The 72089-nt window shown below is 37.3% G+C and overlaps 1 protein-coding gene and 1 pseudogene across 1 annotated transcript; one reads left to right on the top strand and one right to left on the bottom strand.

The window, feature by feature from the left end:
* Positions 1–31343: 31343 nt before the first annotated feature.
* Positions 31344–49025, bottom strand: LOC146937426 (uncharacterized; annotated as a pseudogene).
* Positions 49026–65214: 16189 nt separating this feature from the next.
* LOC146937425 (uncharacterized) lies at positions 65215–65994 on the top strand. The gene has a single exon (XM_085749425.1). The coding sequence runs from the start codon at positions 65215–65217 to the stop codon at positions 65992–65994; it is 780 nt and encodes a 259-aa protein (XP_085605551.1).
* Positions 65995–72089: the final 6095 nt, after the last annotated feature.

Here is a 72089-nt window from a genome sequence, read left to right as displayed (position 1 = left end):
TCAAAGATGTACTTGATTGGATCCATTCGGGATATCAACCAAGTTGTATGATTCACCATATAATGACGCAGGCGTTTGGCAGCCCAAGCTAAAGCACAACAAGTTTTTTCAAGCATTGTATACCGAGTCTCACAGTCGGTGAACTTCTTGCTCAGGTAGTAGATAGCATGCTCTTTCTTACCAGTCTCATCTTGCTGACCGAGAACACAGCCCACTGAATCATTTAACACTGACAAATACATAATCAAAGGCCTTCCTTCCACTGGCGGGACAAGGATAGGTGGTTCCAACAGGTACTCTTTAATGCTATCAAAAGCTTCCTGACATTCATCATTCCATACAACAGGCTGATTCTTTCTGAGCAATTTGAAAATTGGTCCACAGGTAGTAGTCATGTGAGATATGAATCTTGAAATATAGTTCAGACGTCCGAGGAAACCTCTGACTTGCTTCTCAGTTTGAGGGGCCGGCATTTCTCTGATGGCTCGGACTTTGTCAGGGTCAACTTCAATGCCTCTTTGACTGACAATGAAGCCTAGCAATTTTCCAGATCTTACGCCGAATGTGCACTTGTTAGGATTTAACCGCAGCTTGTACTTTCTCAGTCTTTCAAACATCCTTTTCAAATACACAATATGCTGCTCTTCATCACTTGACTTCACAATCATATCATCAACATATACTTCAATCTCTTTGTGAATCATATCATGAAACAGAGTAGTCATACCCCTTTGATAGGTAGCACCAGCATTTATCAAGCCAAACGGCATCACTTTATAACAGAATGTTCCCCACGGAGTAATGAAGGACGTCTTTTCTCTATCTTCAGGAGACATTCGTATCTGATTATAACCAGAGAAACCATCCATGAAAGAGAACACTTTGGATTGAGCAGTACTATCGACAAGCACATCAATATGAGGCAATGGAAAGTTATCTTTTGGACTAGCTTTATTCAAATCTCTGTAATCAACACACATTCGAACTTTCCCATCTTTCTTTGGTACTGGTACGATGTTGGCAATCCACTCAGGGTATTCAGCTGTCATGAGGAAACCCGCATCAATTTGCTTTTGTACTTCAGCCTTGATCTTAAGAGCCATGTCTGGACGAGACCTTCTCGATTTCTGCTTCACAGGAGGACATTCAGGTCTTGTCGGTATCCGATGTTCCACAATCTTGGGATCTAGACCCGGCATATCTTCATAGGACCATGCAAAGACATCTGGATAATCATGAAGAAGCTGAATGATCTTCTTTTTCACCTCTGGCTCAAGTGCAGCACCAATCTTGATCTCTCACTTGTTCTCTTCAGTACCCAGGTTGATAAGCTCAATCTCTTCCTGGTGAGGCTGAATGGCTCTTCTTTCTTGCTCAAGCAGTCGAGTGATCTCATACGGTATCTCTTCATAATCTTCATCCTCATCTTCAGCTTCATATACAGGGAATTCAAAATTTGGAGGAACCATAGGGTCACTGTGTTCAACGGGTTTATTATGGTTCAATCTGCATAATATGATTGGGATGATTTTTTAGAAAAATGTTTTCTATGCAGATTTTTGAAATTAATAAGAAAATAATAAATGTTTTGGTTTTTTCTGGCATTACCATTATTTCCAAGAAAAAAGGCACTAAAAAGTAAAAAAAAACAAAGAGTCGTGAGAAAGACGACAACTTTTTATTGATTAACGGCAATGCCGAAACAAACACGCCCTTACAAAGATATCACTTTCGCCTTGGGCAGAGCGAAAGGATTGTTATTTTGAAAACAAAGAAAACATGAGCAACACGACACATTACATGGAAGCATGCATGACTAAAGGAACATCAATGGCTTCCCAATTTCTCACAGTGCCTCCTGGTATAACAAATGCAGGCACGTGATCACCTTCAGCAGCATCTTCAGTAATAGCATTGATGAACCCAGCACTGTAAAAGGTTCCCTTTGAAACAGCAGATGTCGGGGAGAATCCAAGGCCTTCTTTACGCTTGTTTTCCAAGATCTGAATCACCTTGCCCCAGCCAGCAGCTTGCCCTGCTTGAACAGCCTTCTGGGCGTCTTTCAGTGAAGCCATGCTAGCACCAGCCCTCCGGGGTTCTGCACCCTCGACAGTCAAGCCTTGAAACGACGTTCCTTCTGCGGACCCTGCTTCAACACAAGAGAATGATGACACTTGGCTAACCAGATATGCTTCTTCACCGTGCACAGTGACAATCTTACCGTTCTTCACAAATTTGAGTTTCTGATGCAAAGTAGAAGTTACTGCTCCAGCGTCGTGAATCCATGGTCTTCCGAGGAGACAACTGTAGGAAGCATTGATATCCATGACTTGGAAAGTAATCTGAAATGTCTCAGGACCAATGGTAATTGGCAAGTCTACTTCCCCGAGAACATCCTTGCGGGATCCATCAAAAGCTTTAACCAGATAGCTGCTACCCCTCAGAGAAATTCCATGATGGCTCAATTGCCTTAGTGTGGATTCAGGCATTACATTCAGAGACGATCCAGTGTCCACCAATACGTTGGATATCATATCAGACCCATAGTGCACCGAGATATGTAGAGCCAAGTTGTGGCGTTTCCCTGCTTCGGGGAGCTCATCGTCACCAAACCCCAAGCTATTGCAAACAGTGATGTTACCCACTATTCCATCAAACTGATCTACAGAGACTTCATGATCAACATATGCCTATTCCAGTACTCTCATCAACACTTTCCTGTGGGCTTCTGAGCTCATGAGCAGAGACAAGATGGATATCTTTGATGGAGCTTGCAGCAGCTGGTCAACAATCTTATAATCGCTCTTTTTAATAAGCCTCAAAATCTCGTCCAGATTAGACTCTTTAATGGGCTGGCCCGAGGGGCTGGCATTCTCTTCCTCAAGGTTAGCCATGTTTCTTCTCTTGTACAATCTTGTCTGATGAACTCTATCTGGTTGGTAAATCTTGCGAGCACGAGCCACTTTTCAGACTGCGGCAGAAGAACTAGGAGACAATGAGCACGGGAAGCCATTTGTGACCGATGAGTGATGCATATGATGCATGATATGCAAATGCGAAAAGACTCTTTTTTGTCAGAGGACTTTGTCAAAGTGGTTGTGAACATCACGGAGAAACACGGTTTTATTTGAAAATCTTGAGCAAAACTAAAAGTTTAGTTGAGATGGCATCGCTTGGTGTTCACGTCCGTGATGTTCAAAAGATGACTTGTCTAAGTCCTCCGATAAATGCATGGAAAAAATTTATGCATGTATGCATGTATGCATGAATGCATGATTATGTTCAAGTTCGGAGAAAACATGGTGGGTTTGAAGTTCAAAGTCGAGGAGTCATGGGTGGACACGGTGTCCGGTGAAACTAGGGTTTTAGGATATAGTAACCGGGTTCTAAAAAGGTTCCCAAGCTGCAACCTCTCCGACGTATCTCATGGTGTCACGAGACAACTCTCGCTCCATGATTATACGTGGAAGGTATAACTTGAGTGTAGTATCGCGTGACGACTAAAACTCGAGACGACACTCGGTTTAGCCTCCGCACTACGTCCTAGAAAATGGCCATGGATGGGTTTGGTTATCTACGGTCCATAGCGTCATAGAACAATTAGAAGCAAAGTGCCTAAACGCGACGACCCGCGCCGACAACATCACCCCCAAAATGCCTCAGCTATGTGGGATTGATCGCATAATCCAAAACACGAGGCAACCCCCGGAATGAATTGTCGATTATATCCCTCCTAAATCCTAAGTTCACTCAGCCCGGGTGCAGGACTTTTGATATTCTCACCCCACACGTTTGCAAGAAATTAAACATTTATTCACATAGGAAAGCAAGTAAAAGAAACAAGTAAAAAGAGCGCAAGCGTGGAAATAAAGACTAGGCGTAACTCTCGAATCTCCCCAGTGAAGTCGCCAGCTGTTTTATCTTGGTTTTCGGGTGTCAAACATTGATTACGTTTGAACCTTTCTAACCGGTGATATCTTATTTTTTCTTGGGAAGGGAAAAAGTAAGCAAAACCCTTGAGAATCGAGGTCCGGGAGTTGTTTTCGCTACGGGAAGGTGTTAGGCACCCATAACGACTATAGTAACCTATAGGAACCGTCTTTAATTTCTACGCACGCGCTTTATTTTTAAATGCTATTTTGAAAGATGATATTAAACCTAAGAATGTTCTAAGTGAAGAATTGGAGGGAGAAGAATGTTTTTGGGTTTTTATTTTATTTGAATTGAAGGAATTTTGTTCCTTGCCTACGTACCCGTTTAAGGGATCAAATCCACCGTAGTTCTCTCTCAAAAAATGTTTTTGTTTTTGTTGGTTGATTTTAAGTTTGAAAATTGGATTTTGAAGAATAGAAAGAGGCCTCAAGGGCATGAGATTAAGAAAAAGAGTGAGGTTTGATTAGTGATTTGCAAAAGAAGTCAAAGTTTGATTATTTTCATTGAAATTTGATTAAGAAAATGGAAAAGAAAATTCAATGGGATATTGGATCCCAAGGTTTATTTGGAAAAGATTTGAGTGAAGTTGTTCACATTTGTTTGGAAAATTGGGTTTTTTCTAAGTATAAGTCCTAGGCGTTCATCTAAACATACAATCCTAAGCATACATCTAAACATGCATATTCTAGCTACATGGTGATGTGTGTGCATGTGTCGGTGCTTGTGTCGGTGTACATCATTAGAGTCCATTGCCCTTTACATCATACCCTAGATACATTCTATGGCCTCTTTGCCAAGAAAAATTAAAAGCATGAAAGTAAAAATATTACAAGGATTCCTAAGTGTTTACATTCTAACTTTTGGTACAAATTAAGTTGCAAGAAGAAAAAAGAGATGAATATAGGATGAAATGGAGATGCTTATGAAATGATGAAACATGAAATGAAGGGAGTTAGTAGGACATGACAATATCAAAGAAGTGAAGTAAGAAAAATACTAGAATATAAAAAATGGAAAATAAGTGCAAACATGGCTAAAATTTGCTCACAAAAATGCAAGAACCAAGTGACCTATAATTCTCACATTCCAATTGCATTTTAAAGGTTTATAAACAAGTTTTGGAATGGGAATTAAGGCTACATGATTTACTTGACATTTTTTAAACAAATTTGGGGCACATTTACATTATTTAACTACCTAATGACTTGTAAGCTAAGTAACCTACCAAAATTCACAATTATGCAACAAAATTAAACACAAACAGTAGCTAAAATCCTATGAACTCAAGTAGTATAAGTCACCAACATTCATCAAGCAATTTGGATTAAAATCAAGTAAATTTTCATTCATTTTTAGCACAAAATATAACAAAAATACCAAGAAAATGAACACCTCATTTTTTAACCAATTTTAACATGTGAAAATTATCACAAAAAGCTACAAAGATATCAAGAAGTCTACATGAATTTTTTAGGAATTTTTCAAAAGTTTTTTGGACTAAAAATGCAAGAAAGTTGCTAATTCTAACAAAAATAAAGAAAAAATGCTATACATATTTTTTTTATCAAATTTTACCATGTAAAATGTCATAAAAATATCAAGAATATCATCAAGAACCTATGGAAATTTAATTGGAATTTTTAAAAGATTTTTGAACATGCAGGGGGTATGAACAGCAGAATTTAGCAAGAAACACACAGGGGTGGGGGGCGCAAAGAGCAGACAGCATGGAACATGGGCTTAAGCTGCAAGAAAAGGGTTCTGGAGCGGGTTAGGGCTAAGAAAACGGGTTGATCCATGAGGTGAACCGGTTCAGTGGCCTATATAAGGCCATGAACCGGTTTTTTTCTCATTCCTAACCCTAACTTCTCTCTCTACGTTGTGGTTTAGTGAGAGAAGCTCTCACCCAACCTTCGTCTTCAACCTCATGACTTTCTGGAAAAAACATGAACACCGATGAAGTTTCCGGCGACGGTTAGGTTTCCGGTGACGGAACCACCGTGCCGGAACTCCATACTTGACTGTTTTCGAAAGCTTTTTACATCGATGTGTTCGTTTTTCCCTCCTGAGTTTGAAGATCTACTTCGTTTTTTCTAAAACTCATTGAATCTTTGTAGATCTACAAATCGAACTTACGGTTTTGGCCTTTTGGAACTTCTTCAAAACTTTTGACACGAAACCCTAACTCGCTTCGTTTTCTACACTGATGATGAAACTGAACTCTAATTAAGAAGTTAAACGGTGAATCTTCATGATTTCTTCGTTTTAGGGTTTCGTTTTGAACTTTTATTACATTTTTTGAAGATTCCACTTCGATTCACCGTTTAATTTGTGTTCTGAGCCTTCGATGATGATCTTTAATGGAAAACGAGAGGGCTTTTGGATATACCTGGACGTTCGAGTGAGAAGACGAAAGGAATCTTCGCAGATACTCTCTGAACTTTCTGGTAAATGCTTCGTTGTTGTTGAACTTGGTGAGATTCTTCCTCGTCTTCTCTGATTCGAATTTTCAATCCCTCTTCTTCTCACTTCTTCTCTGTGATCGCGTGATTCATCGTTTCCAACGGTGGATTTGCGCTAGAATTGCAGAGGCTATGGTTCAATGATGATGATTCCGGCGAATCTCTGAGAACCTCTTCGAATTTTGTCGAATTTGTTGAATCTTGTTGCGATTGATTGTGAATTTGAGACTGTTTGATTCGTTTTTTGGTGAAATTTGTTGTTGAATGGTGTAATTGATGAGGAAATTAGAATGAATCTGGTGTTGAATTGTGTTTGTTACGGTGGTTTCAATGGTTGGAAGAGTTTGTTAGGGTTCTGTTGTGGTGGCGCGTGGCGCGCGTGGAAATGGGTTAGTGATTCTGTTCTGATGAGTTGGCAATGATTGTGTGGTGAATTCTGACCCTTTGACCTGAGTTGGCACCATTTTATAGGTGCCAAGTGTTTCCCTTGCCCAATGAAGTGCTGACACGTACCCTGGACTAAGTTTGGACTAAAAAAAGGACTTTGGACCAATTTGCAATTTGTTGAAGTTAAGGGACTAGACTGCAATTGAAAAAAAGAACTTAGGACGCAAACAAAAAAATGACTTAAAGGGTTTAAAGGACTCAAAGGACTAAAAAAAGAAAAAAAAACCTAAAAAGAAATAAAATGATATAAAGGGCTAAACTGCAATATTAGAAACTTTAGGACTAAAGTGCAAAAAATAAAATAAAATGAATTAAAATTGGTAATTGGAAAATAACGTAAAGTGGAACGTCTAAAATTGACAAAACGGACTAAAACGAACCAATGGCCTAAATGAGGTACTTTAAAGTACCTCTCTGCCGAAATTTCGTGTGAAATGACCAAAATGCCCCTAGGGCTAAAAACGACTAAAAACGACTCAGATGCAAATTTAAAATGGATTTTTAACAGGAAAATGAAGCAAGAGCCTATACAAACAAAATTAAAAGACTCATAGACAATTTTTAGGATTTATTCAGTAACTTGACACTTGAAATGACCAAAATGCCCTTAGGGGCAATGCTGACTCAAAATGACTTCAAATGCAATTTTTAAAATGGATTTTGACGCAGAATGAAACAAAGACTTATTCAAACTATTTGAAAGGAGTTAAACAAATTTTTGAAAGCCTGAGAGAAATTTGACATAGGAAATGACTAAAATACCCTTGCATGTGAATTTTGCAAATAACATTGAAATAAAATGCAGGGAAAGATGCAATTGATCAGAGACAGTTCAAATGACTTATAATGCAAGAAAAGAAAAATTGACTAGTATTTTTAGGTCCAAAATTAGGGTATAACATGTTCCTCTAGCAACCACGCCTATTTTCATGGTTTATTTCTATTAGAATCCTTGAAGTTCAAAACTTTATATGTGTACTTGCAAAAAGTACGGTAAGGATTCTAGGGTTAGGAATCGTATATTAGGGTTTAGACTGAGGATTCGATGCCTTGAGAATGCTCCTAAGAGTAGTATTTATTGCCCGCTGTGGGCTTGGGTTTCGGTTTCTTGGTTCCTAAGCAACAGGGGTATTTGTGTATTTTAGGAGGTTTCTAGAGGTTTCTAGAAGCTTAGAAGGGCGGTGCCTCAAGGCGAGCGCGCCAGGGTCTCAGGAGCCTTTCTGGAGGGCTTATAAGCCTTTAGGAATATTATGACGGTTCACAGCCCCCCAAGCACGAGTCTTAGGACAAGGTAAAGTGGTGACAACATGGGATTGGACTTTTCTAGAAGTTATTAAGTCTTTAGGAAGGTTTTGGTGGTTCACAGCCCCCCAAGCACGAGTCTTAGGACAAGGCGAAGTGGTTGGATTTCTTTAAAAAAATTTAGATTTACACTTGCTATTATTTTCGAGGATTCTCCTAGGGCGATCCTAAAATGTACTGGGACCCCCGAGGGTATGTATGTGATCCGTGTTTAAGATACCCTCCTGGATGGTCTCAAAATGTTTTAATAGCCCCCAAGGGTGCATGTATTACGCACTACCGGTTCATGTAGCCCCCCAAGCATGAGTCTTGGGACAAGGTGAGATGGTTTGTAAACGGGTGGGTCAATCTTCGAATGCTCCATTTGCAATCAGTTTGTACGTGTCTCTGTTCGCTGTTTGTAAGCACCATAGCGAAGTGGCTAAAGCCCGAAGGCAATGTGATGTAGTTTGTACTTTTTTGGCGTTCTCTTTAACTTGGTATGGCGTCCTCTGCTTCGGCTGGACAAAGTGTTTGAATTGCTTAATGCTTTATTTTTTAGTGCGTATGTGCCTTTGGACGTTGTCGTTCGAATTTGGAGAGTCCCCCTAGGGTGATTTTACGTTTTCTTCAAAGACACCAGGGAGTATATATTCGAATTGTTTTATAGGTCGACCACTCACAGTCCCCCAAGCACGAGTCTTGGGACAAGGCGAAGTGGCTTGCGACGAGTTGACTTCTTTATGGCGATTCCTCATTAAATTTGCGTCGGTTTTGTTTTCTGAATCTGTTTTGGAGATTTTACATAAACGATTTTATTACTTTTGATGCTTCGGCGATTTTCAACGATTTGAATTGTCGTGCTTATTTTCTTATATGCTTTGGTGATTGCGTCGGCTCAGATTCTCAACATTTGGCGTTTTGATGTTCCGGTGACTTTTTGTCAGCTTTTGAATTTCCCAGCGAGTTTTGTTGACTTTGTTGATCTTCACTTGTTTGGCGATTTTGAGACTTTATTTTTCCATTATCTTATTTTTCTCATGGAGTCGATTTGTAGATTTTCCACCCCGCCAGAGCCTTTATCAAGGTTGACCTTTAGGGCGATTTGTAGATTTATGATAATTTGGCGATTTCAAATAGGAAAACCCTGCCAGAGCCCCTTATAGAGGTTGGCGTTTTGGGCGATCACATATTCATGATGGTTAGGCGAGTTTTCTAGTCGACCCCCGCCAGAGCCTTTATCAAGCTTGACGTTGCTGGGGGCTAGCAGCGAGTTTTACAGTCGACTCCCGCCAGAGCCTTTATCAAGGTGGAAGTTACTAGAGGCTCGCAGATCCTTTGGATCAATTTTTTTTTTGTTTTGGCGAGTTTAACAGTCGACTCCCGCCAGAGCCTTTATCAAGGTTGAGGTTACTAGAGGCTCGCAGCGAGTTTAACAGTCGACTCCCGCCAGAGCCTTTATCAAGGTTGACGTTACTAGAGGCTCGCAGATCCTTTGGATCAAATTCATTTTTTGTTTTGGCGAGTTTAACAGTCGACTCCCGCCAGAGCCTTTATCAAGGTTGACGTTACTAGAGGCTCGCAGCGAGTTTAACAGTCGACTCCCGCCAGAGCCTTTATCAAGGTTGAAGTTACTAGAGGCTCGCAGATCCTTTGGATCAAATTCATTTTTTGTTTTGGCGAGTTTAACAGTCTACTCCCGCCAAAGCCTTTATCAAGGTTGACGTTACTAGAGGCTCGCAGCGAGTTTAACAGTCGACTCCCGCCAAAGCCTTTATCAAGGTTGACGTTACTAGAGGCTCGCAGATCCTTTGGATCAAATTCATTTTTTGTTTTGGCGAGTTTAACAGTCGACTCCCGCCAGAGCCTTTATCAAGGTTGACGTTACTAGAGGCTCGCAGCGAGTTTAACAGTCGACTCCCGCCAAAGCCTTTATCAAGGTTGACGTTACTAGAGGCTCGCAGATCCTTTGGATCAAATTCGTTGTTGCCAGAATTCTGAGTGGTTGAGTTCTATCATCCTTATTTGGCGCCCAGTAGAATCCTGTGGATATTGTAGTAGTAGCACCTGAACAAAATAACAAACAGAAAAGGCAAAGTATTTGTAGAAATTAAGGTGCCTCGTTAAAAACCTGCAAAACAAATCTCAAAGGTTGAGAAAGGTTAGAATAACTTCGTGTTTCATCTTTATGTTCTTAATGGTGAGACCATTGCTTCCTTGCATCATGGTGCGTTTGTTTGGTGAGTTCTCTTCGTTCGTTCATTTAGCCCCTGGCGGGCATGTTAGTATCTATCCTTGATTTATCTGAAATATAATAATTCTTCTACGCTTCCAAAGCAATCAGTATCATAAATAAAGGAGTCTTTAATCATATGCGATTATATTCAACGGGAAGTAACTATTCTTTATCCTTCTCCAATTTACTTGGCCATGTTGAATCCAAACTAACTTCTATACATATTTTCAAACTGATTATATAACAAAGGCCGAGTTCTTCTAAGTAATAAACAATAGCAACAAGGAGCAATGTAGCATAAACACAATTACGAACGTAAATATGGAGTCAAGTTCCACCTAATACAAGGGTATTTACCATGTTGTCTTCAACTTATGAATGATACATAATGAATTTTAGCAAGTCACGTTAGCCACTTTCAACTCTATTTGTCAGGAATTCTATGACATCATAAACACAGCTTATATACAAAAAATTTAAGACGATAACAGGCTATGCGTATTATCGTTAACCTGAAATATAAAGTTACTTTCAAACTTCCAAAATAAAGGCGTCTTCATCATCCTATTTAATGAGAACTAATTACTCGTTGACTTCTCTTATTAACTCGCCCATATTTTCTACTCCCCTTCCTACATTTTTCATTCTACTGCTAATCTTCTTATTTGATTATCTTGTGCTTTTAAACCTTTTTTCTCTTCTATTAGATTGGAAGCCAAGTTCTCCCGCTACTTCCTTACTAGCTCGCCTTACTTCGTTCTTCTATTTTATACTCCTTCTCTTCTTCTTACGAACTTGAAGTCTAATTTGCTTGGTACTTTATTTTGTATGTCTTTGTTTCCTCCCATAAAGTTGGAACTAAGTCTTCTGTTCATCTTCATTCTTCTACGTGGGTCTAGTGCTATTAGTCTTTATCTATATTTTTACTAAACAGTTTAGTTCAGTTCGTAAAGTAAATGGTACATGGAAGGGGTTCCTAGGAAAGAGAGGTGGGTCACTTGGACCTCTTAAATACCAAGACTTTCCTTGCCAGAATCCCTCTCATGTGACCTTTTAACAATACTACACTTTACTTCTGCCATGGGGTACCTAAAGTAGTTAAATCTTCCTTTGTTTACTGAATTGAAACTAGCTTGCCTTTCTTAATGTTTTACTCCTCCTATTTTTTCTGTTTATTTAATTTGGAACTAAGTTGCCTAATATCTTATTTTCACTCCTCCTACACTCACTGTCCCATCAGAATAGATACAAACTATTGTTGCTGAAACAGTAGATTAGTGATGAATAATAACCAGTTAGTTGATCGTCCACATATTATGTATATGCACCAAAAACAATTCCAAAATAAATGATGCTGTCAGCTCATACAAATATTTTTCCAAAGATATAAGGCATCAATTTTGCTTTTAGATTACCTCAAATATAAGGTAGTTATATAATTAAAGATCAGAAAGATGAAACCTGAATTGTTTTAATTTTCTCGAGTCCTGAGTGACGTTGTTACAGTAGCGTTCCCTTGGTGTTCATCCGAGTAGCTGGCTCTTATCTGTGTTGAGATTGTTGACCACCGACATAACTCATCAATCACCATCTCTATTCATCAATTCAATAAGAGAACTGCAAGATGAACAAATAGTGGAAATAGTCTGAGGCGTGCTGATCGCACTGTCCTTAAGGATTTTCCGCGTAATTATACGCTAATCCCCCATGATTTAACAGACCCTTCTCAATGTATAATCGAGGAAACAGAACTAACAAGGAAAATTATTTTCAGGAAGATGTAACCCAGAGAACTCAATTGTTGGAAGGAGAGGAAAAATATAAAGTAAAATTGTGACCAAGAAAATGGCATTCCACGTTTTGAAAGTTTAGGTGTGTGAATACACACTATTGCATGGCCACTAATTTCATATATATATATGCACAATCTAGTGACCATTTTTATTTAAAGAAAAATAAGGCAATCCCAAGGAAACAGAACTAACAAGGAAAATTATTAGTCATTTTGTGCTTTTGAGTTGGACACTATTCTTTTTATGTCATTTTGCTCTTGGCTTATCGAAAAAAACTTAATGACTTTGATGTCACTAACATTAAAGATCCTGATGCATGAATCTTCCAAACACTTTAATAGTCATATTTGTAGTCTTTGTCACATTCGTAAACATGTCGCTGCTATATTCTATATATGTACCTGGATGTTGTGAATATGTTTTAAATTCATATTTTTTTTTGGTTTTAATGATTTTTTTATGTGTAACCCTCCGATTCAATGGAAGAAGAGACATCAATAATATGAGTTCAGCCGAGAGATAAGTAAAATCTGACTAATAATTGAGCTCAGTTTTAATGATTTTGTATATGTATATGAATTTACCTATGAAACGATGCATGGAACGTAGCCATTATAAAGAAGTTCCACGAGTTATAAAACTGAGACTTTTTAAGTTTAGTCATTACTTAATTTTAATAGTTCTCTTACTCTCTGCAAAAAAATATGCACTCGGTATTAGTCTCTGCTCAATTCAAATTTGTTAAATTTATGTTTAAATCTAAAGTTTTTGAACAATTTTTTGTAGACGTGTTAAGAACATTACTAAAAGTTCATCCGGAAAAAATTATCGCAAAATATGATTTTTACGTCCAAATTTTATTACTTTTATCTTTAACTTTTGTCTTTTTAAAAAATTCATATTTAATTCGTTTCATATTAAAAAATTCTAAATTTTAGTATATGAACATTTCATAGTGTTCTAAACTTGCCTGAAAAAATCGTTCAAAAATTTAAGAATTTAAGGATAATTAAACAAACTTTGTTTTAGTAGGGACTAAAATTAAAAGTAATTTTTTTTTGTAGGGACTAAAAAAAGCTATTAAAATTAAGTAAGGACTAAACTTAGAAGTTCCCAATTTTATAGGGATCAAAAACATATTTAACCCTAAAAACTATAACAAACCTTGTAGGCTCTGTTCGTTACGGATTAGAATAAAAAATATTTTGACATTCAATAATTTAGAGATTCTTTTTAGAGATTTTATAAATAAATCAGATATTGTATTTTTGCTAAAAAATATTAGGAAAAAATTGTATTTTTGCTAGTTATTAACTTTCATATACGGTGCTATATTCTATTAACCTAGATGTTGTAAATAAGTTTGTAAATTCATCTATTTTGGTTTTACTGATTTTGTTTGTGCAACCGTAAAATTCACAGGAAAAAGAGACATTGATAATTTGAATTCGATCGAGAGATAAGTAAAATCTGACCAATGATTGAGCTCGGGTTTTAATGATTTTGAATTTGTGTAGTTAGATGTATTCGATTGAATGATGTTTTTATAGTTTTTTTTTACAAGGTTTTTTTTTAGTTAAAAAGGTAAAAATAATGTCATTATTTACAAGCCTTGCCTTTTCAGTTCTAAGAGGTAAATACGCCGAAAAGAGATTATATAAACATTGTCAAACACCATCAAGCAGCTCCATTATTGTACAGGAAGTGAATATTTATTGTTGATGAAAGGGAATGAAACAATTTTAATTTCATGATGATACCACAAAATTATTAAATATCACCATCAATTTAATAAGGGAGCTATAGTGTCGGTTAGTATATGGACCTCTCTATAAATTATTAAATATAGCCATTTCACCTTTCCTAGCAATTAACGTAGGGAGCTATAGTGTCTGCTAGTATATGCACCTCTCTATAAAATGTTGCATGTAACAATGAACTAATGCAACACTAAGCTAAGTTGATAACAAATAATTTCAGCTTATTCTTTCTTTTGATCAAACAATGACTTATGTTAAGCTTGCTACTTTGGCTGTCTTCATGCTCACCATATTCTGTATGTCTAAATTTTTAACATTGTGTTCATCTTTCTCACCGATATATTTATATTTTAGGAACTCAAAAATTATTCTTAATCAATGAAAAAAAATTATACTACATGCTCAGTTTAATGCCAAACTTTCCTAAATATATACGTTAATTATATGCATAGATGTGTATTGGTTCCAACTTTAACTTCATTTGCCATTTGCAGTAATCTTTCAGACGAAGAACATTGAAGCAAAGGAATGTCCATCCGAAGCTCAGGGTTGTTCACGATTATTGTTGAATGATTGCGGCGACATCGAAGAGTGTACTTGTGTAAATAAATTCGGACACTCTTTTAAAGGTATATGTCAGTCACTCTGAAAATAGTTTCGGACACTATTGAAAAAGACTACTTGAAGACGGCTTTGGAAATTGCCACCTAAGAATGATATGTCTCAAAAACTAAAAACCAACCATGCATGTTATCCTCCTCCAAAAAAATGAAAAAAACCATGCATGTTATCATGCATTACTTTAAAAACAACAACCTTTGTTTCCAATTAATAAATTGTATTTCTATGATGTAAGTCTGGATTTTAATAAATCATGCATGTACATGGGTGTGGTGATTTTGACTCATACATTACTCGTTCTTTTAATTTTGCACGTTATGATATGTTTGTTGTTTTAATTCTTACAATGTTTAAATTTCATTTTTATATGGAACGAAACATAAAAACAATCCGTGTAACAAATCATGATGATAGAAGCCAGCCGTAAAAGGATAAATATTATTGATATAAAAAGCTTTTGAATGAAATTTTCAAGAGAAAAAGAAGAACGAGCAATTAATGTCAACACCCCTTCGTCCTAAGATATAAGCAAAAATAAGACATTATAAACCGATGGATTTGATATAGATTTTTAACCAAATACATTAATTTTTGAGTGAATAATCAAATTCGCCCCTGAATTTGCAGGAATCGACCAAATTCGTCCCCCAGTTTAACGAAATATCAAAATAGTCCGTGAATTTGTAAAATGTCAATCAATTTAGTCCCTCTGTCCAATTGAAGTGTTAACGGTGCAGACGTGGTCGTTAACCTCTCACATGTTAGATGCCACATAAGCAGGGACTAATTTGGCCGATAGTGACCAAAATTTTCAAGGACGAAATTTATTGATTTGCAGAAAATGCCCCAACGGCTCTTTCTTTCTTCCCCAACGACTCTTTCTTCCCCAATAAAATTGGAACTCTAATTTTACAATCTTTAACCCACACTCCAAAATCCCCAAAATTTCTTCCAATAATTAGTGGTAATGTTGTTCCCTAATTCAAAAAAGTCCAAACCCTAACTTTTTTTTTTATTGAATCCGAAAACCATAATCTCCAAAATTTCTTAAAGCAAAACTGTTCAAATTTAATCTGAAATGATGGGGGGTGGGCATATGGGCAAAAAGAGTTATTAAAGTTAAGCTCCATTTTCAAGATCCATGTTTAATGGTGATGTGAGAGTGCTTGAATGTTGGTTTGGTAGAATTTGTGCTGTAAGAAAAGCCAACACACTCTCAAAAACCTAGAAAGGTCTTTCTATGCTTGCCCTCTGCCAAAGGTTTGTTTAACCATTCTTGTGTGACATAAGAATGGTGTGATCAACACCTTACTGATTCTGAATTTTGTTTTGTACAAGATGATGTTGAAATTGTGAATTTTTTGTCTGGGTTGATGAAGTTGAAGAACTGGGTTACTTTAAAACAATGAAATTGGTGTTGGTCATGGAAGAAAGACAAGATTGATGGAGATGGCTTTGTCCATGCTATCGTATTGTTTCATGTGTGTGTAGAGTTGTAATTAAAAAAGGTTGAAAATGAATGAAATGTAGCCTTTCTGTAATAATTTTACCATCATAATAGTTCTGATGTAATATCCCGCTCGTCAGCTAATGGAAATTTTATCTATTAAATGTATCAGAGGACTAAGGTTCATGGAAAGCGAGTATGATGAAAATGTTAAGTACGACGGAAGATAATATTATGTAATATCAGTCAAGCAAGGATTTATGTATCAGTGTCAGGCTAAATGCGACCGAGACAAAGGACATTTAAGTAATTTCGCACAAGGGAGTATATAAGTATGTTTGGGCACCAAATACTCATTTTCCCATTTCATTTCTCTCTCTAGGTTTTGTGGAAATATTTCTCTCCCTCTTCTCTCTAGACGTGCGCCCTCCCTCTCTCTTTAAAGTTATCCAAACTTCCTCCAAAACATGATCAAGCATGGGTTAACGTAGCTTATCAAGCAAGATACAAGTGGAGGAAGAGATTAAAGCATGGTTTGGTGGAAAGAGCTAAAGATCAAGAATGAAGAGGAAGCTAGGGTTTGATGCTTGATGCTTGAGAAGTTGCAAGAAACATGTTTAGGTGAGTTCTTAGATAGTTTCTCCTACCTTTGGGTTGTGCAATTCTTGTGAGAAAACATGATTTGTATTAGTATGTAAGTTAGGGTTTTAGTACCCCTTTTGCCATTAGTCATTGAAATTATTTTGTTTGTTGTTATGTATTTGTTCTAAGCTATTTTCTATGTATTCTAAGTGGTTTGTGTGCATTGGAAACTTATTTTGAGGTTTAGAGGTCAAAATTACGAATTCTGCAGGTCTGGTACTGAAGAACCTCGCTTAAGCGAGATGAATCTCGCTCAAGCGAGATCAAGGCAGAACCGAATTAAAATCTCGCTTGGAATCTCGCTCAAGCATGATGAATCTCGCTCAAGCGAGATTTCACAGCACATCACTTTTTACAAGAAAATTCATGAAATGCAGTGGTTTCGACCAAGCTTTTCCCTGCAGTCTCTTATAACTTTAAACACCCCTCAAAGTCAAGTTATCATTGCACTTTTCACCTAAGGATATTGGTAAAGAAATGCATTAACAACATCATGAATTTCAATAACGAATAGCACATGAGATGTTATGATAGGTTATGCAATACATCCGGTTAGTGATGTATTAAGAGGGGGAATGGAACTAGAGCCTCGACATAGTTGTCGAGAATTAGAATGATGATCATGAATATTTATGTATGTTAAGATGCTAGTAATATTTTCTACGCTCATGAACAAGAATGAACTAGTATGTAGTTCACCAACAAATGATTGAGCAGGGATCCCGAGATAAGGAATTATCTCGAATAATTTATCCTTTCATGTATATATAAGAACAAGACTATTACAAGATGTAGGTGTTCGTGTCTCTTGTTATCCACGCCAGGGGGATACGAGAGGTTCTTGATCTAAGGGGAACGGTTCAAGCCGTAAGGGACCCGCACGACACCGAGGGAGTCTGATGTACATACATCGGTCATGTATGGGATTGTTCTTGGGGTTACTCCACCCGGGGCTCTCCGTAAAATGAATCAAGATAATGATTGTTTGTTCAACACTAGCCTAATGAATGAACTTATGCACGACCATGTATGTTATGTTTATGCAAGTTTGATTTCATGTAAGATTAATTTAAGAGCAAGAGCATGAGATGCTATAAGACAAGTGTTATGTATAGAACAAGTAAAGAATGTTATGCCGATGACGATCTTAGGTTTCTCCTAATCGTCCGGTTTAGAATTGTGTCATGATTATGCTTTGCTTAGGCCTCGATACGTGGTACGTATTCTTGGCAATGCGGTTTTAGTTTCCCCATAACCGCCATGACATGTATAGGAAGTGAAGCCTATAACAAGTTGAGATGAGACTATGACGGCCCTAGCATGCACGACCGTCTAGTATTCAAGTCCCCACACACGTATAATCAACCCTCAGGTTATATTGTAGACACGAGGTGATCGTAGGTTTCCCCTTGAGGTTGCCTATAGCCTAGGATTTAGGGGAACTCACTGAGACATTATGTCTATTCCCAATCCTTATTTGTTTCAGATAAACAGGTTGGATGTCAAGCTAGTAGCCGAATGGATGTTACGACAAGTGATCGTTCGTACCCGCAGCAGGATGTTAAGGATATTCGAGGATGTAATTATTAGAAATGATGAGTAGAATTATCATTGTACGAATGCATGATGTTTTATATAATATTCATTCAAAGTTTTTATGTTGTAAATGTTTAATGTATCCAGTACTAAACTAACGCACATGTTAGACTTTCTAGATACGTCTAGTATGGGTGTTACAATTTGGTATCAGAGCAAGTCGATTCAGATCATTCCATGGGTCATTAAATTACAACTAAGGTAGTGGGACCATTGGGTTCCGGGTAAATGTTTTAATTGTCGTTGTTAGTTGAGCCTGATCAACTCAATTTAACATTCGACAATTAGAACCGATGTCTGAGAGCTGAAGAGGATCCAGGAGGAACGAAGTATGTGCTGAAGATGAACTGATAAGTCAGAACTCAGAGCGAGTTATAGTAAGAGTTTTAACGTGCCAATAGGTGGCCGGTGAACTAAGCAAGAATAAGTGTGAGTTCTACGGGAGTGCAAGGCTACAAGAATATGAGAAGTCGACATGTGATGATGGAATCAGTAAGCTCTCAGGGATTAAAACATGAGGACGAAGATAAAGATCTATATGTTCAGTGTGAATAAGGTTCTAACAATGAATGATGAATGAGTTGACAGAGAAATAAGTTAAGCCGATCTTAGCGGACGAAGTTAAGGTTTTATGTGGAAGTTTTATGTTAAGTGCCATGATAAACAAGACATTAGTTTTTAATGTGCCGTGAGTTGAACCGATTGATGTTAATGCTTGCCATGCAAAAGTTATAAAATTGTTTTGAACATGATTGGAAGGAATGATATGCATTGGATTACTTGAGGAAATAAGATTTTTTATGTAAAATATGATTTCTGGAAAACTAAGCTGAAGAAACTCGCCAATAGCGAAATTTTTGTTATGAGCGAAATTACTCTAGAGGATTTCGCTGATAGTGAACCTGGGGCGAAATTTCCAGTTTTTCCGAAAACTGTCATTTCGTCTCTAGGGCCTTAGTAGCTATTGGGGGTTATTTTCACAATCTTTTATGCAACAAACACTCTCTATAACACCAAGTATCGAATGCACATCACACCCTATGATTTCTAAGGAAGAAAATGCATGGACAAGTATTAACAGAATCAATCCGGTTTAAGGTAACATTAGAAGTTAACGTGGCAAGAGCTGACGAAGAGCCTGGGTCAAGAGTTTTAAGGTTTCGACTTATGGAACGGATAAAGTGGATGTAAAATCACGAGATGGAAAGTAAATTGGTAAAGAGTTAAGTGAAGTCACAAGATTTTCAGATTTAATGAAGTTATGAGTATTCCCCCGGACCTATGTTTTGTTTAATTGAATTGCTAAAGCTCGTTATGATGATGGATCATAAAGTTTACTCGAGTTTAGAAAGATATATGCATATGGGTGATTGAAATTGATATTTTTGAAATTCAAATGAAAATTTTGTAGGTACCGGTTTGTTACGATTCGCGTAGAGTGGGCTAAACTCACTAGAACCAAGATTTGATGGCACATATGTGTTATCAACTTGTTCTGTGATTTTAGAGTAACGATTGTGACCTATGTTCGGTGTATGTTTATTTATAGTGGAAAATCATCAACGTCAATGATCCGTGTATTATATCATAATGTTTTCTTAAAGAAAGAAATTAACGAGCAAGCATTAGTTGATTACGTAAAACATAGTATGCGAGAATACAAGGATGCAATGAAGCAAGATCAAGAAAGGCATGTATAATTTATGATTAATCTACCATGAGAATTCGAGATTTCTCGGAAACAAGTTTAAGTATAATAAGTATATGTCATGAGGTAAACCCAACCAGTGGGAATGTGAGGTCTATCCCCAAGTAAAATAATATGGTAATGCGATAAGTCTACCGTGAGATTCAATCTTACAAGGTATTGTGAGGTGCAAGTTTATGGCAATGGTTGCCACTTGAAAGGTTTTGAGAAAGGTTCTAGAAGATGATGCTCATATGGGAAAATGAATGTGAAGTTTCAGTCGTCTCAATTGATTAGAATATTGGTTAAAGTCAACTGGTGGGAATCAGAGTGGCGCAATGGAATGTTAATAGATAAAGTTTTCGACAATAACCATGGAATAGGAAACTTGATAGTAAGAGTCTTCTTGAGAAGCAATATGGGACAAGCGAGAAGCTCACGAAATGTTAAGTAAGCAAATAGATTAATACGGACAGTGAAGGATATGGCAAAGGTATAATGGATGCGTCTTCACCAAAGTAAGATAGGAAAGGCTAGAGTCACAACAAATGAAGAGTATGTGCTATGATAAGGGAAATAAAGGTCAAAGTCGAAAGGTTGCTTTTTGTGACTCAAAGTAATGATTGAATTATCAAGTGTGGAACCGGTATTAAAAGAAGAAGTGTCATGCAGAAGAAGGTAACAATTTGTGATTGTAACCGGATATGATGTTTTGAAGATTCAAGTTTATTGTTCTTAGAACGAGGAAATGAGATATTGTTATGAGGGTCAAGGATCCTATATGATTTATGTTATGCAATAATGTGAGTCTCCAAGATATGTATGTAAGTCAAGAAAGAATAAGAAAAAAGTTACTTTCGAAGTTCAAGAATTTCATTATGGAAGGAGATACAAATCATGAGTTATGCACGATGAAGTGCATACCCTCTTATGTCAAACATGTTAAATGATCACGATACTTGTGTAAATAGATTCGGCGACATCGGATACAATTTTGACGGTATATGCCAGTCACTCTGAAAATAGTTTCGGACACTATTGAAAAAGACTACTTGAAGACGGCTTTGGAAATTGCCACCTAAGAATGATATGTCTCAAAAACTAAAAACCAACCATGCATGTTATCCTCCTCCAAAAAAAATGAAAGAAACCATGCATGTTATCATGCATTACTTTAAAAACAACAACCTTTGTTTCCAATTAATAAATTGTATTTCTACGATGTAAGTCTGGATTTTAATAAAGTATGCATGTACATGGGTGTGGTGATTTTGACTCATACATTACTCGTTCTTTTAATTTTGCACGTTATGATATGTTTGTTGTTTTAATTCTTACAATGTTTAAATTTCATTTTTATATGGAACGAAACATAAAAACAATCCGTGTAACAAATCATGATGATAGAGGCCAGCCGTAAAAGGATAAATATTATTGATATAAAAAGCTTTTGAATGAAATTTTCAAGAGAAAAAGAAGAACGAGCAATTAATGTCAACACCCCTTCGTCCTAAGATATAAGCAAAAATAAGACATTATAAGCCGATGGATTTGATATAGATTTTTAACCAAATACATTAATTTTTGAGTGAATAATCAACTTCGCCCCTGAATTTGCACGAATCGACCAAATTCGTCCCCCAATTTAACGAAATATCAAAATAGTCAGTGAATTTGTAAAATGTCAATCAATTTAGTCCCTCTGTCCAATTGAAGTGTTAATGGTGCAGACGTGACCGTTAACCTCTCACATGTTAGATGCCACATAAGCAGGGACTAATTTGGCCGATAGTGACCAAAATTTTCAAGGACGAAATTTATTGATTTGCAGAAAATGCCCCAACGGCTCTTTCTTTCTTCCCCAACGACTCTTTCTTCCCCAATAAAATTGGAACTCTAATTTTACAATCTTTAACCCACACTCCAAAATCCCCAAAATTTCTTCCAATAATTAGTGGTAATGTTGTTCCCTAATTCAAAAAAGTCCAAACCCTAACTTTTTTTTATTGAATCCGAAAACCAGAATCTCCAAAATTTCTTAAAGCAAAACTGTTCAAATTTAATCTGAAATGATGGGGGGTGGGCATATGGGCAAAAAGAGTTATTAAAGTTAAGCTCTATTTTCAAGATCCATGTTTAATGGTGATGTGAGAGTGCTTGAATGTTGGTTTGGTAGAATTTGTGCTGTAAGAAAAGCCAACACTCTCAAAAACCTAGAAAGGTCTTTCTATGCTTGCCCTCTGCCAAAGGTTTGTTTAACCATTCTTGTGTGACATAAGAATGGTGTGATCAACACCTTACTGATTTTGAATTTTGTTTTGTACAAGATGATGTTGAAATTGTGAATTTTTTGTCTGGGTTGATGAAGTTGAAGAACTGGGTTACTTTAAAACAATGAAATTGGTGCTGGTCATGGAAGAAAGACAAGATTGATGGAGATGGCTTTGTCCATGCTATCGTATTGTTTCATGTGTGTGTAGAGTTGTAATGAAAAAAGGTTGAAAATGAATGAAATGTAGCCTTTCTGTAATAATTTTACCATCATAATAGTCCTGATGTAATATCCCGCTCGTCAGCTAATGGAAATTTTATCTATTAAATGTATCAGAGGACTAAGGTTCATGGAAAGCGAGTATGATGAAAATGTTAAGTACGACGGAAGATAATATTATGTAATATCAGTCAAGCAAGGATTTATGTATCAGTGTCAGGCTAAATGCGACCGAGACAAAGGACATTTAAGTAATTTCGCACAAGGGAGTATATAAGTATGTTTGGGCACCAAATACTCATTTTCCCATTTCATTTCTCTCTCTAGGTTTTGTGGAAATATTTCTCTCCCTCTTCTTTCTAGACTTGCGTCCTCCCTCTCTCTTTAAAGGCATCCAAACTTCCTCCAAAACATGATCAAGCATGGATTAAGGTAGCTTATCAAGCAAGATACAAGTGGATGAAGAGATTAAAGCATGGTTTGGTGGAAAGAGCTAAAGATCAAGAATGAAGAGGAAGCTAGGGTTTGATGCTTGAGAAGTTGCAAGAAACATGTTTAGGTGAGTTCTTAGATAGTTTCTCCTACCTTTGGGTTGTGCAATTCTTATGAGAAAACATGATTTGTATTAGTATGTAAGTTAGGGTTTTAGTACCCCTTTTGCCATTTGTAACACCCTATTTCTATTAAGCGGTAAAACGCGCGAATATACAAACGTATTCTAGAAATAGATGCTACGTCTCCAAATAAACCACAAATCATACATGCATAAAGATCATGTTACACAACATAGCAGCGGACATACTTAAAAATCATAAAACATCTCCAGATCTCAAATAAAATACAATTGTATTCTCCAAATCTCAAATAACAAATAACATCTCAACTCCAAAATACATGGTCCAAAAATAAAAACCAACTTGCAAGAACTACCCTAGATCAGAGCCCTAATCTAGACACTTGCATATAAAAGAGGAACTCCACTCCTCGGCATCATCAAGCAAACAACTAAGCATCATGCACGCCGTCTACCCATCCATACAGAGAGGTAGGCGGTCCACCACAGACCACTGAGGGTTAGCATTACATCATCATAATCCACGAAAAACATTTGTCATGAAAATGAAAGAATATATTCTAGAATAACAATCCATACATATATTCATAAGTAATCACAACACATGCATATTATCATTCCAATTTTATCTCCACAAGTGTATCATACACGTATCACCTATACATAACCCTCCCTCCTAGAATACTAGCATCACATGATTATTATTATCCCCATCACTTACATTTCAAGCTATCACATTATTATCATAGCATAGCATGCATATTCAACCTCTAATCAAGTCATCAACAAAAGCTCATCATTTATCAACATCAATCAATGATCACATCACTTACCTCATTACTCAATTCAACATGCTTAATTCAACAAGTACAATTCATCATTTCAAGTTACAAGCAATCAATCATCATCATCAAAGAAATCACCACATCTTATGTATATACATATACAATTCTCACCTCATCATTATCATCCAATCAATTATCATCAAATAGATTCACCAAGTGTATAAGTACAAACAAATAAGACATGCAATTAGAGCATAAATCAATTATTCACAACCATCCACAAAATCCACCAATGTACTTATACATCAATCCACACAATCACAACATTCACCAAATTTCACCAACACACAATTCACCAAGTCATATATTCAATTATGACACAACTCATCAACTATTCAAATGCATGCAATGTTCTAGACTCTTCTCTAGATGCATGTGGTACCAAAACACCTCAAGGTCGTCACCTTCGATGCAACAAAAACATCGTACTCACCTCAATTGGATATAAAATCCGCCACCATCAGTCTTGGATATAAAATCCACCACCATCAGTCATGAATGCATGAACATATGACTCAACTACAAATGCATATGTTCACACAAACAATAATCACCTCACCATCACCAATACATGTATATATGCAATCATCAACAATTCATCACCAATTAACACATATACAATCACCAACAACATCAAAAATCACACAACATAAAGTTGTCACATAAATGCACCACCAATCATCTTCACATATCATATAACAATTCCCCATAAAGGATTCACAATCAATTGGTTCTCAAAAGTCATCTTTAGTCAAGTTCGTTTCTCCAAGTCATAACTTAAAAATAATTGGGCATTGAAGCCAAAATCGAGTAAAAAAGTTTCAATGCCTCAACTAAGCATACCTCTAGGCCACATATGAGTGCAGTAGAGGATGCCTTGGCGTTTCACCGGCCAAATACGACGAATTCATGGAAATCACAAAGTTCGTCTCCTTTTTCACATTTCACAAAAATTCTCATTTTCAAAGCAAAACAAGTCTAAACTTGATGGAACCATTCACAACCATTTTTAGAAGTCATATAAACGTCATACATACTTAACCCTACTTCATTCTTTTGAGAAAACAAGTTTTCAGAAAATCAGCGTTCTTGAACATTCCTTGAACAATAACAATAAGCTTGATTAAATCCAAGGAGTCAAGTTCAACTCAATTCTTTTGATGTTTCCATAGGTTTAGAAAGTCTAGAAAATAATGAAAACATCGAAAGAATCGGTTTTGGAAGTCCGGAATTGGCCCCAAAGCACCCCAGCACAACACAACAAGGCAGGCACCCATGAGGGGCTGCCAAGCCACGCCCAGGCATGGCTTCCTGCGCCCAGGCGCAAATGGGCAGCAGCCAGTGTGCTGAGCAGCGGTTCTGTGCAGTCCCGGTTTTCCGGTTTCGCCATTTCGTTCGTAAAATCTCGACCGTTAACCCAAATTCAGTTCCGTTTTCGCATATATTCTCCTAACAGTTAGCTCTATCATAATGTATAGAAAAATTCAAGTTTCAATCATCCCAAAAATCATTTTCCATAACCTCACATCACACTCATTTTTCAAAACGGTTAACGCTCAATTTCATATGAAAATCCCGATTTCTCCCAATCCATTTCTCATTACCAAACAACAACCAAAAACAGAAAATCATTATACCATAACTCATCATAATCAACTTGTTTCATTCATTAAAAATCATTGACACTACAATTCAACTTAATCTCATCAAAATTCACCAATTCATCAATTTCCACAACTTTCAACAACAACAACATATTCATCACCAATTCACCATTTCAATGATACCCATTGCATCAATCCAACAACGACATATGTCAAGATAACAACAACGACATTTGAACATAAATTCATGCACAATTCAACACTACAACTTCAATTCTCATCAAACTTGCTCAAGAACACAAAGCACCAACAACTATGCATTTAAACATGTTAATTCACATACTAACATACAATTATCATGTAAATCATGTTCTCAAACATAACAACAACAATCATGCACGAATTTTACAACAATTAGATTCAATTCATCAATTTCACAAAAATGGGTAAGAAAGAAAAAGTTATGAATTATGGTTGAATTCTAACCCTCTTACCTCTAGCACCAAGATTCTCTAACCCAAGCTTCAATTTAGCTCCTAGATGATGAATCCCCTCCTCAAGCTCTAACCCTTGTTCTCCCTCTAGCCTCTATCTCTTCTCTTCTCAAATGAAATGAAATGAAAATGTTTGTAAACCTAATTCTCACCAACAACTAAAGTTTATATATGCTCTATTCAATTGGGCTTATCTCTCAAACCTTAATGGGCCTAACCCATTTCTAATTCAACCTCAAAATGTTACTACTCACTTACCGGTAAAATATAACACTAACGGTCACTTAACGGTAAATAAAATAATTACCCCACTCTCCAACACTTAGTAAAATAAAACCCTCACTAAGCACTAAAAATAACCTTAGGCAAAAATTACAAATTTACCCCTGCCCTCAAAATGACCAAAATATCCCTAAGTCCGAAATGACTAAAATACCCTTCTAACACCGAATTCTACGAATCCCAACCAAGACACACACAGAGGCAATTAATCACATAAGAGCACATAGAACACACATAAATAAATAATAAAATAAATCTAGCGAAAAACGGGCTGTTACACCATTAGTCATTGAAATTATGTTGTTTGTTGTTATGTATTTGTTCTAAGCTATTTTCTATGTATTCTAAGTGGTTTGTGTGCATTGGAAACATATTTTGAGGTTTAGAGGTCAAAATTACGAATTCTGCAGGTCTGGTACTGAAGAACCTCGCTTAAGCGAGATGAATCTCGCTCAAGCGAGATCATGGCAGAACCGAATTAAAATTTCGCTTGGAATCTCGCTCAAGCATGATGAATCTCGCTCAAGCGAGATTTCACAGCACATCACTTTTTACAAGAAAATTCATGAAATGCAGTGGTTTCGACCAAGATTTTACCTGCAGTCTCTTATAACTTTAAACACCCCTCAAAGTCAAGTTATCATTGCACTTTTCCCCTAAGGATATTGGTAAGGAAATGCATTAACAACATCATGAATTTCAATGACGAATAGCACATGAGACGTTATGATAGGCTATGCAATACATTCGGTTAGTGATGTATTAAGAGGGGGGATGGAACTAGAGCCTCGACATAGTTGTCGAGAATTAGAATGATGATCATGAATATTTATGTGTGTTAAGATGCTAGTAATATTTTCTACGCTCATGAACAAGAATGAACTAGTATGTAGTTCACCAACAAAGGATCGAGCAGGGATCCCGAGATAAGGAATTATCTCGTATAGTTTAACCTTTCATGTATGTATAAGAACAAGACTATTACAAGATGTAGGTGTTCGTGTCTCTTGTTATCCACGCCAGGGGGATACGAGAGGTTCTTGATCTAAGGGGAACGGTTCAAGCCGTAAGGGACCCGCACGACACCGAGGGAGTCTGATGTACGTACATCGGTCATGTATGTGATTGTTCTTGGGGTTAAGTTAAGAGCAAGATAATGATTGTTTGTTCAACACTAGCCTAATGAATGAACTTATGCACGACCATGTATGTTATGTTTATGCAAGTATGATTTCATGTAAGATTAAGTTAAGAGCAAGAGCATGAGATGCTATAAGACAAGTGTTATGTATAGAACAAGTAAAGAATGTTATGCCGATGATGATCTTAGTTTCTCCTAATCGTCCGGTTTAGAATTGTGTCATGATTATGCTATGCTTAGGCCTCGATACGTGGTACGTTTTCTTGGCAATGCGGTTTTAGTTTCCCCTTAACCGCCATGACATGTATAGGAAGTGAAGCCTATAACAAGTAAAGATGAGACTATGAAGGCCCTAGCATGCACGACCATCTAGTATGCAAGTCCCCACACACGTATAATCAACCCTCAGGTTATATTGTAGACACGAGGTGATCGTAGGTTTCCCCTTGAGGTTGCCTATAGCCTAGGATTTAGGGAAACTCATTGAGACATTATGTTTCATCCCAATCCTTATTTGTTTCAGATAAACAGGTTGGATGGCAAGCTAGTAGCCGAATGGATGTTACGACAAGTGATCGTTCGTACCCGCAGCAGGATGTTAAGGATATTCGAGGATGTAATTATTAGAAATGATGAGTAGAATTATCATTGTACGAATGCATGATGTTTTATATAATATTCATTCGAAGTTTTTATGTTGTAAATGTTTAATGTATCCAGTACTAAACTAACGCACATGGTAGACTTTCTAGATACGTCTAGTATGGGTGTTACAATTTGGTATCAGAGCAGGTCGATTCAGATCGTTCCATGGGTCATTAAATTACACCTAAGGTAGTGGGACCATTGGGTTCCGGGCAAATGTTTTAATTGTCGTTGTTAGTTGAGCCTGATCAACTCAATTTAACATTCGACAATTAGAACCGATGCCTGAGATCTGAAGAGGATCCAGGAGGAACGAAGTATGTGCTGAAGATGAACTGATAAGTAAGAACTCAGAGTGAGTTATAGTAAGAGTTTTAACGTGCCAATAGGTGGCCGGTGAACTAAGCAATTATAAGTATGAGTTCTACGGGAGTGCAAGGCTACAAGAATAGGAGAAGTCAACATGTGATGATGGAATCAGTAAGCTCTCAGGGATTAAAACATGAGGACGAAGATAAAGATCTATATGTTCAGTGTGAATAAGGTTCTAACAATGAATGATGAATGAGTTGACAGAGAAATAAGGTAAGCCGTTCTTAGCGGACGAAGTTAAGGTTTTATGTGGAAGTTTTATGTTAAGTGCCATGATAAACAAGACATTAGTTTTTAATGTGCCGTGAGTTGAACCGATTGATGTTAATGCTTGCCATGCAAAAGTTATAAAATTGTTTTTAACATGATTGGAAGGAATGATATGCATTGGATTACTTGAGGAAATAAGATTTTTTTATGTAAAATATGATTTCTGGAAAACTAAGCTGAAGAAACTCGCCAATAGCGAAATTTTCGCTATGAGCGAAATTACTCTAGAGGATTTCGCTGATAGTGAACCTGGGGCGAAATTTCCAGTTTTTCCGAAAACTGTCATTTCGTCTCTAGGGCCTTAGTAGCTATTGGGGGTTATTTTCACAATCTTTTATGCAACAAACACTCTCTATAACATCAAGTATCGAATGCACATCACACCCTATGATTTTTAAGGAAGAAAATGCATGGAGAAGTATTAACAGAATCAATCCGGTTTTAGGTAACATTAGAAGTTAACGTGGCAAGAGCTGACGAAGAGCCTAGGTCAACAGTTTTAAGGTTTTGGCTTATGGAACGGATAAAGTGGATGTAAAATCACGAGATGGAAAGTAAATTGGTAAAGAGTTAAGTGAAGCCATAAGATTTTCAGATTTAATGAAGTTATTGAAGGTGAGAAAAAAACAAGAAGGGGGGTTGAATTGTGTTTTGGAAAATTCTTCGTTTCTCCTAAAAACTGAACATACTGGTCAGAAGCTAAGTGAAACAGCTTCTGAAGTGGTTATCAGAATCTAAATGCAGCGGAATAAAACAGAGAGAAAGAAGAAGAACGACACAAAGCAATTATACTGGTTCCTTCCACAAACCGGAAGTAGTCCAGTCCCCCTTGCACTTCCAAGGAGATTTCACTAAGAGTAATATCTGATTACAATTGCTCAAGCACACAAGCAAGAGACTTCCTTTGCTCAAGCACACAAGCAAGAGACTTCCTTTGCTCAAGAACACAATCAAGAGACTTCCCTGCTCAAGCACAACTGCAAGAGACTTCTAACTAAACAAAATCACACAGAAAATTGTTTAAGGTTGAACACTTTATATACAATCAGAGGTGCTCACAATACAAATCAGATACAGACTCAATGACTTAATAATTTCTAAGATATGAATATGAGACACAGAAATTCTAAGTGAATGCAGAACAATTTTAGCAGAGGTTTGGCACTTGTAAAAATGTTGTAAGTCTTTTGTTCAGCATTGCCAATTCTCTAAGTATTCACTCCTTTATATAGAGGTGTGAAAGAGACGTTGTGAAATTGCCAGCACATCAAAGAGTCGTTGTTGAAGCTTGATCTTTCACCAATGATCTTTTGCCTGATTTGGTTGTTGTCCTATGAAGAACCAATTTGAAATCCATTCCTTATCCAAAGGAACATCTATGCAGGCAAAGCTGTATTCTGGAGCTGTTTTCTTGTCTTGTAGCGTGGAAACAAAACAGAGTAGTGGAGAAGGTGGTTGTACAGTTCGTACAAAGTACAATGTCAACGCTTTCGTCCAAATTGCAAGCACATGCCTTCAAACACCTTTGAAATGACCGTTGCAAAATTCCACCAATCTTTTGTTGTGTTTTCGAATCCAATAGACAACTTTTGCAGTGATGATTCTTCAATCCTTGAATCTTTTGCAAATCCAGTTGATCTTCAGCTTCTGGTGAAATGACTTCTGATGAGGCAGCTTCTGATAACGCAGCTTCTGATGATGCAGCTTCTGATGATACAGCTTCTGATAACACAGCTTCTGATGATGTGGCTTCTGGATCTCTTGTCTTCAGGAGCACTATTCTTCAGAAGTACTTTACTAACTTCAGGAGCGGCTTTACTTCAGGAGCGCTTTTCTCTTCAGGAGCGAGTTGCCTTCAGAATCACTAAGCTTCAATTTTGTTGATTCCTTTTGCTCTTTATTTGCTCATTCAGAACCAATAACTGATGTAACTTTTTAATTAAGGTCCTGTACACTTGAACAAATATTAGCTAGTCCAATTTACAATTTTTAATACCTTGTTATCATCAAAACTCTTTAAGGTTCATTGTTAAACACATTTTGTTCCAACAATCTCCCCCTTTTTGATGATGACAAACAATAGTATTTAAAATTGATCAATTGTTGTTAATCTAATTAACAAGTTGACTTTGGAGTTCGGAGGTTTGTAAGCTCAGAATCTGAGGTTTGTAAGCTCAAACTCCCCCTGAGTCTGATAGTCTTTAAGGTGAGGTTTGTAAGCTCCCCCTAAGTTCTATCCAAGTTAATTAAATTCATTTTTCGGGCAATAATAATCTCAGAGCTTAAAATGAAATGAGTTATAGATGAGAAGAGTGATTCAATTAATTTTATTTGAAAATTTGATACTCCCCCTTTTTGATACACCTCTCTTTAGGTAAGACAAAAAGATATAAGTTTTTCAAAAAATTTCAAATATCATTAATGGGGCTCAGAGCCTTTAAATACTATCACATATACTCCCCCTTTTGTCATTATCAAAAAAAATAAGCAACCAAGACCAAAAGATTTGAGAAAAACTCAAACAATAAGAGAGTATAACAAAGAATCAGAACCTATAATCTATCTCATCAAAAATATAAGTAACTAAGCAATGAAAAAATATATATGAACAAAACAAAGTATTCAGGCATTCAAGAATCAGAACCATTAGGAATTTAGAAGCAGTATATAGAAAAGGATTAAAACAAACAACAAACAAAAATAAACACTAAGGTGTGCAACTAAGGTTTGGTTTGAAGTTGTTTCCTCATCTTCTCCATTTCTTCAGCTTGCTTCTTCAATTGATCTTCAAGAAGTTGTTGCTTCTGGAGAAGCGCCAATTCCCTTGCCTTAGCTTCTTGCGGTTGTTGTGCCATCTGCCGCCTCAGAAGCTTGAACATTCTAACTTCTCTTGTCAAATAATCCACTTCTGAGAAGAATGGCTTGTTTGTCAGAAGCAATCTGGGATGTTCAACTCTAAATCTTTGCTTCAGATTCTCCATTAATCTTCTGACAGAAGCTTCCTTGATTCTGATGCACTTGTCCTTTACAGCTTCTATTAACTCTGCAATTCTGTTCTGAAGTGATGTCCATGCTTCTTCATATGCATTGGTGAGATCAATTGTCCTTCTTTGATCCATCAGATCATGCATTTTAGAAAGGATCTTGAGTAGCTCATTGTCAATATGTTCAGATTCCAGGATGTCCAGGGGTGGTTGTTCAAGGGTTTCAAGGTCAGAATCACTGAGAGTAGAGTCTTGAACATGGTTGGATTCTAGAATGGTGATTTGTTGAGATGGAGTTGAGAGTGATGGCTGGTCAGAAGCAGTTTGTGAGTTTGAGGTTGAGGCTTGGACATTGACTTGAGAATTGTCAATATCCATGGGAGTTGGTTTGGAAAAAGTTTGTTCTGGTTGTTGGTTAAGTGGGGAGTTGGTTTCAGTAACAGTTGGTGGTTGTTGTGGTGAAGTTGGTGTTTGGATGTTGAGTTGGGGGTCAATGTTAGCAACTGGTGATTGTGGTTGTGGAGGTGATGTGGGTTTGTGTGGTTCAGGTGATTGTTGATGGGGGCTTTCTGAAACAACATTTTCAAAAGCAGCTGCTTCTGGAGTTGCTTCAGAGGCTTTCTCTGAGTTGGGTTCAACATCTTCTGGTAACTCACCAGAGTAGTGGAGAGCAAGATTTTCTAAGACTGAAGTATCTTCTTCTTGCTCAGTTGCTGGTGGTGAAAAGGATGAGATGGGGGTAGAGGTGGCTGGAATCTGACATACCTTGACTGTAATTCCAGGTTCTGAAGTGGTAGCACCTGGTGCTTTTAGAACCGTTTCTGAAGCTTTATCAGCCACTTCCTTGACTTCGACAGACTTCTCCTTGAAGAATTCATCACATTTTTCTAGTCCTGAAGCCTTAAGCCTTTGATCCCTCTCTAGATTGTACTGAGCTTCTTTCCTTTTAAGTTCAGCTAACATCTGAATAGCTTGCTCATCAGCTTCTTTCTTCATATCAGAAGTCACTACAACCATTGGAGTGAAGGTTAGTTCAGATGCCTTCTTCTTGGGCTTGTGCTCTTTTGCCTTTATCCCATCAAGAGCTTTATCCAGATGCTCTTTTGTGATGATGGACTCTGATCTACCTTTACTTCTTTTCATCGAAATAGAAGCGGCCCCAATTCTCTTCTTCTCCTTTCTATCTGCTATCTCATTAGCAGCATATTCCTTAGCCATTCTGGCCTTGGCAGGAGTTACTTCAACCATAGAGATTTTCATATCAACAGGTGTCTTCTTCTTCAGCTTGGGCTCAGCTTCTTCTTTTTCCAGCTCATCCATAGCTTCATCCAATTTTACTTTGTGATAAACAGTTTCAGCTTTCCCTCGATTTCTCTTAGCATCCTTCTTTTGCTTGCCCTTATCAGTGGCTGCTTCTGGTGCAGTAGCTCCCTTGACTTTCTTTCCCTTAATAGGAGCAGCTTCTTCCCGAGTGCTTGCATCTTCCTCCAAGACATACTCAGCTACTGATTTAGCGAAGATTTCAGGATTACTTTCCTCAAAGATTGAAGGAAAGTCCCTGATAATCTCAGTTTCTGCAGTAGTCATCTCTATCCACTTCTCATCTTCAGGGGTTTTCTTGATAAAGTTCATAGAAAATAAGCTCCTGCTACTGATAGTCCTTTCAGCAGTAGAAACTTTGAAGCATTTATCAGAAGCATCCCTTGTCTTTTTCAGGAAATCCAGCACTCTTCCTTGATAAAAGATTTTAGATAGCAATCTTCCATAGGGCACTTGTTTCCTTCCTTTAACAGTGCCTTCATTTATAGCCCAGCAGAGATGATCCATGACATATCTTGGGAAATTTATCTTATCAAAAATAGCCATGAAGTAAATTGCTAGCTTCTGTTGATTGTTGGGTTGATCAGACCCTCCTGCTCTTTGAAAGAAGCAATCATTACTGAATTTCACCAACATCCTGTTGTGAATCTCCATTTCAGAAGGCTTGGCATCTTTGTTCCCACCCAGAAGCGAGTTATAGAAGCTCTTTAGCAGGACATCTTCCTTCTTGACTATTTCTTGGAATCTTCCCTTTGCATCCACTCTACAAGCTTTAGCTATAACGTCCTCAGTGATGGTTATAGGAATGCCCATCACTTCAGACCTTATTTCTAAGCTATCAAAAGAGGTAGGATTCATATCCACTGTCATCTTCCCTTTCTTTGACCCAGCTTATTTACCTATGACCTTTGCAGGCTTTCCGTTGTACACCTCAGCCCTTAACCAAAAGTCCTTGACCAAGTTCACATAAGTTGGCCCATTCAACATCTTGAAGTACTCAGATAGCTTCTGAATATCTACCAAACCTTCCATGTCCACTTCATACTTCTTAAGTGAAGCGAAGTCCACCGGTGATTCTATTTGAACTATTAAGGATTTCCATGGAATATCCATAGTCTTCTCTTTGTACACGGACCCAGATTCTGATGCGCCTTGCATGCTTGAAGTAGATTCTGAAACTTTTGAGCTTGATGATGCCATTTGATTGATTGAAGAAGATTTGAAGAAGATGATGATTTTAGGGTTCTAGGATTGAGGGAATGCGCTTACTTCGCAATAGGTTTGAGAGCAAATGTGTTTGTTGTGAGTGAATAGTGTGTGAATTGACAAAGTGTTAAGAGTAAAAACGTTTGCAATTAAAAAGAGACAAACAAACATAACATTAATGACAAAATTGGGGGCGCGTGAAAAGTGCTTTCAAAGCTATTAAATCATCATTGCCCTTTTAAGTTATACACCAATACATATAGGCCACGTCAGAAGTTCTCAGAGTAACTACCAAGTTAGTGGGCCAGAAGTTACCATAAAAAGTAAGTCCCAACGTTTCCACTAACTCCACTATTCAGAAGCATAAAATCCAGCTTCTAGACTTCAGATGCTGAAGTCATTATCAGAAGCGAGTTTTCCTCAGAACCTCAATAAAGAGCTTCTGATGGACTACTTCTTTTGAACTAACTTCAGAACCTAAAATCCTATTCAGGAGCAAGCAAACATTTAATCAGACACAAAGTGCATGTTCAAATTTTTCTTTATAAAATCAAATCTTTCAACAGTTAAAGGCTTAGTAAATATATCAGCCCATTGATTTTCAGTATCAATGAATTGTATATCTAAAATTCCTTTTTGAACATAGTCTCTGATAAAATGGTGTTTGAATTCAATGTGCTTAGCTCTCGAATGCAAAATTGGATTTTTAGACAAACAAATAGCAGCAGTATTATCACAATAAATGGGAATACTGTTAGCAGTTATCTGATAGTCTTCCAACTGATTTTCATCCAAAGTAGTTGTGTACAACAACTCGCAGCTGAAATGTATTCTGCTTCTGCTGTAGACATAGCAATAGTTGTTTGTCTTTTGCTAGCCCAGGATATAAGATTATCACCCAGAAATTGACAATTGCCACTGGTTGACTTTCTTTCAATCCTATCACCAGCATAATCAGCATCACAGAATCCAATTAGCTTATAATCTAAGGATTTCCTATAAAGGAGTCCAAGATTAGTTGTTCCTTTCAAATACCTGAAGATTCTCTTGACAGCAGTCATATGAGATTCTCTAGGATCTGATTGGAATCTTGCACATAAGCATACACTGAATAAAATATCTGGCCTAGATGCAGTGAGGTATAACAAAGAACCAATCATACCTCTATACAGCTTCTGATCAACTTTAGCTCCTTAATCTTCTTTGCTTAAGGTGCACGTAGGGTGCATTGGAGTGTTCATCACTTTACAATCTTCAAGCTTGAACTTCTTCAGAAGCTCCTTTGTATACTTTGATTGATGAACATAGACTCCTTCTTTGCATTGATTAATTTGAATGCCCAGGAAGAAATTCAGCTCTCCCATCATGCTCATTTCAAATTCATCCTGCATCATGTTTTATCTTGGTTTTCGGGTGTCAAACATTGATTATGTTTGAACCTTTTTAACCTTTGATATCTCATTTTTTCTTGGGAAGGGAAAAAATAAGCAAAACCCTTGAGAATCGAGGTCCGGGAGTTGTTTTCGCTACGGGAAGGTGTTAGGCACCCATAACGACTATAGTGTCCTATAGGAACCGTCTTTAATTTCTACGCGCGCGCTTTGTTTTTAAATGTTATTTGAAAAATGATATTTACACCTAAGGGTTTACTAAGTGAAGAATTGAAGGGAGAAGAATGTTTGAATTGTTGTTTTATTTGAATTGAAGGAATATTGGTTCCTTGCCTACGTACCCTTTTAAAGGATCAAATCCGTCGTAGTTCTCTTCCAAAAAATGTTTTTGTTTTTGTTGGTTGATTTTAAGTTTGAAAATGGGATTTTGAAGAATAGAAAGAGGCCTCAAGGGCATGAGATTTAGAAAAGGTGAGGTGGAATTAGTTATTTTGCAAAAGAAGTCTGAGTATGATTAAAAATTCATTAAAATTTTGTTTAAGAAAATAAAAGGAAAATCAATGGGATTTTGATCCCAAAGTTTATTAGGAAAAAGATTTGAGTGATGTTGTTCATATTTTTGGAGAATTGATTTTTCCTAAGTGTAAAACCTAAGCATACATCTAACATTCAATCCTAAACATACATCTAAACATGCATATCCTAGCCATACATCTAAAGTAACCAAGTGGTGTGTGTGCATGTGTCGGTGCTTGTGTCGGTGTACATCATTAGAGTCCATTGTCCTTTACATCATTGGCCTAAATACAAACTACTTTCCTTGTGAGGACTTAATCCCACATAAAATGAATTAAAAGCAAAAGAAAAGTAAAGAAATGAGATGAGGAAGTGTGATGGAGAATATGCTTATGATGTATGAAACATGAAACAAGAGAATGTTAGTAGCATAGGGTAATATCAAAGAAAAATAAAGCAAGTAAAATATCAATACAAAAGCATAAGAAAACTTCACAAAATAAAGCCAAAAAGTGCAAAAATATAACTAAAATTTGCTCACAAAATGCAAGAATCTTATTGCCTAAAATTCTCACATTCTAATACATTTTTCAAAGGTTTAGAATCAGGTTTTAAGATGAAAATTAAAGCAACATGATGAACTTGACATTTACAAAGTAAACTTAGGCATATTTGCATTATTTATTCACAAATGTAACTTGTAAACCAAGCAACCAATCAAGATTCACACACAAGCATCAAAATCATGTACAAACAGTAGCCAAAGATTCATAGAATCATATAACATGTGTATCAAACAATCATCAAGAACATAGAGTGGGATTGAGCAATCTTTAGAGGTTTTTTCACATAAAATCAAGAAATAATGCAAGAAAATGTGATAATATTTTTTTAACAAAATTTTCAGTAAGCAAAATGCATAGAAACATCACAAAAATAACAAGAAACATACATGAAAATTTTTAGAATTTTTAAGGGATTTTTAAGCTTAAGAACATATAAAACTTCACAAATTTTAACAAAAATGGTAAACAATTAATAAGAAAATACCACACATATTTTTAATCAAGATTTAACACATAACAACATCACAAAAAGGTCAAGAAAAATATCAAGAACATCTGAAAAAATTTATGGAATTTTTACAAGAATTTTAGGCAAGGCAGGGGGTGTAAACATCAACAAACAGTGTCAAAATAGCAAGAAAATGAAGGGAAATGAAATCCAGTACAAACAACAGGCCCAACCCACACACACATGGATCCTGGATCACCAGGGAGCCTCAGGGACTGTTGGATTGATCCAGATGGATCAGCCCTAGATCCAATGGTCAGGGGGCGAAGAGGAGCGAACCAGTTGAACCAGACCGGTTCAAAGGCTTATATAAATGCCTGGAGACTGGTCTGATTCATTCTTCACTTCTCATTCTCTCTCTTCACTCGTTCTTCTCTCTTCTTCTCTCTGAACACTAACCTCGCCTGGGGAGGACGGCGGAGGAAGATGAAGATTCATCGGAATCTTCATCTTCTCCGACGAACTGATGCTAACTTTTTAAACTAATTACCCAGAAATGTTCGTCTTCCTCCCCAGTTTACGGATCTAAGACTATTTTTGTGAAATTGTGATTGAAACGACGTAGATCGAAGTTTAAACTCACGGTTTCTAGGGTTTCAAATCGTTTTCGAATCTTCTTGAAACTGAACCCTAATCTAACCTATTTTCTACACTGGTTCCAGATTTGAACTCTGTTTTCGTAAATAAACGGTGAATCTTCATGGATTTTACATTTTAGGGTTTCGGTTTTCAAGCTTTTTCAATCTGTTTCGAACTTTTCGAACGAACAAGTTCTAGGACTTGTTGATCCACTTTGTTTCACCGTTTATTTTCGATTGTGAACCTTCGATGATGATTAGAACGAAAAATGAGAAGGTTCCTTGAGTTATACCTGGATTTGAACGGAGATTTGAACAAAGATCCTCAAGAGAGCCTTTGATTCTTCTGGTAAGAGCTTCGTTGTTGTTCGTCTTCTTCTTCTCTGGTTCACTTCGAATTCAATCTCCCTTCTTCTCTCTTTCACCAAATCCTTCGTGATCGCAAGGAATTCGTCTTTGCAATTGACGAATACTTGCTTGAATTGCGAAGGTGAAGATTCGATGATGATGATTTCCACAGAAAATCACTGAGAATCTTCTGCAAATTCGAACTAAGTTTGCTGAAATGAACACATTTTGCTTTGATCTTCTGAAAGTCTGTATTGATTTCGTATGTTTGATGATGAACTTGATTGAGAATTGGTATGAATTTTAGAGTTTATGGTGGTTTTTGATTCTGTTACGGTGGAGGAAGTGGTGGTGGAATGGTTTGTTACGGTGGTTAGGGTTTGGAGAAGAGAGGGAGAGTTTGTTAGAACTTTCTATGATGATGTGTCAATGAATGAATGGTGATCCTGTGTAATTGGTGATGTGGCTGTATTTATAAGCTGACATGTGTGATTTTGGACCAATGTGGGACTGCCACGTAATCTTGGACTAAAATTGGACCTGTTTGGACTTAGGGACCTATCTGCAAAATGAGAAAATTGAAGGACTAGTCTGTAAAATAGAAAAAAGTCTTTGGGACTGAAATGCAATTGACCTTAAAACAAAAATTTGACCTAAAGGACCAAAATTCAAATTAAAAGACCTAAAAAAGAAATAAAATGAGACAAGAGGACTAAAAATGCAATTTTTAGAAATTTTTGGGACTAAAATGAAAATTAAACTAAAATTGAATTTAAAATTGGTAAATGGAAAATAACGTAAAGTGGAACAATTAAAAATAACAAAACGGACTAAAATGAACAAATTACTTAAATGAGGTACTTTAAAGTAACCTCTCTCTGTCAAAATTTCGTGTGAAATGACCAAAATGCCCCTAGGGACTAAACTGACTCAAAGTGTCTCAGATGCAATTTTAAATGGTTTTCTAACAGGGAATTGAAGCAAGAGTTTATACAAGCAAATTAAAAGTCTCAGAGACAATTTTTAGAGATTAAACAGAGTTTTAACACTGGAAATGACTAAAATGCCCCTAGGGGCTAAACTGACTCAAAATGACTTTAAATGTGATTTTGAAATGGATTTTAACATGAGAGTGAAGCAAGGACTGATACAAATCAAATGAAAAGACACAAACAATTTTCAAGGACTAAAATGAATTTGAATGCAGGAAATGACTGAAATACCCTTTTTCATGAATTTTGCAAATAACATTGAAATAAGATGCAGAGGAAGGTGCAATTGATCAAAGGCAGTTCAAATAACTTGAAATGCAAGAAAAATATTTTAAGTGACTTAAAATGCAAAAAAGAATTGAGCTAGTATTTTTAGGTCCAAAATTAGGGTATAACAGCTGCCCCTATTTAAGTTTCTTTGTCCGAAGAGTCAAGAGACGAAGTCTTTGATTTGACGGGACGAAGATACTTAAATATTAACATTTGCACTGTTTTTGGACATAAAAATACGTTTCTCACTTTTTTCAAAAATATGAATGCCATGCAACATTTTGATTATGAATGCAAGACAAGCAACTGGAGTCTACGGGGCATGTCGTATCACTGGGGATCTAGGTAGACATTGACAGGGTAGACAAACTAGGGGACAAAAGAGAGGTACAAGCTGCTCTTTGGATCGAACTTTCCACTTGACCAAGAGATACAAATAAGAGATGGGTACAAGATGTTCTTTGGATCGAACTTGCCGCTTGACTGGGAATAGAAATACGAGACAGGTACAAGCTGTTCTTTGGATCGAACTTGCTACTTGACCGGAGACATAGGCATATAGGCAGATACAAGCTGTTCTTTGGATCGAACTTGTTGCTTGATTGAAAATTCAAACAGATTGGCAGGTACAAACTGTTCTTTGGATTGAACTCACCGTTTGACCTAGAGGCATAGACAAAAGGATGATACAAGCTGTTCTTTGGATCGAACTTGCTGCTTGATGACTATCACAACATGTGGGTAGGTGCAAACTGTTCTTTGGATCGAACTTGTCGTTTGACCAATAACAAAACATAAGCAGGGTACTAACTGTTCTTTGGATCGAACTTGCCGTTTGACCGATAACAAAACATAAGCAGGGTACAAACTGTTCTTTGGATCGAACTTGCCGTTTGACCGGAAGCGTAGGCATGTAAGCAGGTACAAGCTGTTCTTTGGATCGAACTGGCCACTTGACCGATAACAAGATACAAATTGGAAGTTTGATTTGGAAAGATACAAATTGAGAGTAAGTTGATATTGACTTGATTTGAAAATAGACATGACCATTTTTGTTGGCCCAAAAGCAAATTGAGAGTGAATTAACATTGATTTGAATTGATTTGAAAGTTGATATTGAAAGAGACATTGAAAGTTGAAAATAGTCAGAGACATAGACACTGGATTGGAAAGTTGAAATTGGCTTGAATTGGAAATTGAAATTGAGTTGAATTGAAAGTTGAAGATTGAGTTGAATTGGAAATTGAAATTGAGAGTTTAACAGAGGCATAGACAAAGACATTGACATAGACATTGAATTGAGAGTTTAACATAGACATAGGCATTGGAATTGAATTGAGAGTTGAAATTGAATTGAATTGGAAATTGAGTTTGAGTTGAATTGAAACTGGGATTGGAAATGCAACATGTATGTATGGTATAACAAGATTATCAAATGTATGAGCACATAGAATGCATGATTATGCATGTATGAATGCTTGGAAATGCATGATTGGTTTGTAGTTTGACAGAGAAGTTTCACACAGACAGACGAAACATTGGAAGATTGGGCACGTGGTGGCTCGTGCTATAACATATTCACATGGAAATCCTCTTTGGAGAGACCTTCGTTGAAAGATGTATCAAAACCATGGCTGAGGGCAATATAACTTGTAGAGAAGGGACCTCGGAAGGTTCTTGGATACAGGTTGCCGTTGCTAGGTGTGTCAGTGTTGGGTAAACATTGGATGTTCGCATCTGTGGTCAATGCTTTTTTATCATTTTTCATTCTTTCATTTTTCAATCCCATTTTTGCCTGAACCGCCCTTTCGGGTTTTCGATTCACCGGGGAGATATTCTTTTCATTGCCCCATTTTTGGCTGAATTGCCTTCACAGGTTGTCAACCAGCGGGGTGCTCATTTTTGCCTAAGCCGCCCTTTCGGGTTTTCAACTTAGCGAGCTTTTCATTTTCATTTTTCATTCTGTTTTTTCATTTTTGCCATTGACCACAGATCATCCCGGGGAACAATCTGCTTGTAATGTGTATTGAAATGGACATTGACACTTATTTATTCATGCATGTTTCAACGGAATGTACCCTGTTGCTCAGGCTTGCTTTCAAAATAGACAGAAAAAGGTTTTTCAGTTTTCAAAGATGTTTGTTTCATACATTGACATTATCAAATAGAAAGAAAATATTTTGTATATAGCGTTGAAAGTAGAAAGGAAACAGAATTTCAAACAAAAGCACAGGCTCAAATTGATGTAGAAGAGTGAAAGTCAGTCAAAGGCATAACTTCACAGATTTACAAAGCTTGGAAAATGGTAATTTTATTGGTTGTTGGTACATTGAACACGATGACCGCTACATTTCATAGAAATTTTGAATTCACAAGTAGAGAAGCTTCTGATGAAGATGATCATTGACAGTTGCAGATGCCCCAAGGGGTGATGGTGATTTGCCAGATATAGTTACTTGTCTTTTGTTATCAACCTCATTTTTGCATGAACCTCCCTTTCGGGTTTTCGGCTCATCGAGGCGCTCATTTTTGCCTGAGTTGCGTACAATCTCAGCGAGCTTTTTCATATATTTTTTTTTTGTCCCTAACTTTTGCCTGGATCGCCCTTTCGGGTTTTCAATCCACCGGGAAGCGCATTTTTGCCTAGGCCGCCCTTTCGGGTTTTCGACCTACCACGCTGTTCTTTTCTTTTTAGACAAAGTATTTCTTGACTATATCGGCATTTACAGGATTCGGAAGTTCAACACCATCCATGTGTGTAAGAATCAAAGCACCACTAGAGAAAGCCTTCTTGACAACATAAGGACCTTCATAATTAGGTGTCCACTTGCCCCTTGGGTCGGGTTGCTGACTTATCCTTCTTTTCAATACAAGTTCGCCTTCCTTGAATTCTCGAGGTCGGACTTTCTTGTCAAAAGCATTCTTCATTCGCACTTGATACAACTGTCCATGAGCCATAGCATCCATGTGTTTCTCTTCAATCAAATTCAACTGGTCATACCGACTTTGACACCATTCAGCCTCAGTTAACTTTGCTTCCATGATCACTCGAAGAGATGGAATCTCCACTTCCAGAGGGAGAACTGCTTCCATGCCATATACTAGAGAAAAAGGAGTTGCCCCTGTTGAACTGTGCACCGTAGTACGGTAACCATGCAAGGCAAAAGGGAGCATTTCGTGCCAGTCTTTGTAAGTTGTGACCATTTTCTGAACAATCTTCTTGATGTTCTTGTTAGCGGCCTCAACTGCACCATTCATTTGAGGTCTGTAAGGAGAAGAGTTGTGACGTTCAATCTTGAATTCTTCACATAAAGCTTGCATCATGCTATTGTTCAGATTGGAACCATTGTCAGTGATGATCTTACTGGGAACACCATATCGACAGATGATGTTATTCTTGATAAACTTGACGACCACCTGCTTGGTCACATTTGCATAGGAAGTAGCCTCAACCCACTTGGTGAAACAGTCAATTGCCACTAAGATGAAACGATGCCCATTGGAAGCTTTCGGTTCAATTCTTTCGATCATGTCAATGCCCCACATAGAGAAAGGCCATGGGGAAGAGATAACATTGAGAGAATGTGGAGGCACATGAATTTTATCAGCATAGACTTGGCATTTGTGGCATCTCTTGGCATATTTGTTGCAGTCACGCTCCATAGTCATCCAGTAATAGCCGGCTCTTAACAGTTTTCTTGACATGGTATGGCCCGCGGCATGGGTCCCAAAAGTACCATCATGTACATCATGCATCAATTTCTCAGCTTCTTGTTTATCAACACATCTCAACAGGACCATGTCATAGTTCCTCTTGTATAGGATTTCTCCGTCCAGAAGGAATCTACTAGCCCATCTCCTCAAGGTCTTTTTATCCCTGTTGGAAGCACCACGTGGATATTCACGATTCTGCAAGAATTGTTTGATGTTATAATACCAAGGCTTTCTATCATTCACATCTTCATCAGCTTGATCTGGCATATTTTCAACAACGAATACATGAGCAGGCCTATCAAGACGTTGCACCTTAATTACGGGCACATCATTCCAGTGATTTACACGAAACATGGAAGACAAAGTAGCAAGAGCATCAGCCATCTGATTTTCATCCCGAAGGATATGATGTAGCTCAACTTTTGTAAAGTATGTCAACAGTCGTCTTGCATAGTCACGGTAAGGGATCAGCTTCTCATGATGAGTCTCCCATTCACCTTTTATCTGATTAATAACAAGTGCGGAATCTCCATAGATGTCAAGGTGCTTAATCCTCATATCAATGGCTTCTTCAATGCCCAAGATGCATGCTTCATATTCAGCTATGTTGTTTGTGCATTCGAAAGTTATTCGTGCAGTGAAAGGAATGTGGTGCCCCTGTGGAGTTACAATGATGGCACCAATTCCTTTACCATAAGCATTGACAGCACCATCAAATACCAATCCCCACTTGCTATTGGGATCCGGCCCTTCATTGATCAGTGGTTCTTCACAGTCTTTTGCCTTCAGATACATAATCTCTTCATCAGGGAAATCAAATTTAATTGGTTGGTAATCATCAAGAGGTTGACAGCGAGATGCTCAGCAAGGATACTTCCTTTGATTGCTTTTTGAGCTTTGTACACAATATCATATTCAGACAGCAACATTTGCCAACGCACAATCTTCCCAGTAACAGCAGGCTTTTAAAAGATGTACTTGATTGGATCCATTCGGGATATTAACCAAGTTGTATGATTCACCATGTAATGACGCAGGCGTTTGGCAGCCCAAGCTAGAGCACAACAAGTCTTTTCAAGCATCGTATACCGAGTCTCGCAGTCGGTGAACTTCTTGCTCAGATAGTAGATAGCATGTTCTTTCTTTCCAGTCTCGTCTTGTTAACCGAGAACACAACCCACTGAATCATCTAACACTAACAGATACATAATCAGAGGCCTTCCTTCCACTGGCGGGACAAGGATAGGTGGTTCAAACAAGTATTCTTTGATGCTATCAAAAGCTTCCTGACATTCATCATTCCATACAACAGGCTGATTCTTTCTGAGCAATTTGAAAATTGGTCCACAGGTGGTAGTAATGTGAGATATAAATCTTGAAATGTAGTTCAGGCGTCCAAGAAAACCTCTGACTTGCTTTTCAGTTTGAGGGGCCGACATTTCTATGATAGCTCGGACCTTGTCGGGATCAACTTCAATGCCTCTTTGGCTGACAATGAAGCCTAGCAACTTTCCAGATCTTACACCGAATGTACACTTGTTAGGATTCAAACGCATCTTGTACTTTCTCAATCTTTCAAACATCTTTTTCAAATACACCGCATGCTGCTCTTCATCACTTGACTTCACAATCATGTCATCAACATATACTTCAATCTCTTTGTGAATCATATCATGAAACAGAGTAGTCATACCTCTTTGATATGTATCACCATCATTTATCAAGCCGAATGGCATCACTTTATAACAGAACGTTCCCCATGGAGTGATGAATGACGTCTTTTCTCTATCTTCAGGTGACATCCGTATCTGATTATACCCGGAGAAACCATCCATATAGGAGAACACTTTGGATTGAGCAGTGCTGTCAACAAGCACATCAATATGAGGCAATGGGAAGTTATCTTTTGGACTGGCTTTATTCAAATCTCTATAATCAACACACATTCGAACTTTCCCATCTTTCTTTGGTACTGGTACAATGTTGGCAATCCACTCAGGATATTCAGCTGTCATGAGGAAACCCGCATCAATCTGCTTTAGCACCTCAGCCTTGATCTTAAGAGCCATGTCTGGACGAGACCTTCTCAATTTCTGCTTGACAAGAGGACATTCAGGCCTTGTCGGTATCCGATGTTCCACAATCTTGGGATCTAGACCCGGCATATCTTCATAGGACAATGCAAAGACATCTGGATAATCATAGAGAAACTGAATGATTTTCTTTTTCACTTCTGGCTCGAGTGCAGCACCAATTCTGATTTCCCGCTTGTTCTCTTCAGTGCCCAGGTTGATAAGCTCAATTTCCTCCTGGTGAGGCTGAATGGCTCTTCTTTCTTGCTCAAGCAGTCGAGTGATCTCATACGGTATCTCTTCATTATCCTCTTCGTCTTCGGCTTCGTATACCGGGAATTCAAGATTTGGAGGAACCATAGGGTCACTGTGTTCAACGGGTTTATTATGGTTCAATCTGCATAATATGATTGGGATGATTTTAGGAAAAAGGTTTTTCATGCAGATTTTTGAAATTAATAAGAAAATACAGATGTTTTGGTTTTTTCTTGCATTACCGTTATTTCCAAGGAAAAAAGCACTAAAAAGAAAAACAAAGAGTCGCGGAAAAGACGACAACTTTTATTAATAACGGCAATGCTGAAACAAACATGCCCTTACGAAGACATCACTTTCGCCTTGGGCAGAGCGAAAGGATTGTTATTTTGAAAACAAAGAAAAACATGAGCAACAAGACACATTACACGGAAGCATGCATGACTAAAGGAATATCAATGGCCTCCCAATTCCTCACGGTGCCTCCTGGTACAACAAATGTAGGCCCATAACTACTTCCAGCAGCACCTTCGACAATAGCATTGATAAACCCAGCACTGTAGAAAGTTCCTGTTGAAACGCCCAAGGTCGGGGAGAACCCATGACCATCTCTGCGCTTATTCTCCAAAATCTGTATCACTTTGCCCCAGCCAGCAGCTTGCCCTTCTTGAACAGCTTTCTGGGCATCTTTCAATGAAGCCATAGTAGCATTGCCTCTTCGGGGTTCTGCACCTTCAACAGTCAAGCCTTGAAATGACGTTCCTTCAGCAGACCCTGCTTCAACACAAGAGAAAGATGACACTTGGCTAACCAGATACGCTTCTTCACCATGTACAGTGACAAGCTTACCATTCCTCACAAACTTGAGTTTCTGATGCAGAGTAGAAGTTACTGCCCCAGCGTCGTGAATCCACGGTCTTCCAAGGAGGTAACTGTAAGAAGCATTGATTTCCATGACCTGGAAAGTGATTTGGAATGTCTCAGGGCCAATGGCGATTGGCAGATCTACTTCTCCAAGGACATCTTTGCGAGATCCATCAAAAGCCTTAACCAAATAGCTACTTCCCCTTAGAGAAATTCCATGATGACTCAACTGTCTCAATGTAGACTCAGGCATTACATTTAAGGATGATCCAGTGTCCACCAACACATTGGATATCATGTCAGACTTATAGTGTACTGAGATATGCAAAGCTAAGTTGTGGTGTTTCCCTGCTTCGGGGAGTTCGTCATCACCAAACCCCAAGTTATTGCAAGCAGTAATGTTACCCACTATTCCATTGAACTGATCCACGGAGACTTCATGATCAACGTAAGCCTGTTCCAGTACCTTCATTAACACTTCCCTGTGAGCCTCTGAGCTCAGGAGCAGAGACAAGATGGATATTTTTGACGGAGTTTGCAGCAGCTGGTCTATAATCTTATAATCGCTCTTTTTGATAAGTCTCAGAATTTCGTCCAGATTAGACTCTTCAATAGACTGGCCTGATGGGCTGGTGTTCTTGTTAACAGGAGGAGCAACTGGTGGAGTTATTGTGGCAACAGGTGTGACCACCTTCTTCTGGAACAAGGGTGGACGGATCTTTCCACTTCTCAGAGTTGTAACTTCTCCGGCAACATTATCAACCGTAGCTGGGGAAACCAGAGGCACTTCTACCCCATTTTCAATCATAGTTGCATCATACTTGTAAGGGATTGCCTTAGTGGAAGCATAAGATATCGGGCCAGGTAGCCTGATCACTAGGGGTTCCACTTCCCTTGTCTGAGGTACACTTTTAGCAGGAGAATCATGAAACATCGGCACAATCACACAAACATCACTGGCAATCAAGTGTTTGCTATTCATTAGGCTTTGTATGTCACCTTGCACCACACCACAACCCATAGGATTCTGAAGGCACTCTGAACAAGAAGCATGATCATGTTTAAACAAAGAAGCTTGGCAAAGTCTGACATGTAGTGGCACCAAAGGAGTAGCAACATTACGGACATCCAAAATGGGAGCCTCTTGAGGAATACGAACTCCTTCGAAAGCCTCGATCATGTTAACAGCAGCATGGTTTGGAAGTGGGTTATCAAGAACATGCGGAACACTATTTTCAAAAGTCAATTGTCCTCTGTCTATCAAATCCTTCACAACATACTTCAGAGCATAGCAACCCTCGACATCATGGCCTTGAGCGCCTTGATGGAATTCACATGTAAGATCCTGTCGGAACCTTGGAGGCAGGGGCGTAGGCGGAGGTTTGCCTGGCCTGGTGACACAGTGTCCTTTAGCGAGTAGAGTTGGGAGTAAATCAGCATACCGCATTGGTATTGGTGGAAAATAAGTCCTGGACCGAGGACCCTGTTGTTGCTGCTGTTGCTGTTGAATGGGAGGTTGTTGTTGTACCTGCTGAGCAATGGCATTTACGGGCACTGGTGGTTAACCCGGTGACAGAGGATATTGTTGGTAGAATGGTGGGAAGAAAGGATGTTGAGAGTACTGCATATATTGGTAGGGTAGAGGTAACTGAGTAGCGTTGATAGGAGCGACAGCAGCTGTAGACTGTTTACCGGACACCATCCCTACTTCAGATTCTTTCTTCTTATGGTGGCCATTACCATACTTCTTCGGTGCACCAAATGAGGACTCACCTTTTTCAAGAACAATGATACCCTCTCTGACAGCTTCCTCTAGACGAGTGCCCATAGTAACCATGTCGGAGAAGTTGTTTGGTGCAGAGACTATCATTCTTTCAACATATTCTTTCTTCAAGGTTTTCAAAAACGTCTGTGTCAGTTCTTCCTCATCAAGCCGAGGAGAAACACGGGCAGCTGCCCCTCTCCATCTCTGAGCATATTCACGGAAGGTTTCATCTGATTTCTGAGACAAAGACTTAAGAGAATCCCTATTCGGCTTCAAGCGAGTGTTAAACTCGTAATGACCTTCAAAAGCAGCGACAAGTTCCTCAAAAGTATGGATATTGTCTTTGCTCAAACCAGTGTACCAGTCTGCTGCATCTTCTGCCAAGCTATCCTGGAAGCAGTGGATCATCAGTGCATCATTATCTGCGTAGTTAGCCATCTTTCGGACGAACCGAATGACATGGTTGTGTGGACAAGAAGTTCCATTGTATTTGTCAAATTCTGGCTCTTTGAACTTCTTGGGAACCTCAAATCGGGATACCAAGCATAGATCATGGGTCTTAGCAGCAACACCGTTCCCACGGCTGGCTTTGACCTCACGGAGCTCTCCAGTTAGCTCTCTCAATTGTTCCCTCATAGCCTCCATTATAGGGTCTTGTCCACACGGAGTGTCAACATCAATTACCTGTCGTACAGTGTGTATGACAGGATCGGTAACAGTAGTCACTTGAGGCATAGAGGTAGATGTAGCAAAAAAAGTTGTTGTAGGAATAGGTCCTTGATTGCCAACACCAGAGATACCAGCTGCAGTATTAAGAGCATAGAAAGCTGAGAGTCCATAGGGACGCCCGTTGGGCATGACAAACCGAGCATCAGAAGTCACAGTAGATAGTGGGATGGATGGCACTACTTCAGTAAGGACCGGAACGGATGTGATCGGTTGTTCTTGTGCAGCCATCAGAGTAGACATAGTGTCATGAGCCTTAGCCAAGTCTTCTTTCATAGCAGCCAATTCGGCACGGAGCTGAGCATTTTCTTCTTCAAAGTTATCCATGTTTCTTCTCTTGTACAATCTTGTGTGATGAACTCTATCTGGTTGGTAAATCTTACGAGCACGAGCCACCTTTCAGACTGCGGCAGAAGAACCAGGAGGTAAAGAGCACGAGAGGAGTTTTTTATGGCGAATGAATGCATATGATGCATGAAATGTGTTAATGCATATGCAAAAAGACTCTTTTTGTGTTATCGAAGGGTTTTAGACAAACTAGAAATCTGTAAACATTACTAAAGAACTGAAACATTAACTAACACATCCAGACGACACAAGTAAACATCACAAGGTTTTACAAGATGATTCCCTTTGAAATACTAAGCCAAGGGATTAGACTTTGAAATGTAAAACAACATAAGCAATAACTGGAAACAACAACAGAAATCCTCAAGCATAGGAAGTGGAAGGATCATCCTCAGACTCAGACTCAGATTCATAGCTGCAGTATCGGCCATAAAAGTCACGGGCACCCCTAGCCCTCTTGGAATCCCTCATAAGCAACCTATCCTTTTCTTCAATCTCTTTCCTAGCTTTAGCCAGTTCTTTCTTCAGTGTCAAGACCTCATGAGTCTTCTGCTCATCTTTTCCATCCAAAGTCATGATCAAGTTCTCAGCCTCATAGTATCTAGTCTTCCACTGATGCTTCTCCCGACTCTCCATAGCTAGATGCTCCTGATACATCTCCTGAGTAGGCAAAGGTAAAGGCAAAGGCATGGATGGAGTAGATGCAGACACATATCTCATGGAGGGGTAAGGCATGCCAATCTTCTCAGCTTGGTTTATCACCCACTGAGTATAGGCCTCATGAGCAATACCAGATCTCACACCCATATGCTTCACCTCTTTCTTCCGAAGCTTGGACCAAGCATCCATGAAATCTTCTGTTATTCCCGTGGGAGCATTAGAGTAATTGAAGAAGTAAGGAGATGTAGCAAGATTGATGGGCTTTTCTTTCATCGAGAAACCAAATTGTCGCAAGGCGAGCTCCGGGTTATAGTTGATTCCACCCCGGGCACCAAGAAGAGGTACATTAAGAAACTTTCCACCACCGAAGATAATTTCTTTGACTCTAGCAGCAGGAGTGAGCCAAACCACGTCATTAGGAGTGAGAGCCATGATCCGCTGTAAAATAGTCCAATTCTCTGGATTATCATGGAAAGAATTTGGAAGGTGCGAAATAAACCACCTATAGAGGAGAGGTATGCAGCAAAGAATGTATCCACGACCCTTGCCGGATCGATCGTGAATAGCATGATATGTGTCAGCCAACAAAGTAGGAACTGGATTCTTGGAGCGGAAGATCATAATAGCATTCATATCCACGAAGTCATCAAGATTTGGAAAGAGGATAAGCCCATAGATGAGTAGTGCAAAAATAGCCTCAAGAGTGTCCTGACAAGTGGTTTTAAGATTGGCCTTCTCAAGTAGATACTTCGAAGTGAACCCTCGGATGCGAGCCTTAGTGACAAGATTCTTGGAAACATCGGAGATCTTGAGATAGAGATCCTTAGAAATAACCAATGAAGTAGGAGGATGCTCAAGACCCGTGAAAGGTACCCCCTTAGCAATAGATAGACCCATCAAGCAAGAATAAGCCTCGAGTGTGGGTACCAACTGAAAGTCAGGGAAAGTGAAGCACCGATAGTCCCGATCATAGAATTGCACTAGAGTGTGCACAAGCTTCTCATCCACATTAGTCTGGAGAATAGTAAGTAAGTCCCCATAACGATGTTGGAAACCGGTTGGATCCTTAATCTTGAGTGCCAAATCTCTCAAACTAGCCAAATCCACTTCCTTGAACTTGTAGGACTTAGTCTTCCCCATTCCTACAATGTTTTACAAATTCAATTTGTCTAAGCCCTTCGATAAATGCATGGAAAAAGATTTATGCATGTATGCATGTATGCATGTATGTTCACTTTCAAGTACGGAGAAAACATGGAGGGTTAAGATTCAAAGTCAAGGAGTCATGGGTGGACACGACGTCCGGTGAAACTAGGGCTTTAGGTAATAGTAACCGGGTTCTATAAAGGTTCCCAAGTTGCAACCTCTCCGACGTATATCATGGTGTCACGAGACAACACTCGCTCCACGATTATCCGTAAGAAGGTCTAACTTGAGTGTAGTATCGCGTGACGACTAAAACTCGAGAAAACACCCGGTTTAGCCTCCGCACTACATCCTAGAAAATGGCCATGGATGGGTTTGGTAATCTACAGTTCATAGCGTCATAGAACAATTAGAAGTAAAGTGCCTAAACGCGACAACACGCGCCGACAACATCACCCCCAAAATGCCTCAGCTATGTGGGATTGATCGCATAATCCAAAACACGAGGAAACCCCCGGAAAGAATTGTCGATTATATCCCTCCTAAATCCTAAGTTCACTCAGCCCGGGTGTAGGGCTTTGATATTCTCACCCCCACACGTTTGCAAGAAAGTAAACATTTATTCACATAAGAAAGCAAGTAAAAGAAGCAAGTAAAAATACAAGCGCAAGCATAAAAATAAAGACTAGGCGTAACTCTCGAATTTCCCCAGTGAAGTCGCCAGCTGTTTTATCTTGGTTTTCGGGTGTCAAACATTGATTACGTTTGAACCTTTTTAACCTTTGATATCTCATTTTTTCTTGGGAAGGGAAAAAATAAGCAAAACCCTCGAGAATCGAGGTCCGGGAGTTGTTTTCGCTACGGGAAGGTGTTAGGCACCCATAACGACTATAGTATCCTATAGGAACCGTCTTTACTTTCTACGCGCGCGCTTTGTTTTTAAATGCTATTTGAAAAATGATAGTTACACCTAAGGGTTTACTAAGTGAAGAATTGGAGGGAGAAGAATGTTTGAATTTTTGTTTTATTTGAATTGAAGGAATATTGGTTCCTTGCCTACGTACCCTTTTAAGGGATCAAATCCGTCGTAGTTCTCTTCCAAAAAATGTTTTTGTTTTTGTTGGTTGATTTTAAGTTTGAAAATGGGATTTTGAAGAATAGAAAGAGGCCTCAAGGGCATGAGATTTAGAAAAGGTGAGGTGGAATTAGTTATTTTGCAAAAGAAGTCTAAGTATGATTAAAAATTCATTAAAATTTTGTTTAAGAAAATAAAATGAAAATCAATGGCATTTTGATCCCAAAGTTTATTAGGAAAAAGATTTGAGTGATGTTGTTCATATTTTTGGAGAATTGATTTTTCCTAAGTGTAAAACCTAAGCATACATCTAACATTCAATCCTAAACATACATCTAAACATGCATATCCTAGCCATACATCTAAAGTAACCAAGTGGTGTGTGTGCATGTGTCGGTGCTTGTGTCGGTGTACATCATTAGAGTCCATTGACCTTTACATCATTGGCCTAAATACAAACTACTTTCCTTGTGAGGACTTAATCCCACATAAAATGAATTAAAAGCAAAAGAAAAGTAAAGAAATGAGATGAGGAAGTGTGATGGAGAATATGCTTATGATGTATGAAACATGAAACAAGAGAATGTTAGTAGCATAGGGTAATATCAAAGAAAAATAAAGCAAGTAAAATATCAAGACAAAAGCATAAGAAAACTTCACAAAATAAAGCCAAAAAGTGCAAAAATATAACTAAAATTTGCTCACAAAATGCAAAAATCTTATTGCCTAAAATTCTCACATTCTAATACATTTTTCAAAGGTTTAGAATCAGGTTTTAAGATGAAAATTAAGGCAACATGATGAACTTGACATTTACAAAGTAAACTTAGGCATATTTGCATTATTTATTCACAAATGTAACTTGTAAACCAAGCAACCAATCAAGATTCACACACAAGCATCAAAATCATGTACAAACAGTAGCCAAAGATTCATAGAATCATATAACATGTGTATCAAACAATCATCAAGAACATAGAGTGGGATTGAGCAATCTTTAGAGGTTTTTTCACATAAAATCAAGAAATAATGCAAGAAAATGTGATAATATTTTTTTATCAAAATTTTCAGTAAGCAAAATGCATAGAAACATAACAAAAATAACAAGAAACATACATGAAAATTTTTAGAATTTTTAAGGGATTTTTGAGCTTAAGAACATATAAAACTTCACAAATTTTAACAAAAATGGTAAACAATTAATAAGAAAATACCACACATATTTTTAATCAAGATTTAACACATAACAACATCACAAAAAGGTCAAGAAAAATATCAAGAACATCTGAAAAAATTTATGGAATTTTTACAAGAATTTTAGGCAAGGCAGGGGGTGTAAACATCAACAAACAGTGTCAAAATAGCAAGAAAATGAAGGGAAACGAAATCCAGTACAAACAACAGGCCCAACCCACACACACATGGATCCTGGATCACCAGGGAGCCTCAGGGACCATTGGATTGATCCAGATGGATCAACCCTAGATCCAACGGTCAGGGGGCGAAGAGGAGCGAACCAGTTGAACCAGACCGGTTCAAAGGCTTATATAAATGCCTGGAGACCGGTCTGATTCATTCTTCACTTCTCATTCTCTCTCTTCACTCGTTCTTCTCTCTTCTTCTCTCTGAACACTAACCTCGCCTGAAACTGGGGAGGACGGCGGAGGACGGCGGAGGAAGATGAAGATTCATCGGAATCTTCATCTTCTCCGACGAACTGATGCTAACTTTTTAAACTAATTACCCAGAAATGTTCGTCTTCCTCCCCAGTTTATGGATCTAAGACTATTTTTGTGAAATTGTGATTGAAACGACGTAGATCGAAGTTTAAACTCACGGTTTCTAGGGTTTCAAATCTTTTTCGAATCTTCTTGAAACTGAACCCTAATCTAACCTATTTTCTACACTGGTTCCAGATTTGGACTCTGTTTTCGTAAATAAACGGTGAATCTTCATGGATTTTACATTTTAGGGTTTCGATTTTCAAGCTTTTTCAATCTGTTTCGAACTTTTCGAACGAACAAGTCCTAGGACTTGTTGATCCACTTTGTTTCACCGTTTATTTTCGATTGTGAACCTTCGATGATGATTAGAACGAAAAATGAGAAGGTTCCTTGAGTTATACCTGGATTTGAACGGAGATTCGAACAGAGATCCTTAAGAGAGCCTTTGATTCTTCTAGTAAGCGCTTCGTTGTTGTTCGTCTTCTTCTTCTCTGGTTCACTTCGAATTCAATCTCCCTTCTTCTCTCTTTCACCAAATCCTTCATGATCGCAAGGAATTCCTCTTTGCAATTGACGAATACTTGCTTGAATTGCGAAGGTGAAGATTCGATGATGATGATTTCCACAGAAAATCACTGAGAATCTTCTGCAAATTCGAACTAAGTTTGCTGAAATGAACACATTTTGCTTTGATCTTCTGAAAGTCTGTATTGATTTCGTATGTTTGATGATGAACTTGATTGAGAATTGGTATGAATTTTAGAGTTTGTGGTGGTTTTTGATTCTGTTACGGTGGAGGAAGTGGTGGTGGAATGGTTTGTTACGGTGGTTAGGGTTTGGAGAAGAGAGAGAGAGTTTGTTAGAACTTTCTATGATGATGTGTCAATGAATTAATGGTGATCCTGTTTAATTGGTGATGTGGCTGTATTTATAAGCTGACATGTGTGATTTTGGACCAATGTGGGACTGCCACATAATCTTGGACTAAAATTGGACCTGTTTGGACTTAGGGACCTATCTGCAAAATGAGAAAATTGAAGGACTAGTCTGTAAAATAGAAAAAAGTCTTTGGGACTGAAATGCAATTGACCTTAAAACAAAAATTTGACCTAAAGGACTAAAATTCAAATTAAAAGACCTAAAAAAGAAATAAAATGAGACAAGAGGACTAAAAATGTAATTTTTAGAAATTTTTGGGACTAAAATGAAAATTAAACTAAAATTGAATTTAAAATTGGTAAATGGAAAATAACGTAAAGTGGAACGATTAAAAATAACAAAAAGGACTAAAATGAACAAATTACTTAAATGAGGTACTTTAAAGTAACCTCTCTCTGTCAAAATTTCGTGTGAAATGACCAAAATGCCCCTAGGGACTAAACTGACTCAAAGTGTCTCAGATGCAATTTTAAATGGTTTTCTAACAGGGAATTGAAGCAAGAGTTTATACAAGCAAATTAAAAGACTCAGAGACAATTTTTAGAGATTAAACAGAGTTTTAACACTGGAAATGACTAAAATGCCCCTAGGGGCTAAACTGACTCAAAATGACTTTAAATGTGATTTTGAAATGGATTTTAACATGAGAGTGAAGCAAGGACTTATACAAATCAAATGAAAAGACACAAACAATTTTCAAGGACTAAAATGAATTTGAATGCAGGAAATGACTAAAATACCCTTTTTCATGAATTTTGCAAATAACATTGAAATAAGATGCAGAGGAAGGTGCAATTGATCAAAGGCAGTTCAAATAACTTGAAATGCAAGAAAAATATTTTGAGTGACTTAAAATGCAAAAAAGAATTGAGCTAGTATTTTTACGTCCAAAATTAGGGTATAACACATCAACTTAGAGAACTCCTTGCAAAGAGATGCATTAGTAGAACAAAATATTATATCATCAACATATATTTGCACAACAAGAATATCTTTCCCAAGAGTCCTTCTGAAGAGTGTTGTATCAACCTGCCCTCTTTTAAAATCATTTTTGATTAAGAAAATACTTAGTCTATCATACCAAGCTCTGGGAGCTTGTTTCAAGCCATATAGTGATTTCTTCAGTTTAAAAACATGGTCAGGATATTTAATATCCTCAAATCCTGGAGGTTGCTTGACATACACTTCTTCTTCTATGACACCATTAAGAATTGCACTCTTGACATCCATTTGATATAATATTATGCCATGATTAACTGTATAGGAAAGAAGTAACCTGATTGCTTCCAATCTTGCAACTGGAGCAAATGTTTCAGTGTAATCAATGCCTTCTTGTTGACTATACCCTTGTGCAACAAGTCTTGCTTTGTTTCTTGTTACTTCTCCTTGCTCATTCAACTTGTTTCTGAATACCCATTTTGTTCCAATAATGTTCTTGTGTTGAGGTTTGGGTACCAGATCCCACACTTGTGGAAATATTTCTCTCCCTCTTCTCTCTAGACTTGCGCCCTCCCTCTCTCTTTAAAGGCATCCAAACTTCCTCCAAAACATGATCAATCATGGATTAAGGTAGCTTATCAAGCAAGATACAAGTGGATGAAGAGATTAAAGCATGGTTTGGTGGAAAGAGCTAAAGATCAAGAATGAAGAGGAAGCTAGGGTTTGATGCTTGATGCTTGAGAAGTTGCAAGAAACATGTTTAGGTGAGTTCTTAGAAAGTTTCTCCTACCTTTGGGTTGTGCAATTCTTGTGAGAAAACATGATTTGTATTAGTATGTAAGTTAGGGTTTTAGTACCCCTTTTGCCATTAGTCATTGAAATTATGTTGTTTGTTGTTATGTATTTGTTCTAAGCTATTTTCTATGTATTCTAAGTGGTTTGTGTGCATTGGAAACTTATTTTGAGGTTTAGAGGTCAAAATTACGAATTCTGCAGGTCTGGTACTGAAGAACCTCGCTTAAGCGAGATGAGTCTCGCTCAAGCGAGATCAAGGCAGAACCGAATTAAAATCTCGCTTGGAATCTCGCTCAAGCATGATGAATCTCGCTCAAGCGAGATTTCACATCACATCACTTTTTACAAGAAAATTCATGAAATGCAGTGGTTTCGACCAAGCTTTTCCCTGCAGTCTCTTATAACTTTAAACACCCCTCAAAGTCAAGTTATCATTGCACTTTTCACCTAAGGATATTGGTAAAGAAATTCATTAACAACATCATGAATTTCAATGACGAATAGCACATGAGATGTTATGATAGGCTATGCAATACATCCGGTTAGTGATGTATTAAGAGGGGGAATGGAACTAGAGCCTCGACATAGTTGTCGAGAATTAGAATGATGATCATGAATATTTATGTATATTAAGATGCTAGTAATATTTTCTACGCTCATGAACAAGAATGAACTAGTATGTAGTTCACCAACAAAGGATCGAGCAGGGATCTCGAGATAAGGAATTATCTCAAATTGATGTATGTGTTCGTGTCTCTTGTTACACGAGATAAGTTACTAGTATGATTTGTTACACAAGATGTATGTGTTCGTGTCTCTTGTTATCCACGCCAGGGGGATACGAGAGGTTCTTGATCTAAGGGGAACGGTTCAAGCCGTAAGGGACCCGCATGTATGTTATGTTTATGCAAGTATGATTTCATGTAAGATTAAGTTAAGAGCAAGAGCATGAGATGCTATAAGACAAGTGTTATGTATAGAACAAGTAAAGAATGTTATGCCGATGATGATCTTAGGTTTCTCCTAATCGTCCGGTTTAGAATTGTGTCATGATTATGCTATGCTTAGGCCTCGATATGTGGTACGTATTCTTGGCAATGCAGTTTTAGTTTCCCCTTAATCGCCATGACATGTATAGGAAGTTTAGCCTATAACAAGTTGAGATGAGACTATGACGGCCCTAGCATGCACGACTGTCTAGTATGCAAGTCCCCACACACGTATAATCAACCCTCAGGTTATATTATGACACGAGGTGATCGTTGGTTTCCCCTTGAGGTTGCATATAGCCTAGGATTTAGGGGAACTCAATGAGACATTATGTCTCATCCCAATCCTTATTTGTTTCAGATAAACAGGTTGGATGGCAAGCTAGTAGCCGAATGGATGTTACGACAAGTGATCGTTCGTACCCGCAGCAGGATGTTAAGGATATTCAAGGATGTAATTATTAGAAATGATGAGTAGAATTATCATTGTATGAATGTATGATGTTTTATATAATATTCATTCGAAGTTTTTATGTTGTAAATGTTTAATGTATCCAGTACTAAACTAACGCACATGCTAGACTTTCTAGATACGTCTAGTATGGGTGTTACAATTTGGTATCAGAGCAGGTCGATTCAGATCGTTCCATGGGTCATTAAATTACAACTAAGGTAGTGGGACCATTGGGTTCCGGGTAAATGATTTAATTGTCGTTGTTAGTTGAGCCTGATCAACTCAATTTAACATTCGACAATTAGAACCGATGCCTGAGATCTGAAGAGGATCCAGGAGGAACGAAGTATGTGCTGAAGATGAACTGATAAGTAAGAACTCAGAGCGAGTTATAGTAAGAGTTTTAACGTGCCAATAGGTGGCCGGTGAACTAAGCAAGTATAATGTGAGTTCTACGGGAGTGCAAGGCTACAAGAATAGGAGAAGTCGACATGTGATGATGGAATCAGTAAGCTCTCAGGGATTAAAACATGAGGACGAAGATAAAGATCTATATGTTCAGTGTGAATAAGGTTCTAACAATGAATGATGAATGAGTTGACAGAGAAATAAGTTAAGCCGTTCTTAGCGGACAAAGTTAAGGTTTTATGTGGAAGTTTTATGTTAAGTGCCATGATAAACAAGACATTAGTTTTTAATGTGCCGTGAGTTGAACCGATTGATGTTAATGCTTGCCATGCAAAAGTTATAAAATTGTTTTTAACATGATTGGAAGGAATGATATGCATTGGATTACTTGAGGAAATAAGATTTTTTATGTAAAATATGATTTCTGGAAAACTAAGCTGAAGAAACTCGCCAATAGCGAAATTTTCGCTATGAGCCAAATTACTCTAGAGGATTTCGCTGATAGTGAACCTGGGGCGAAATTTCCAGTTTTTCGGAAAACTGTCATTTCGTCTCTAGGGCCTTAGTAGCTATTGGGGGTTGTTTTCACAATCTTTTATGCAACAAACACTCTCTATAACACCAAGTATCGAATACACATCACACCCTATGATTTCTAAGGAATAAAATGCATGGACAAGTATTAACAGAATCAATCCAGTTTAAGGTAACATTAGAAGTTACCGTGGCAAGAGCTGACGAAGAGCCTGGGTCAAGAGTTTTAAGGTTTCGGCTTATGGAACGGATAAAGTGGATGTAAAATCACGAGATGGAAAGTAAATTGGTAAAGAGTTAAGTGAAGTCACAAGATTTTCAGATTTAATGAAGTTATGAGTATTCCCCCGGACCTATGTTTTGTTTAATTGAATTGCTAAAGCTCGTTATGATGATGGATCGTAAAGTTTACTCGAGTTTAGAAAGATATATGCATATGGGTGATTGAAATTGATATTTTTGAAATTCAAATGAAAATTTTGTAGGTACCGGTTTGTTATGATTCGCGTAGAGTGGGCTAAACTCACTAGAACCAAGATTTGATGGCACATATGTGTTATCAACTTGTTCTGTGATTTTAGAGTAACGACTGTGACCTATGTTCGGTGTATGTTTATTTATAGTGGAAAATCATCAACGCCAATGATCCGTGTGTTATATCATAATGTTTTCTTAAAGAAAGAAATTAACGAGCAAGCATTAGTTGATTACGCAAAACATAGTATGCGAGAATACAAGGATGCAATGAAGCAAGATCAAGAAAGGCATGTATAATTTATGATGAATCTACCATGAGAATTCGAGATTGCTCGGAAACAAGTTTAAGTATGATAAGTATATGTCATGAGGTAAACCCAACCAGTGGGAATGTGAGGTCTATCCCCAAGTAAAATAATATGGTAATGGGATAAGTCTACCGTGAGATTCAATCTTACAAGGTATTGTGAGGTGCAAGTTTATGGCAATGGTTGCCACTTGAAAGGTTTTGAGAAAGGTCTAGAAGATGATGCTCATATGGGAAAAAGAATGTGAAGTTTCAGTCGTCTCAATGGATTAGAATATTGGTAAAGTCAACTGGTGGGAATCAGAGTGGCGCAATGGAATGTTAATAGATAAAGTTTTTGACAATAACCATGGAACATGAAACTTGATAGTAAGAGTCTTCTTGAGAAGCAATATGGGACAAGTGAGAAGCTCACGAAATGTTAAGTAAGCAAAGAGATTAATACGGACAGTGAAGGATATGGCAAAGGTATAATGGATGCGTCTTCACCAAAGTAAGATAGGAAAGGCTAGAGTCACAACAAATGAAGAGTATGTGCTATGATAAGAGAAATAAAGGTCAAAGTCGAAAGGTTCCTTTTTGTGACTCAAAGTAATGATTGAATTATCAAGTGTGGAACCGGTATTAAAAGAAGAAGTGTCATGCAGGAGAAGGTAACAATTTGTGATCGTAACCGGATATGATGTTTTGAAGATTCAAGTTTATTGTTCTTAGAACGAGGAAATGAGATATTGTTATGAGGGTCAAGGATCCTATATGATTTATGTTATGCAATAATGTGAGTCTCCAAGATATGTATGTAAGTCAAGAAAGAATAAGAAAGAAGTTACTTTCGAAGTTCAAGAATTTCATTATGGAAGGAGATAGAAATCATGAGTTATGCACGATGAAGTGCATACCCTCTTATGTCAAACTTGTTAAATGATCACGATACTTGCTATGAAGATTCTGAACTATGATTTAAAAAAGAAAAAAACCTCTTAAATTTAAAATGGGTATTGAGGGACTTGGAAACGAAATTATTTTTTTTAACTTGACATTTTTCACAAATTCTTTTAAAATATTATGTCTCTATTCGTTCCAAGGATCCAAATACTCATGTTTAGAAAACTTCTTAAAGCAATATGTTAGAACGAGTATCGTTATTATTTAACAAGAAGCGACATTTGAAAGTATGCGAATGCTATGGAGAGTAAGATGTGTTGAAGTAAACAACAAAGTTTTTCGAAAAGTCTTATGAGGCGCACAAGTATATGTTGAGAGTATTCAGATGCAAGAGGTCTAAGTCGGAAGTTTTAAGAGCATGTAAGCTACAAGATGGGTTGGTGAATGACATATGCATCGGCGTATTTAATCTCACTCCTCCACGACAAGTTATATGAGTTATCCATGAATTCGGATGCTAAGAGAATGATTATGAGATCAGAAGGTTTAATAAGACTCCGAAAGAGATGAAAGAATCGTAGAATCGTTAAGATAAGTAAAGAAAGTGAGAGACATGTGTGTCAAGGTACAATAAGTAAGATGATATATGAACTATGTGTACATGAAAAGATGTTTATAATACAATCGAGCACTGCATGGCAAACCTGGTTTCCATTAGGACCCCAGTTAAAAAGGTAAATCCTGAGTGTTCTAGTTATGATAAGTTACTCATATGAATGGTTAATGTTAAATGGGTATGATATGGATCCAAAGAGACAAAGTCGATACGCAGAAAGGATAACATATGATCATGATGTTTTAAGTTAAGCCAAGATTATGGGAGGAATAATTTCGATAATATGAGGATTACTTCACTATGATATGTTTTGAACTCGGTTAATGTTAAGTAATCTCTAAATTTCGAGGACAAAATTTTTTAAGGGGGATAGAATGTAATATCCCGCTCGTCAGCTAATAGAAATTTTATCTATTAAATGTATCAGAGGACTAAGGTTCATGGAAAACGAGTATGATGAAAATGTTAAGTACGACGGAAGATAATATTATGTAATATCGGTCAAGCAAGGATTTATGTATCAGTGTCAGGCTAAATGCGACCGAGACAAAGGACATTTAAGTAATTTCGCACAAGGGAGTATATAAGTATGTTTGGGCACCAAATACTCATTTTTCCCATTTCATTTCTCTCTCTAGGTTTTGAGGAAATATTTCTCTCCCCCTTCTCTCTAGACTTGCGCCCTCCATCTCTATTTAAAGGCATCCAAACTTCCTCCAAAACATGATCAAGCATGGATTAAGGTAGCTTATCAAGCAAGAAACAAGTGGAGGAAGAGATTAAAGCATGGTTTGGTGGAAAGAGCTAAAGATCAAGAATGAAGAGGAAGCTAGGGTTTGATGCGTGATGCTTGGGAAGTTTCAAGAAACATGTTTAGGTGAGTTCTTAGATAGTTTCTCCTACCTTTGGGTTGTGCAATTCTTGTGAGAAAACATGATTTGTATTAGTATATAAGTTAGGGTTTTAGTACCCCTTTTGCCATTAGTCATTGAAATTATGTTGTTTGTTATGTATTTGTTCTAAGCTATTTTCTATGTATTCTAATTGGTTTGTGTGCATTGGAAACTTATTTTGAGGTTTAGAGGTCAAAATTACGAATTCTGCAGGTCTGGTACTGACGAACCTCGCTTAAGCGAGATGAATCTCACTCAAGAGAGATCAAGACAGAATCAAATTAAAATCTCGCTTGGAATCTCGCTCAGGTATGATGAATCTTGCTCAAGCGAGATTTCACAGCACAACACTTTTTACAAGAAAATTCATGAAATGCAGTGGTTTCGACCAAGCTTTTCCCTGCAGTCTCTTATAACTTTAAACACCCCTCAAAGTCAAGTTATCATTGCACTTTCCTCCTAAGGATATTGGTAAAGAAATGCATTAACAACATCATGAATTTCAATGACGAATAGCACATGAGATGTTATGATAGGCTATGCAATACATCCGATTAGTGATGTATTAAGAGGGGGAATGAAACTAGAGCCTCGACATAGTTGTCAATAATTAGAATGATGATCATGAATATTTATGTATGTTAAGATGCTAGGAATATTTTCAACGCTCATGAACAAGAATGAACTAGTATGTAGTTGACCAACAAGGGATCGAGCAGGTATCCCGAGATAAGGAACTATCTCGAATAGTTTAACCTTTCATGTATCTATAAGAACAAGACTATTACAAGATGTAGGTGTTCGTGTCTCTTGTTATCCACGCAGGGGGATACGAGAGGTTCTTGATCTAAGGGGAACGGTTCAAGCCGTAAGGGACCCGCACGACACCGAGGGAGTCCGATGTACGTACATCGGTCATGTATGGTATTGTTCTTGGGGTTACTCCGCCCGGGGCTCTCTGTAAAATGAATCAAGATAATGACTGTTTGTTCAACGCTAACCTAATGAATGAACTTATGCACGACCATGTATGTTATGTTTATGCAAGTATGATTTCATGTAAGATTAAGTTAAGAGCAAGAGCATGAGATGCTATAAGACAAGTGCAAGTTATGTATAGAACAAGTAAAGAATGTTATGCCGATGACGATCTTAGGTTTCTCCTAATCATCTGGTTTAGAATTGTGTCATGATTATGCTATGCTTAGGCCTCGATATGTGGTACGTATTCTTGGCAATGCGGTTTTAGTTTCCCCTTAACCGCCATGACATGTATAGGAAGTGAAGCCTATATCAAGTTGAGATGAGACTATGACGGCCCTAGCATGCACGACCGTCTAGTATGCAAGTCCCCACACACGTATAATAAACCTCAGGTTGTATTGTAGACACGAGGTGATTGTAGGTTTCCCCTTGAGGTTGCCTATAGCCTAGGATTTAGGGGAACTCACTGAGACATTATGTCTCATCCCAATCCTTATTTGTTTTAGATAAACAGGTTGGATGGCAAGCTAGTAGCCGAATGGATGTTACGACAAGTGATCGTTCGTACCCGCAGCAGGATGTTAAGGATATTCGAGTATGTAATTATTACACTTTTGAAAAGATGAGTAGAATTATCATTGTACGAACGCATGATGTTGTATATAATATTCATTCGAAGTTTTTATGTTGTAAATGTTTAATGTATCCAGTACTAAACTAACGCACATGCTAGACTTTCTAGATACGTCGAGTATGGGTGTTACACCTAAATTATTTGTTTAACTATCAAATCGATCCCTACGTTATATTAAAAAAAACATCAAATAAGTCTTTGAATTATATAAAAAGAAATCAATTTGATCCTTAAAGTAGCATCTGCAATGTCCCACAAACATAACTCATCAACATCCATTTTTTTCCCAAACATAGAATTCACCATGAGCATATTGCAGCCTCTGATACTCATCTCGCTCTAAACCACCACCGTGACGCATAATTAACGTAATATTGTCTTCCATCGTATGGATTTTGGAAATATTAGTCTTAATCACAAACAAAATAACATCAAAATGCAAACCCTAAAATGCAAACCATTTTCAGATATTGTTTTAATCAATCAGTAATTTCCTTCATTACTAAGTTAATCTTCATCAATTTTAGTAATAACCAACCAGAAAAAAAAATCAAATTTTTAAGTCTTAAACTGAAAACCCTAAAATGAATAATCTAAACAACCGTCTCAAAAACACAACACTCACAAACAAACAACAAAGCAAGCTTCAAATGAAGTTTAAAGTTGAAAACGAAATGATAAAAATTGAAAACAAAAATAAAAAAATAGATAAAAAAATGGGGGAAAATGAACAGAGAAAATGAAAAGGAAAAGGAACGATGTTACCTTAACCATATACGAATTCTTCCTTCAAATATCCAACGTTGATCACCGAAGATGATGATGGTTTTGGAGATGTGAAGATGGTGAAGGTTTAAGCGGGAAGGAGAAAGGTCAAGGACGTGTTTGATGTGAAAATAGTGAAATCTGAAGGTAGAAGGTAAGGGTAAAAGAGGGGTAAAATTGGAAAAATAGAAAAAATTGAAGTTGAAAAGTGAAAACTGACATTTTCATCGTTTCCATCAAATTGGTCCTTGCACACGTAGCTTCCTTGTTGACATATGTACAAGACAACACAACATGTAACAGAGCATTTGGACGAAAGGACCATTTTGATGGAAGCCTGACAAATTCAGCGACTATTTTGATATTTCATTAAATTGGGGGACGAATTTGGCCGATTCGTACAAATTCAGGGACATAGTTGATGATTTACTCGTTAATTTTCTTTATAAATTTTTTCTTATATTTTAAGATGGAGATAGTAGTTTATAAAATCCTTTGAAATATAATATAAATTCCAATATATATATATATATATATATATATATATATATATATATATATATATATAAGAGACAAGAGTAAGAGAATATCAACACAATAGATTTATACTAGTTCATCATCAACACCTAGTAGTTAGTACTTCTTCCCTCAACCTAGTAGTTAGTACTTATTCTCTGTTAGTTGATAGAGATAGCCTTTGGTATAGAGTGTTGGTGGCTAGATATGGTGAGGAGGACGGGAGGTTGGAGGATGGGGGCCGGAGTGGTTCTTTATGGTGGAAGGAGGTGGTGAAGATTAGAGATGGGGTAGGGGGCGGTGAAGGGTGGTTCAGTGGGTGTGTGGTGCGTCGTGTGGGGGATGGGGAATCAACGTTTTTTTGGCATGATCGATGGTGTGGTGATGTTCCTTTTAGGGAGCGCTTTAGTAGGTTATATGATTTAGCGATGCATAAATCAATAACGGTTAAAGATATGATTTTACGAGGGTGGGGGGATGGAGGTGAGGCTTGGAAGTGGCGTAGGAGGCTGTGGGTGTGGGAGGAGGATCTTTTAGAGGAGTGTAGGCTATTACTTTTTAATGTTTCTTTGCAGCCTCTTTCTTATGATGTGTGGCAGTGGTTACCGGATCCCACAGGCGGTTACTCGGTTCGTTCTGTGTATGCTATGCTCACAACTCAGGAGGTCCCCCAGGTTACTCAGAATGTCGATTTAGTTTGGCTTAAACAGGTTCCCCTAAAGGTGTCAGTCTTCGCTTGGTGGTTACTACGTGATCGCCTTCCTACAAAATCTAATTTGGCATTACGTGGTGTTATTAATGTGGAGGATTCTAGGTGTGTTTCGGGGTGTGGCCAGGTGGAGGATGCTCGTCATTTGTTTCTCTCATGCTCTTGCTTTGGGTCACTGTGGCCTTTAGTGCGGTCATGGATTGGTTTCGATGGTGTTGATCATCAAGATGTTTCTGATCATTTTATTCAGTTTACTCACTATACAGGTGTTATGAAATCAAGGCGGTCTTTTCTTCAGCTTATTTGGCTTCTGACCGTTTGGATCATATGGAATGAAAGAAATGCTAGAGTTTTTAATCATAAAGAGTCATCTATAGATCAGCTACTAGACAAAGTGAAGTATTATTCTTTGTGGTGGTTGAAAGCTAAAAAGGCTTGTTTTGTATTTGGTGATCATATGTGGTGGTCTAGTCCTATGTCATGTTTAGGCATTGGTTAGACTCTTTTTTATCTTTGTGAACTGTTCTTTCTTGGTGGTTTCTTGGCACACCTTGTGCTAAAGAGATCATCTGTGCAGTATTAACATAATCCATTTTTGCTTGTTCAAAAAAAACCTGAATGATTTCTACTAACAGCCATAAACCAAGATCACCCGAACTGTCAACTTAATTTAGCGAGACTTCTCTTTTTTATTTATAATAATATATAATACTTCCAACTATACTTTCGAACTTGTTATTTGTTGATTTTAGAATTTGCTAAATTCTGCGTGATTTAATCAATGAAAAGTTTTTTTTTTTTTTTTGGGAAACAAAGGGGCCTAAGCCCAATGAAAAGTTGTTTCTAGTACTTCATTGATGATAACTAAATGGTTATATAAAATGTTGGAGTTTCAAAACGATTTTTTTACTGAATTTCGAAAAAAACAGACATGATATACTCGATGTTTAAATTTTCATCGGACTTTATTGCCACTAAAATTTAAATTGGCGTTTTATGTTGAGACTATAATGAGAATTTAAACTCATTATATATATATGGGTTTTGGTAGAAGACACCTTTTATGAAGGTGTCTTTTAGCAAATTATTCTATGAGCATTTGTTAAAAGATACCAATTAATTTTTATGAAGTCGTATTTTAGCAAAGTTATAACTAAAAAGTGGAAATCACACATTGTGGTGTGACTTGCTAAAAGACACTTTCATGGGTGGCTTCTAGCAAAACCAAATATATATATATATATATATATATATATATATATATATATATATATATATATATATATATATATATATATATATATATATATGAGGTAAGCTTACGATAACACTCATTGTATATTTCTAAAGTGAAGGAAGCCATTTTTACCGAAAAGACATTTTAAATGAAAATCCATTTTTTTAATGGGAACTTTGCTGATAAGTTTAATTTTGTGGGCTTGTTTAAAAGGAAAAAAAAGTTCGATTTTGTGGCCTAGAATTTACGCACATGACTTTGTGATCTATCTTTTATTTTTTATTTTTTATTTTTATAAAAAGAGATAACTTTTATTAATTAAAACCAATTATTACAAACTACATGACAACACGAACACGACAACAAAGAAACAAGATCTAAGCTCGTACAAACCCAAGAAAAGGCCACAACCTCACAATCTTAACATTAGACTCTTCATTTGATTAGTTTTCAAACCTATAATAATGCATACAATCTCGTAGAGTGAAGGAGCTCTTGAGCTGACTGATGATGTTTTTGAAATATTCTGGCATTTCTTTCTTTCCAAATTACATACTAAGTTACACTCAACGTCATTTTTCTTAGTTGATGCGTACTGTTGTTCCTCTTACATTGACTTTGAATATATTGCACCACAACTTGTTGCATATTTTGATTCGAATCATTTTGACCTTCGGGTTTTTCTTTTTATGTATTTGATTCGAATCAACTCAGTTTAAAAGGAAAAATGATTCAAATCATTACTCCTTTCTGGAAGTATGATTCTAATCAAAATCTTGCTAATTCGTATCACCCTTCATCTAGAAACTTTGATTCGAATCACTGTTCATGAATATCAAATCAATCTTCATCACATCTCAGATTTCAAAACTACACTATTTGATTCGAATCACACATTCTTTTATTCGAATCAAGCAATGCTTTTAAATTAAATTTGTAGTCAGACTTGCTCCTACCTTGATCACCTATATATTGTTGTCTTCACTCATTCCACTACTCATTGAACTAGTTTGCAAACACTCTCTTAATCTTCTCTTTCTCATTTTCTCTAACATCTTTAGATTAAATACTTTTTCTAAGAACCTTTTAGGATTTGAGATCTAGATCAATAGGTTGCTATAAGATATTTGTAATTTTGGTTTCAATCAAGTATATTGGTGGAGCATCAAAGAAAAAGGTGGTTGTGGGGGTTGTTTCTTAAACAATCAAGGTTGATGAGGATCGAAGCAGAGTCATAGTAAAGAAGATTTCTTAAGTAAGAAGATAAAAATATTGCATGCTAGCTTGATCTGAAGACCTTGGGATTTAGATCAAGCTAGCATGCAATCTTTAATTTAAAGGAGCTTGAGGATTGGAGGCATTATAGTGGTTACATAACGTAGAAGATTCATGATCGTGGTGATTTGTAAAATGAAGGCATTATAGTGGCATTATATGAAGGTGAGAAAAACACAAGAAGAGGGGTTGAATTGTGTTAGATTTTTCTTCATTTTCTCCTACTGAAGTCACTGATCAGAAGCTGATAGAGTTCAGCTTCTGAAGATATGTTCCGATTCTAAATGCAGCGGATAACAACAGAGAGAGAGGGAGAGAGAGAGAGAGAGAAGAAAGACACAAAGCAATTATACAGGTTCCTTTCACAAATTAGAAGCAGTCCTGTCCCCCATGCACTTCCAAGGAGAGTTCACTAAAATGTAATATCTGATTACAACTACTCACTGCGAAACTTTGCAAGAGACTTCAAACTTACACAAGCACAACTGCAAGAGATTTCCTATGCTCCTGAACACAATCAAGAGACTTCCTATGCTCAAGCACAACTGCAAGAGACTTCTATTCAAACAGAATTACAAAGAAATATGTTTGAGGTTGAACACATGATATACAATCAGTGGTGTTCACAATACAAATCAGATACAGACTCTTACGACTCTAGAATTTCTAAGATATGAAAGTTGTTAAGAAATTCCAAGTGAACTTTTGATGCAGAACAATTTCAGCAGAGTTTTGGCACTGGTAAATTGTTGTGAGTCTCTTGGAAATCTTCAAGTCTTCACTCCTTTATATAGAGGTGTGAAAGAGACGTTGTTGATTGCCAACACATCAAAAAAGAGTCGTTTGAAGCTTTGATCAATCACCAATGATCTTTTGCCTGATATGGTTATTGTCCTTTGAAGGATCAATTTCAAATTCATTCCAAGTATGAAGGAACATCGTTGCAGGCATAGCTGTTATTCTTGTCCTATAGCAGAGACAAAAATAGAGTAGTGGAGGTAGTGGTTGTACACTTCGTACAATTGTACTTTGTCAACGCTCTTCAAAGAACAAGCATCCAATGCCTTCAAATCCTTTCAAAATAGTCGCTGCTTCACTCTCCTGGTCTTCTGCAATGCTGGGCGTGATTAAATCCTTTGAACAGCCTTTGAAGCTTCAAGTCTCTCATTTTCTGATGAACTTCAGCTTCTGGTGATGTTGCTTCTGATGAGGTGCTTCTGATAAACTTGCTTCTGACGACGTCATAACTTCAGGAGCCCTTGACTTCAGGAGCACTTTTCTTCAGATGCTTCAAGCTTCATTCTTGTTGATTCCTTTGCTCTCCTTTGTTCCTTCAGAACCTTATAAGATACCAAAGTTTTTGTCAACAGTCATGTACACTTGAACAAATATTAGCATATCCAATTGACAATTTTTAATACCTTGTTATCATCAAAACTCTAAAGGGTAATGTTAAACACATTTTGTTCCAACATGTTCCTCTAGCAATCACGCCTATTCTCATGGTTGATTGCCTTTGAAATCCTTGAAGAACGAAACTTTATTTGTCTCAAGGTTTGCTAGACTATTCTCATGTTTTGCAATCTTTGTCTAATTTCACTTGTTCCAATATCAAAACTCCACTTTCGCTTTATGAATTGATATTTGAGATGATGAATTAACAAATACTAACCCTCAACTTTCGCTTCATGAGTTTGATATTTGTTAATTCATTATGATAACAATGAAATTAGATTAGAAAGTAGATTTATATAAAATTAGGGTTCAAGGCTTGGTTTGATTAGGGTTATGCCATTTAGACTTACCCACTACTCACTCATGTTCATCGTCGACATAGAAGAGGAGAAGAAGAAGAACATAAAATAAAATAATAAAAAGGATAACTTTTATTAAGAGATAACAATTGTCACTATTGAATTCCAAGAACAAAAGATGAATTGTTATGATAGCTAGCTACTCTATTTATAGTCTATAACGACTTAAAACCTAAGCAATACATCACTAGAATGTTCCATAAGAAACCATGGGCTTTTAGGTCATAAAATAAACTAATAGGTAGCTTGTCCTTGAAGAAAAAGCAGCAAAAGAGTGTCCTGGGAGGTGGCACGACCGTGTGGCTGGTGGCACGGGCCGTGCCAAGCTTCTAACTTGGGGAAATTGTATTTTTGACTTCAATCTTCGTATTTTTGACCCGAATCAGCTCCAAATCCTCTTTCTTTTGCTCCAAGACTCAATCTTTCAATTATTTGTTCCTGAAATTAAATAACTTGCAATTGAAGTAAAATAGTTCTAAAACAGAAATAATATTAAATAAAACAGAATCAAATCTAAATAAAACGGACTCAAATATTATATTAAAAACGCTAATTATTGACTCATCAAGACCAAGTGAAGATGGTACTTGCAGAGATTGTGGCTAAAGAGGCGGGAAACCCGGTTGTAGACTTGGGTCTTAGTCATGATATTGAGTTTGGACTTTTTACTATTTGTGTGTCCTTTATTTCCTTACTTATGTCAGCACATATTTTGTATATCAATCTAATACGTCTATTTTAATTTTTTTCCCCTTTACAGTCTAAGGATATAAAAACAAATATAATGTAGTTCCTCTTTTAGCCATAATGAGAGCTGCATTTTGGAGGGTATAATGCAGAATCATAGCATTTGATTATAAAAATCAAATAAGACAATTTGGCTTTCAAGTACTTGTTTTATCACAATCCTAATTATTGATATTCCACCAATGATTGTAATTATGCATTATACAAAGGTAGAGAACAAGTGCAAGTGCCTTTGCATAACTAGCATACCATATCATCATGAGCCTACTTTTTTGAGGTGTTATTTTTTGTGTTCCGAGAACAAATAGCTTGATTCCTCAAACTTCATAATTTAACTTCGTAGCCACACATGCACGCGAAGAAGTTTGACGAAGGCTGTGTAGTGTGTCGAAAGCCGCCAAGTGAACCTCATCCTAGTTGGCAAATCTACTATCATGAACAAACTGTATGATTTTGATTCAAGTTCTCCTTGTTAGTTTATTTTTTATTCAAAATGAGTGTTAGTTTCTTTTTTATTCAAAATCAATGTTAGTTTCTTTTATATTTCTTTTTTATTCTATCGTAGACCTGATATGATTAGTAGTTTGCATGTGTGTGTACATTTGTCTGTGAACTCCAACTGAGGTAGTGTGCATTTGTGAAATCCGAACACAAGTGTATTGTTAGGAGACTGGTCTTCTGCATAATATTTTGCATGTTTGCAACACTATTTGGGTTGGCCTTTTTACATTAGTGCAGTCCAATCATAGGTGAATTGTTGGGTATGATCTTTTAGTCTATTTTGAAAGCAAGGGTAACATGGTGGAGATCTCACAGACTGGTGGAATTCGATGATTTGGCAGGCTGAGATTTACAAATATTGTGTTTTGGTAATAGGTAGGATGTTGTTTTCCTGCAGAATTAATGCATTTTTTTAACATAATGAGTAGGCATGTTTTTAGCATAATGAGTAGGCATGTTTGTGTGTAATGGAGTTGTTCTTTTGCCTCTTTTGCACCTCTTTCCGGTGAGCTGTATATAAAGTGTGATCAGGTATTGGACTGTCAACATTCTCCCTACTAAATAATGTGTTGCTTTTTATTAATTTTCTGAACTTCACATTATTATGTTCAGATCGAACATCCAATTCAAACATACAAAAGTGCTCGTTCTGTTTTTAGAGGAACTATTTGAAGTTATATCAATGATCATTATTTGTAGTTCCTTTGTGTATTATAAAGAAAAGTTAAGCACAACTTACTGGTTTTTTTTATTTATCCTTAACTTTGATAAATCTAAACCGAGTTCATGTTTTTATTTTTTTGTTGGTTTACTTGTGCTTGTAGAATATCTCATGCTTCTGAATTTTTCTGCCAATTCTGCACTGAGCATTTGCGTTGACTCCTCATCTCTCATGAATCAGATTAGTTCACTCTGTCATTTTAATTAAGGTAGAGATAAAATCTTGGGCATATGTGTTCTATGCTGGAAATCAAACAGTACATAATTAAAATTTCCTTCCATATGACACAGGAAATCATT

Source organism: Medicago sativa, chromosome 3 (assembly GCF_051527215.1).
Source record: "Medicago sativa cultivar Bolivia chromosome 3, Bolivia_mono, whole genome shotgun sequence".
NCBI lineage: Eukaryota > Viridiplantae > Streptophyta > Magnoliopsida > Fabales > Fabaceae > Medicago > Medicago sativa.
The sequence above is the reverse complement of the archived record's forward strand: the minus strand, read 5'-3'. Positions and strand labels throughout refer to the sequence as shown.

Excerpts from the sequence above, each read along its gene's own strand:
- LOC146937425 (XM_085749425.1), top strand. The coding sequence starts at position 65,215 with ATGCATAAATCAATAACGGTTAAAGATATGATTTTACGAGGGTGGGGG.